Source organism: Cornus florida, unplaced genomic scaffold, assembly GCF_030987335.1.
Source record: "Cornus florida cultivar Cherokee Brave unplaced genomic scaffold, ASM3098733v1 CherokeeBrave_3.0.0_Hap2_Chr02, whole genome shotgun sequence".
NCBI lineage: Eukaryota > Viridiplantae > Streptophyta > Magnoliopsida > Cornales > Cornaceae > Cornus > Cornus florida.
This window is the reverse complement of record NW_026775572.1, coordinates 2647049-2707996: the sequence shown is the minus strand read 5'-3', so window position 1 is coordinate 2707996 and position 60948 is coordinate 2647049. Positions and strand designations below refer to the sequence as shown.

General features: G+C 33.6%; 4 protein-coding genes and 1 pseudogene across 4 annotated transcripts; 2 read left to right on the top strand and 3 right to left on the bottom strand.

Moving 5' to 3' along the window:
• Window positions 1-17125: 17125 nt before the first annotated feature.
• LOC132293045 (uncharacterized) lies at window positions 17126-19396 on the top strand. Its single transcript, XM_059790430.1, has 3 exons — window positions 17126-18158; window positions 18853-18932; window positions 19016-19396. Exons 1-3 carry the CDS (start codon window positions 17280-17282, stop codon window positions 19107-19109), a joined length of 1053 nt encoding a protein of 350 aa, XP_059646413.1. The 5' UTR covers window positions 17126-17279; the 3' UTR covers window positions 19110-19396.
• A 3368-nt stretch (window positions 19397-22764) lies between these two features.
• LOC132293061 (uncharacterized) lies at window positions 22765-24844 on the bottom strand. The gene is made up of 4 exons (XM_059790431.1): window positions 24441-24844; window positions 24085-24143; window positions 23828-23895; window positions 22765-23589 (listed from the first exon to the last, which is right to left on the bottom strand). Exons 1-4 carry the CDS (start codon window positions 24624-24626, stop codon window positions 23234-23236), a joined length of 669 nt encoding a protein of 222 aa, XP_059646414.1. The 5' UTR covers window positions 24627-24844; the 3' UTR covers window positions 22765-23233.
• A 15169-nt stretch (window positions 24845-40013) lies between these two features.
• On the top strand, window positions 40014-43763 carry LOC132293029 (protein trichome birefringence). Its single transcript, XM_059790429.1, has 5 exons — window positions 40014-41146; window positions 41968-42160; window positions 42302-42495; window positions 42595-42753; window positions 43023-43763. The coding sequence occupies exons 1-5, from the start codon at window positions 40218-40220 to the stop codon at window positions 43375-43377; spliced, it is 1830 nt and encodes a 609-aa protein (XP_059646412.1). The 5' UTR covers window positions 40014-40217; the 3' UTR covers window positions 43378-43763.
• A 3391-nt stretch (window positions 43764-47154) lies between these two features.
• LOC132284951 (homeobox-leucine zipper protein HOX11-like) lies at window positions 47155-49582 on the bottom strand. The gene is made up of 4 exons (XM_059787099.1): window positions 49255-49582; window positions 48555-48886; window positions 48276-48355; window positions 47155-47986 (listed from the first exon to the last, which is right to left on the bottom strand). The coding sequence occupies exons 1-4, from the start codon at window positions 49526-49528 to the stop codon at window positions 47647-47649; spliced, it is 1026 nt and encodes a 341-aa protein (XP_059643082.1). The 5' UTR covers window positions 49529-49582; the 3' UTR covers window positions 47155-47646.
• A 10114-nt stretch (window positions 49583-59696) lies between these two features.
• LOC132293013 (non-functional pseudokinase ZED1-like) overlaps window positions 59697-60948 on the bottom strand; it is a 3085-nt pseudogene continuing 1833 nt past the window's right edge.

Below are 60948 nucleotides of genomic sequence, written 5' to 3'. Positions count from 1 at the left end.
GCATTTAAAACAAGATTCAAATCATGTTATAATTCCTTAAATCGCCCATTTAAAAATTGAGCAACTACTTCTCTTCCAACCGTTAACAGTATATGAACTGTCTAAATTTCACACTAATCATTCCCTTCCTATAATAGGCTAACTTATGCAATTAGAGAGCTTAATATCTCTTGAAATTACTTTTAAAATTGTTAGTCCAGTCCCTGAAACAATTTAGAACTCCAAACATAGCCCAAACAATTCCCGGACAGCTCCAGATTGCAACCAAACGTAACCTAACCAAAGGAGCCTGCTCTACAAACAAAAGAGCAGGCTTTAGACACATTAGAGCCGGCTCCCTAGCCCTTGGAGCCGGCTCCCAACTTCCTGGAGCCGGCTCTCTCCTTCCTTGAGAGCCCAGTTCCCCTTTTAGCTCCGTTTCTGATTATCGGCTTCATCTCTAGTCTGTTCCTACCCTTCTATTCTTCCTTAAAATTGGTCTTACCCATCTAGTATACATCCAGTATCAACCCCCAGTCCTTAGTTTACCACAGTAAGAATTAACACAGTGATTTAAAACAACAGCAATTTGTATACTTTAAAGCAGACAACGAAGAACAGAGTTGCAAGAGTTATTTCAGACAATATACACATATACAGATGATCCAATTAACATATACTAAGCATGTAAGATTCAACTAATATTCAACAACAATCCTAGAGATCATCTAAGGATGCACAGAACACAGGGCAAAGATAGAGAGAGAATAGAACTTGCATGTGTGGTTTTGGAATCAAAACCTTGTTGCCGTCTTCCTAAGTTTTTCGACGACTACTGAACACCTTCAAGCCTTCTACTATTCTGATTCTAATCCACAATCAACCTTCGTGGTCCTCTCTGTTTTCCTCCATTAAGTCTCGCTTTGTTTTCTCTCAATTCCTGATTCTCTCTGTATTTTCACTGTGTCGTGAATAGGGTTCTAAAACCCTAGGTAGAACTTATACACGTATATATATAGGCAGCAATACAACCCTAAGTTCAACTATTAATCTAAGGCAGAAACCCTAATCCTTATTGAAATCCAAAACCGACAGACAGAAAAACCTAATTACATAAAATATAATGATTAATATATACATAATTTATAATGATATATATATATATATATATATATATATACACACACACACACACAACCTGCTAAATCCCTATTATTAACATAAATAATAATTATGTATAATAATACCACTCTATCCTTACATACGTATATACTCAACTAACTTAATTAAATAATTAAAACAAACTAAAAAACACAAACCATAAATTAAATCATTACCACAAATCAATTAAATAAAGGAATGCAATTCAATTAAATAACTACGAATTAAATCATATAAATAAATTAAATCAAGGAATGCAATTAAATTAAATAACTAAACAACAAACACAATTAAAAAAAAATAATAATAATTCATTTAAATAAATAATTAATTAAACCAATTTGACACCTAAGCTCATAGAATAAAATTTAAATTCCAATCTTATTGTAATACCCCTAATTTAAAAGGATATTTCTGGTATTTAAAATTTATTATTTAAGTGCATTTTATTTGGTCATGTGTCGTTTTATTTGATTATGTGTTTAGTTGTTTTATATTGTGGTGTGGTAATTGATTTTTATTTAATTGGAATTATTTGTTTTTGATGACTTGAACTGTTTGTATTGTTAAATTAATTATATTTATTTATTTGTGTTATTTGGATTAACTAAATTCATTGCTTTAATAATTAGTAACTGTAAATCGTTTTGTGAACTGTTCAATTATTTAGGGTTTTAGGTTTCACGGATGGGCCGACTGAAATTGTAGCTAGGTTTTATAGTTAACATGGATTAGGGTTTATTGTTTAAGCTTATAAATATAAGCAATACGGTGGGTTAGGGTTTTAACAAAATAACAAGACGTAAGCTTGTTCTGTAAAGCAAAGAGATAGAGAGATATAGAAATACAGAGGGTGTTACAGAGAGAAAGTCTAAGGTTTTGCTTTAGGCTACAGCTGAACCAAGGAAGGATTAAAGGGGTGGTAAGCGTGTGGAACCAAGGAGAAACAGAGGGATTTAACGGTGAAGGATTTACCGGAAAATCTAGAATGACAGCGTAGAGATTTTGATCCAACGTCTCAAAAGCAAGTCTCTGTTCTACTCTATCCCTTTAATCTTTGTTCTGTGCATGCTTAGATAGACTCCAGGATTAAACTAAGTCTTAATTACATCTTTTATACATGTTTAATCAGTATTTAGAAGCATTGAATTAGTCTGGTTCTCAGTTGTTTAAAAGTTCAGTGTTAAATCTTGCTACCGTTGCTTTAAAAAAAACTGATATTTAATTCAATTCTTAGTTGTATAATTCTATCTTGTGATTAATCTGGGATGAGGATGGAACCTTAAAACATGTAATAAAACTGAATTCAAAGACTAGAAATCACCGGAGTCGAAGAAGACAAAGGGAAAACGGACAACGGCTGCTAAGGGAGGGAAACAGACTCCCAAAACCCTTAGAGTGGGCTCCCAAAGAGTTGAAGCCTGCTCTAAGTGATTTAAAGCAGGCTCTAAGTGAGTTTGAGCAGGCTCTAAATTTTGAAAGAGCCTACTCTCTCCTAAAATGCTACAGAATTGATTTTTAGGGGCTGTTTATACTGGGTGTATGCACTTCGTTTAAATTGTTTTAAGTGATGTATGGGACTATATAAGATTGGTATTATGATGGAAAAATATAAATTCATAATTGGATTGAAGAATAGAGTAAGAAAAACCTAAGAGAAAACTGGTAGCTTGCACACTGTCTGGTTAGTTTTACTTACTGAAACTTGGCAAGGTTTTTATATATAATCTAATTATATATAATCATATTTTTTTTACAGTGTTATAAGTATGGTGAATTAATTATATCTTACTATACTTAGTTTGGATTTAATTGATACTTAAATTGTTATAATTGTATCGATTTATCGGCTGTTTTAGAGGATTGGGACGCTATGATTTATTTTAGCAGTTTTAATAATTGGAACATGATTTTTAGGTTCTGTAGTGAATACCTAATGTCATTATATATGTATTAAACTATACTGAGACATATTTCAGAGAACTGTTGATAAATTAATTAATGTTATTTTTATCAATTATGTGGATTGGAGGACTGTATGCACCGGTATAGGACGATGGCATACTAGGGATGGATTGGTTCAAACATTAAGTCCTACCTAAAATGGATTAAGGTATGGATTAACTATAAAGGTTAAGTCTAACTCCTATTAGTGTCAGGTCAGTAAATAACTGAATGACATAATTTGGTTTCTGGGATTGTGATACCCCCGGATTCCCGAATGTAGGTTGGCCAGGCCCACGCCCGAATACCCGAGGATATCAAAACAAATTGATAATAAACGAACACAGAGTACAAAAGAATAAAGAAGAATAAATAAAATGCTGACAAGAAACTAAAATGATAATCTAATAATAAACCTCAGAATATATTTTCATTGATTAATAAACTCTTCTGATACAACTGATCCTCTAAAATACAACTCGGGAATCCATACTGTGTGGACCCCTAGAAAATCCAAACTAAACAAATGACAGCAATAACTGTCTAAATCAGGAAACTGAATCATAAAGGAACTCCTATCTAGCATCGGAAGAATGAAGTAGACTGATCCCCGCTCAGCACGAACAACCTTTACTCCTGACGAACATCTGAAAAATAATGGTGGGTCAGGCTCACAAACAAGTTCTACTCTACTACAGTCTAAGCAGAGATCCGATACACGTACACATCCTAGCCAATCCAACAGTAACTAGTAGTCCGTATATATATATACACACACTAAAGGAACCTCACTAGACTATAGGGTTGTCTCAACCTGAATAGTAGGCAACATGCAAAACGCACATATAGTGGGCATGAGTACCTAGACCTACCAGGGTACACTATATCTAGTTACACATCCCTAGCGATATACGCACCCTAACCACTGATCCTGAGACTTAAGCTCATATCATGACACCATACTTATATATATATAAAATCTAGTAACCATCCTATTCAGTATAAATTAATCCTCCATAAGTCATTCAACTTGTTCAGTTGACCTGACTTGAATATAAGTAGGACTTAACATTTTAGTTAATCCATTCCCTTATATAATAAATTAATCCTCCATAAGTCATTCAACTTGTTCAGTTGACCTGACTTGAATATAAGTAGGACATAACATTTTAGTTAATCCATTCCCTTATATAAAATAGGTAGGACTTAACTGATAAGTTAATCCGTCCCTAGAATGCCACCGTCCCATACCGGTGCATTAAACCACACAATCCAACAATTAATATAACGATTAAGGAAATACATTAAATAATCCAGAAATAACTATGATAATATGATATCAAATTATCACAAAATAGGAATGACTTATTATTTATTTAAGCTTCCTATATCATATGTCCTACATTAACTGATTCTTATACATATGATGATTTTTTATTATACCGTCAAATAAGTATTCTCCATATCCAATTCATCCTACACATTTAATCTCAATTGCTAAAACATATTAAAAGATTAAATTCATTCGTTTGTTTAAAACATTTAAATAGTAAGCATCATTATGATTGAGTCTATTTAAATTTATTTAAACCCAAACTTAGTTCCTATTTAATATTCAGGAATCCTAGGTATGTTTCTACGTTCCATCATTGCACAGATATGAAAAACACATAATTTAAACATGTAAAAATTCACACCGGAAATCAAATCAAAATCATGCATTTATCAATTCATAACACAAGAACAGATTTGAACAAAATTCATAAAACCTATGTTCTAATCCAATTAAACATGCATAATAATTTAATTTTATGTGTTTAATAAATCCTGGAATTTCCTAGGCATGTACAGAAATACGAATCAAAGGGAAAGAGATAGAAGGAGAACTTGCCTTAAACTTTCAGATTGAAAGTTAAACTTCTTCTTCCTTGATCTTCTCTCTGAAGGGTTTTCTCCTCCTTCCTTCCTCTTCCTCCTTCTCTCTTTAACTCTCTCTCTCTAGAATATATTACGTGATATATTTTCACTCCTTTTTCAACCTATAGTTGTGTATTTATAGGCTAAATAATAACCCTATTCCTTATCCCAAACCAAGTCAACTTAATAAAGAAAAATAAAAAATGAAAATATCAAAAAGGTAACTTAAAATATGTTACGTATATAATCTATGTATATCCTTATTAATTAAATAAAATATATACATCAGATTATTTATTTATACTAAAGTTACCATAATATTAAAAAGGTAACTTAAAACATGTTACGTATAAAATATATGTATATCCTTATTATATAAATATATAAAATATATATATTAGATTATTTATTAATACTAAAGTTACTATAATATTAACAAATTACTTTCCTTTTTATATATATGTATATACATATATATCTATATATATATATATATATATATATATATATATATATATACAACTATCTATGGGTAATTATCCATATCCATCCAACCTCCTATCCAAGTAGTCCATAGGACCCAATTAGTTAGCCCATTACCACTAACCATAACCATAAAATAAAATATTTAAATATTTAATTTACAATTAATTACAATTAATCAAATACATCATCTAAGCACACAATCTAATTAAACAAATAATACAAATAATACCTAGACAACATACAAATAACACATAGATAAGTAGCCAATTAATTAAGTAACACTTAATTCAATTAAACACATAAACAATTAGTCAAATAATCAATTAAACAATTAAAAAAATACAATAAAAATAAATAAATAAATACTGAGACTATCCTTTTAAAATTAGGGGTATTACAGGGATGGATTGTTATACATATATCAAATCACTATACTAGATGGCTGATATTTTGTATTGGGAGGACACGAACTTTATATATATGATATGGTACTATGGTATGAGTTTGAATCCCAGGACTATGGTTAGGGTGCGTATATCGCCTAGGATGGATAGCTGGACAGTAGTTGCTGTTCCCTGGTAGGTCTAGGTACACATGACCACATTATGTGCGATTTGCATAGTATCTCTACTCAGGCTGAGACAGACCTATTGGACTAGTGAGCGTCTTATAGTGTGTACTTATACATATATGGACTACTCTAGATATTGTTGAGTCTATCTAGGATGTATCTGTGTATCGGATTCCTGTTTGGATCGTAATAGAATAGGACTTGTGTGTGGGCCTGACCCACTCTCTTATTTTTCAGGTGCGCGTCAGTTCCAGGGTTAGAGCTTGATCGTACAGAGCAGATACGGACTTCTATTCCTCCGACTATGTAGGACTACTATCTTATTTAGCTTTTGATTTGGATTACAGTTATTTCCTTTCCAGTTTGAGTTTTATTTTAGGGGTCCATTTGAGGGATTCCCGAGTTGTTAACTTAATGAAGTTATTTTGGAGCTTAGATTTTAATAATTATATTTTGAGGATTTTCAATTAGAATTCGTTTCCGCCATTTTTATATTTATTTCTTATTTCACTTTGTATTCCGTATTCGTTTTAAATATTAATTCTTTGATATTCCCCTCGGGTTTGGGCCTGGGCCTGATCAACCCGTGTCTCGGATTCAAGGAGTATCACACTTATCATTTTGAAAACTAAGGATATTACAGTAAGTAATTTACTGGCCGATGTCCGCAACGGCCACCGTCGTTGAAAAGAAGATGCTTCATCAGGTTGTCTCGAACCACTGGAAACTCGATGTCGCAACTCGAGGTTTCGTCAACCAAGTCTATCTCGGTGGTGACACAGCCGGGTGACTCGTCAGAGTTTGATGTGATCTCAAGAGTCGTTGACGGAAACCAACAATAGCGGCGATACTAATGGTGTGTTTAATTGAGATTTTTTGTGGATTTTTCAAGGGTTCAATTAATGGGTTTTGGTTGCGGTGGCAGAGGTTATAGTGATGAGTGGAGAGAGAGAAAGAAAGGGGTGGGCGGTGGTTGCGGTGGGTGGGCAGAATTGGTGGTTTGGTGGATTTAGTGCTGGCTTGGTTGGTGTTGGGAGCGGCGAGGAGAAGAGAAAACAGAGAGAAGGACAGAAATGGGAACCAGTCTGCAACTAGAGGATAGAAAGGTCATTTCAACATTCAAATTGGTCAATATAAAAAGTCAAAGGGTAAAATTATCAATTCATTACCATTGGGGTGTCTTTGGTAGCTGTATCAAACTTGAGAGGATGTCTTTGTCCCAAAATAGGATGACTTGCATATGTGTGTCCTTTTGTCAAACTTTAGGAGGTGTTAGTATACTTTACCCTAATATTTACTATTTGGATACTTCTAATCATTGACAGGCATCAAATCAGTATCTAAATATTCAATACCACAACACTTTCAAAGATGTGCCCGTCCTTCCTGACTCCAACCTCTCCTCCTAGCAATATGAATCCTAATATTTTTTTATTTTTTATTATTATTTTTGACAGCTTAGTAATCTCACTAAAAAAAAAAAAAAAAACAACAACAACAACAACTATAGTTCTCCATCCCACCCCTCATAGAAGTAAAAAATAGCCCAAGTACCATTTAAACCACTCTTACATCCATCCACTAAACTACTATTCAATCATAACAAGCAGTGCTTACCCAGCTCCTCTACAATTGTAGCACTTACTAAGCAACATGAAACCCATGACTCGCCGGACTACCATCCAAGATCACCCACAGTCACCGCTGCTACAATGGACAAAATCAAGAGGGCTTTACAAAATGATAAGATTCTTAACCCTTCATGTAAGGAAATCTCGGAGGTCTGCTATTTACCTGAGGGAATTGACGTCATAATCATGGATGCTTCTAAACTCGACTTGATCAATGAGGTCTCAAGACTGAAGAACCAGCTGAAGGCTGCAGAGGACAAGCTGAATATAGTGAAGGAGACTTCAGGACCTCAAGGGGACGCTGGGTCACATGAGGTACCGTTAAGTAAGCTTCACCGACTCATGGAAGCTGAAACTAATCACACAGAGCTGATAAGCATTTTCGGGGAAGTCATTGTTTGCTCAAGCGGGGCAGATGGCCAAAGATCCGATCAACAGCAGCAAATTCAAATTTCAAACTCCTCACCCCACAAGTCACATCAGTTGGGAGGACGTGTAGCCCCCTCTCTTGTCACTATTTGTCAGGATAAAGCACCCTCACTCTCTGCACCTATACCTGCTAAACCCAGTGTTCAAAGTGGGCCTTCTTTGACTAGTGAAGCGTAACTTTTATCTACTGGACAATCATCTTCCCACCAGCAAGAGACTAGCCCATTGCCCAATGAACAACAACCTATACCACATGCCAGTAGATCATGGGCAGATGTTGTGTAACAAGCACTTCCTTTGCCCTCTTTTCAACGAATGATCTTTGAGTTCTTTGAGCCCACTAAGACTGACAACGGATTTGTGGTTGAACCACCACCTGAGGTTAAGGCTGAGGGAAACTCAACATGGGTAGGCTTACTTGCTGGAAGATTTGCTCTTAAAAAGCCACCATTCAGTTTGGTGCAAAAGATAACAATGAAGCTTTAGAGGGCCAAAGGACTTTAGCATGTTTATGCTGATGGAAGGGGCATTTACTACTTCAAGTTTGATAATGAGGCTGTAACTTGCATGGTTCTGGCGTCGGGGCCGTATCACATGGCTGGGAAAACACTCCAGTTGTAGAAATGGCAACCTCTTATGGCACAAGACCTGGGTAAAAGTCAATTTGTACAAGTTTGAGTCAAATTTTATAATATTTTAGTGCAATTCTGGACTACAAAAAGGGCTAAGCCACATAGCTAGTGCTATGGGCAGACCTTTAAAGGCAGACATGGCAACTGATGGAAGAGAGAAATTCAAGTATGCAAGAATATCTGTTGAGATTGACTTGAATGTACCTCTAACTCACTCATTTCCCTTGAAAAAAAAGAGACGGTAGTTTGGTCAACATGCTTGTTGAATACCAGGGGATTCCCAAATTTTGTATCTCATATAAGAAGGTTAGGCACATTGCAGCCATTTGCCCCTCCCCCTTGACAACAGCTAATTCCTCCAAGCAATGGAATGTGGTTACTAAAAGGAAAGGAGTACACTCAAGACAGTGCTCCCTTACCAATGTCCCTAACCTTGGTGGTGAAGCGACTCCCATCATCACAGCAAGCACATCTCAAACCCCCTTACTTCCATCAACATCAACCCTAAATACCATACCCAGTGACCCACAATTACAATTACAAGCCCTTGCCCTCACCATACCAACAGCTCATGACCCACCACCTCCAACAAGGTGTTCACTATTACAAGCTAAGCAATTGGTTAGATCCCTCCTAACCAAAGTGAGCTGTGGCAACTTGTCAAGCACATGTTCTACATCTTATGCAATCTAAAATGAAGGTTTACCAGATGAAGCAAGCCACATAGAAGGTTCATTAAATAATTTAGTTGGCCTTGAGCAGTCAGTTCCACTTTCCACTTCTTCCCACAGTCAATCTAGTTCGGCTTCTTCAAAGGGCAAGGAACCACTACAAAGATCAAGAAGGGTGTACACTTGAATGTCTTCCCCTACAAGGGGTTAGGGTATCTGAGAGGTAAGCTAAAGGCCCCTCTCAATGACTAGTTTCGCAGCATAGAATGTGAAAGGCTTGAACAACCTCTTTAGGCAGCTTGCAGTGAAGGATCTCATTTCCTCTTGTAAGCGAGATATGATTTCTATTTTGGAAACAATGGTTTCACGGGGTAACATGGGGAGCATTCTAAGGTTTATTGCTCCTAGGTGGTTATGCATGTATAACTATGATTTCTCAGCCTTGGGTAGGATCTGGATTTTTGTGGAATCCAGACAAGTTAAAGGTGAATCTTGTTGGGGGCAGCTAGACAGGTCTTGCACTACTCTGTGACATTTTCTGACAACACTCATCTTTTTGTTTCTTTTGCCTATACTGCAAATTCGTACGCAGATAGGAGAATGCTATGGGAAAACATTATTGCTCAATTAATCTCATCCACAGGCTCACCTTGGATTGTGCTAGGAGACTTTAATGTCACCATTAATTCTAATGAGAAGTTTGGAGGTTCACAGAGGTGGACTATTGATATGACAGAATTTAAGGAATGTTTGATGTAGTCTCAACTGGATGATTTAAGGTTTTCCGGCATTCAGTTTACTTAGAACAACATGAGTTTGGGCCACGCTAACATTGCTAAGAAGTTGAATAGGGCTTTAATTAATGAAAGATGGACTCTCTCTTTCCTTATGTCTTACTGCACTTTTTTACCCCCTAGTGTATCGGATCACAGCCCCATCTTAATCAAGTTGGGGCCTTCCACTGCACCTAAGAAGCTTCCATTCAGGTATTTTAACTCCTGGGCTTCTAACCCCATATTTCTCCCCACTGTTGAGCAAGTATGGGCTACCCCCATAAGTGGGGCTCCAATGTTTATTGTGGTACAGAAGCTGAAATCTCTAAAAGGGATCCTAAAGGTGAAGTACAGGGTAGAAATTTTCAATGCTACTGAAAGGGTATCACAGGCTAAGCAAAACTTATTTGTTTGTCAGCAGTTATTGGATACCAATCCTAGGGACAGTAGTCTCAAGAATCCAAGAAAAGGTTCTCATGCAACAATTTTCTGATTTTACACTTGCTGAAGAGAGTTTCATCAAGCAGAAGGCGAGGGTCAAGTGGTTGAAGGAAGGGCATAGCAATACAGCTTTTTTCTTTAAAGTCTTCAATGCAAAGATTAGCAAGAAGAAAATCATTTGTCTAATTGCTGCTAATGGTGACTCCATTACATCAAAAGTGCTTGTCAGGGATGAAGTTGTTGCTCATTTTCACAACCTGTTAGGCTGCTCGCCTCCTCATTACCCAGGAAGAGATGCACCGTGATACCTCATAATTTCAGAACATAGGTTGATCAAGTCCGCGCACAAAATCAGGGAAATATCAAAACAATTAAATTATTTAAACAAGCACAGAATACAAAGATGGAAAAATAAAGAATAAGTAAACCGCTGAAGAAAACTAAGAACTAAATATTTCATTAATTAATAATTCTCCAACAATTACAACTCGGGAATCCCGTAACTCAAGGACCCCTTTAAAACATTATCCAATAATCAAATACTACTTAAAAGTATACAAGATGAATAGATGAATGATAGTCTCTCAGTTACGGATCCTCAACCTCGAAACTGGAACTTCTAATAGCCTGAAAAAAAAATCGTGGGTTAAACACTACAAGCAAGTTCTCTCTACCAGACCTCTGAAAATCAATAAATAGATCATTTCTGGTCAAAACCAAACCTAATAAAGTTTTAAGCTTAATATACCATGATATACATATATATATAAATAATTATATACAGTATAACAATATCATCTATAACTGTGTGCATTAATTCCAAAACCATTATCAATGATTAAATAATAATCATACCTAGTCCAATCCACAATTTCTTTTTAAAGATTCTCCTCTAACCTTAATTCTATTCTAGACGGCAATTTAATAATTTAAACAATAAAATATAATAAAAAGAACATTTTATTTACTTCCAAAACCAATAATGATTTTAAGTATTTAAATCACATAGTCAATATCTAGGCTTTGACAAATTATCCATGTCACCACCAGTATTATTTTATTAATATGTATAAAATAATACACTAATCTATACGTACTAGACTATTCTAATTTAAGAATATCTAATCATAATCTAATCTATACATACAATAACCATAAATGATATATTTTAATCATTTAACACATAACAATATAATTACACTTTGACAAATCAATCATGTCGTTATAAATACATTTATTTATATATTGGCAACTCAACCATGCCACCTTTAAGTATCTTTATTTACACATTTGGCAATTCAACCATGCCTCCACAAGTATATTTATTTATACATTTGGCAATTCAACCATACCTCCACAAGTATAATTATGTATACATTTAATTAGCAACTCATCCATGCTTCTCATGTATGTATTTTATACATACAAATATTTAGGCAATATATTTAATTCTTTGGCAATTCATCCATGCCTACACTTTAACCATGAGCCAACTTTAAACTTACAATATGCTAAAGCATACTTAGCCATCCCATGCATATTATACGCATATCATAAATTTAATAATCAACCTATCAAGATATACCAAATACGAATGATAATATTAACCACCTTAAATGATATATATATATATATATATATATATATATATATATATATATATATACACACACACACACACACACACTTGCTTCCATAACTAATACATTAATTAATTATAATTACACTAATTAAATTCAACTAATTATCGTAGCAGCATCCTACAATCCTCAAACACCTAAAATACATACTCTAATAATTAATTCCAACATTTATAAACTTGAAATCAATTCTGGAACATCACAGGGCTCCACAGCAACTTTTTGGAACCCCAAACACGTCCACACGCGCCCCCAAATGTTCCTACACATGCTGCACGCGCTTCCACGCGCAACCCCAAACAACTACGCGCCCTCACGCGCTGCACACGCGCCTGATACTCTTTTTGGCTGATGTGGCATGCTGCCATTCGCTGGATGCATGCTTGTCCTTGTACACGCGTCACACAGGATCGTCTCACTGCATCTCTATATGCCTCCATGCACTAGCGCCTCATCACATCAACTCTCCCTTCAATCAGCCACATCTAAGGTTCAATTTTGTGACACATTGAACCTCCATGCACACGCATCACACGGAATCAATCTAGTTAACTTTAAATAATCCAATGACCAAGATTAGCTTGTATACCAAATTCTTATGCACTCATCCACACTGGATTTCTCGCCCCTTGATGCGCCGATGCCCAGTCGTGCACATATATATAAACAGTATATATTTTCATATAATTTTTTTTAACAATTATAAGAAAATAAAATATAATAATTTCCTAAAAATATAGAACAATGCAAAAAAAATATCTAGAAAAGTCCAAAAATTACAAAAAAATTCCAGAAACTCTAAAAACCCTAATTAATCATATTGGGTCCAAGATCAACCTATAGATTTATTTTAAAATAGATACAACACATATATGTATAAATTAAAACCCAAAATTCCAAAAGAATTAAAAACATAAAATTTCATACTTTTAATTCTTCAGATCTAACTATGATTTAATTAATAAATTTATTTAAAGTCTTGATATTCAAGGTAAAATATTTATGAGTTCTAAGAGGAAATATATAGAAAAACTCGCCTGAAGGTTTCGAAATAAAACCGACGCTTCAAGCTTGACTGTCTATTCCAATCCCAACATTCTCTTTTTCAGATCCGACCTCTTCCTTGTCCGCCCTTCTTCTTCTCTCTCTAACTCTCTTATTTTTCTAACGTGTAAATTTTTTAACAATCAAACCTTATGTGTATATTTATATACATTAATTACCCTAATCTTATTCCTACTAGGATTACTAACTAAAAATAATAATAATTATCTTTTAAATAATAAAACATATATAAACATATATTATATTACCTACGTGTGTGTGTGTGTGTATATATATATATATATATATATATATCTCTTCCATAATTAACTATTGGTTAATTAAATCATATATCCTATATATATCCATAAATATATATCTATATATATATCCTTTTATAACACTAACTAATTAATTATATATAAATATAATTAAATATATAGTTATTACTATACAAAAATTATTATTTTAAATCACAAAACCATGGGCTTTATTAATTAACCCAATAAAGCTTCATTCAAGCCCAAGACCATATCATTTGGTCCAATTTCCCTTAAGCCCAATCCAATTAATTTAAATAAATAAAATAATTAAATAAACACTTAAATTAAAATAACTAACTACATGAAACATATACACAAACAAGAATGTACAACTAAGTCACATCATATCAACACGCCAATAATTCCATCAATAATTAAGTATACAAACAATCAATCATCATACCAATAATTCACGAAATATAAATAAATAAAACAATTAAACTAAGCATTCAATAAAACAAATCAAATAAAAAAATAAAATAAAATAAACACAATTAATTCAAATTAAATCAAATAAATTATTTAAAATAAAATAAAAGTAATTAATTTCAATTAATAATTCATTTAAAATATCGGGTATTACATGCACTACAACCTTTTATATCCACCACAGTTCCTAGTGATTTTCTACCTCTACTGTGCTCTATACCCGCTGATAATGAAATTCAAGCTTGCTTCATGTCCCTCAGTAAGGAGAAATCCCTTGGCCCTGATGGATTCAATGTTCATTTTTCCCAAATGGCTTGGCCTGTGGTAGGAAGGGATGTGATTTCTGCCATTAGAACTTTTTTTTTTTTTTTACGAGAAGGCTGCTTAAGGAAGTAAACAACACCTAAATTGCTCTGGTCCCTAAAAACTCCAACCCTACCACAAAACATGATTTTAAACCTATTTCATGTTATAATACCCTTTACAAATGTATTACCAAGCTCCTCGCAAATAAATTGAAACAAGTCCTGCCTGCTATCATTGGTCCTTCTCAAAATGCATTTGTCAAAGGCAGACATATTGGGGACAGTGTTCTTTTGGCTCATGAACTGCTACAGGGTTATCAGAGACATCTCTCTCCATCAAGATGTGCTATGAAGGTTGATCTTATGAAAGCCTTTGATTCAGTTGGCTCGGAGTTTCTTTTGGACACTCTATTTTTGTTTGGGTTTCCTCAGCAATTCATCCAGTGGATAAGGGCCTGTATCACATGCCCTTCCTTCACTATTTCTCTAAATGGTGAATTCAAAGGGCACTTTCAGGGGGTCAAGGGGCTCAGGCAGGGAGACCCCATTTCATCACTCCTCTTTGTGATTGCTATGGAAGTCTTCTCTTTTATCACCAAAAACTTTATTGCCAATAGCCCCTCATTCAAATATCACTCAAGATGTAGGAGTTTAGGCATCTCCCACCTCATTTTTGCTGACGACCTCCTACTATTTTCCTATGGGGACCTTGCATCTGTTTCTACTCTAAAAAGGGCCATTGATCATTTCAAAACTCTCTCGGGACTTTGCATTAATAGCTCAAAGAGTAAATTCTTCTTCTTTAGAGTGGACAGCTCACTCACAGCTGGGTTTGAAAGCTTGCTTGGCTTTAAATGTGGATCACTACTTATCATGTATTTGGGGGTGCCACTTGTAACCACTAGGCTCAAAGCTGCAGACTACAGAGGGCTCGTTGAAAGAATCACTCACAGAATCAATCACTGGTCTTCCTCCTTCCTATCCTATGCAGGTAGAGTACAATTGATCCAATCAGTGCTATATAGCATGGTCAATTACTGGTCGAGTATTTTTTTACTTCTTAAATCAATTATTGTTGAGATTAATCAACTGATGAAGAATTTCCTATGGACGGGGACTGGGGATAAACACTCTAGGGCTAAAGTGGCTTGGTATAGGGTTTGTCAGCCTAAAGAATGCAGAGGCCTTGGGTTTAGAAATCTGGAAAATGCGAATGTGGCAGCCTCCCTAAGACAAATTTGGACCATACTCTCAAATAGAAAAGACAATCTTTGGGCATCATGGGTTAACACTCAGCTGGTTAGAGGGAGATGCTTTTGGACTATTGGTATCACACAGACTTGCTCCAGTAATTGGAAGAAAATACTACAGCTTAGAGGTCTTGGAAGAACCATGCTTCGATGAAGGGTTGGTAATGGGGAGAAGACTTTCTTTTGGGAGGACAATTGGCTGGACGGAGGGCCTCTATCCTTGAGGGTTGCTAATGGGTTCATTGATGACTCGCCAATCTCTTCACATCAGAGGCTTGCAACACTCACCGTGAATGGTGCCTGGGCTTTCCCTGAGGTTCTGGTTGACATGTTTCCGGACCTTGCCCGTATTGATCCGCCATCCACTTCCAATGATTCAGCTGTTTGGACGCCATCACCTACAGGTTCTTTCTCACTTGGCCACACAATTGGCTGGATCGACACGCTCTATTCCCCAAAGCAATGGCACCACCTGATATGGAATCCTCTTTCTATCCCGAGATGCAAAATCACACTGTGGATGGCTGTGCAAGGAAGGCTCTCCACTTTGGACCGAAGTAGACTGAGGAATGTTAACGGATTGAGAGTTTGCCTCCTCTGTAACGTGGTCAACGAATCCTGTGATCATATCTTCTTTGCTTGCACATACACAAGACCAATCTGGATCCATCTCCAAAGCATAGCCAGATTCCATGCTCCACCCTCATCATGGTCCGATTTCATCCTTTGGGCCTCCCATCGCTGGGCAAGAAGGGATCTGAGAAATTCGGTGAGGAAGCTCATGCTCTCCACCACCGTCAATAAAATCTGGATGGAGCGAAACAATAGAGTATTCACCAATCAAAGAAACTCACAGATGGTGGTCTTAAAACAAATCACAAACATAGTTAGACAAAAATTACTTTCAACCACCATCAAGGACTCACATTTTGCAAGAAAAATGGTGCTGTATTGGGAACTACCAGCGTCGATCCTGAGACCACCGGCGGAACCACCAGACGGAGCAGCTTAGGCCTATGGCTTCTGATAGCCCTTGATCATACACCGGATTGATTGCAAGCTTTGACAGCGATAGTCTCCGATTTGCCCTAGACTAAACGCTGTCATCGCATCTGTGTTGGGCTAACCCTAGTGATAGGCTTTTGTTTGTTATTTTGTTGATAATTTTGTTGGGCCTGTCCATTAATCATTGGGCCGGTCTTTTTTCTGGTATCTTTTTGTAAAGTTTTACCATTTATACAATACTTACTTACCTTCCCAAAAAAAAAAAAAAATAAATAAAATAAAATATGAATCCGAAAAATTTTTACTTAGATATTGAATGCTTGGGATTTTGAAAAATTCTTTATTTTTGGAATGGGATTTATGAGTTGACTCGGGTGAATCGGCACTCAACTCTAACCACTCAGGCAAGTGAAAGCACCTGCTAAATCAGTCCTAATCGTTCTAGACCCTTCTAAATATTTTATTTTCCCAATTTGTGTTAGGGCTTCAAAATTCTAGACCCTTCCTACTTGGAACCCTCCAGAGTTCGGATCACCTCTTGCCCTAAATTTCTCACATAATTACCAACTCTCCCTCTCTACAGGGTTGCTCATCACCACATACTCTCTCTCTCTCTCTCTCTCTCTGTCTCTGCTTTTTGTCTTTACAATGGCGAAATACGGAGAAGGCGATAAGCGGTGGATCGTGGAGGACAGGCCAGACGGAGCGAACGTCCACAATTGGCACTGGGCCGAGACTGATTGCATCGACTGGTCTCGGAACCTTCTCACGAAGCTTCTCTCCGACCACACAATACTCGACGGCGAGGGCAATCTCTACATCAAGACCAAGAAGGTAGATAAGGTCGATGGGGAGGCTTATGTCAACGTCCGCAAGGGCAAGATCATACCCGGGTACGAGATCAGCGTCACCATCTCTTGGGAAGGCGAAGTCAAAGATTCAGATGGCAAAACCTTGCTACTCGCCGACGGAATCGTAGAAATTCCGTATATTGCCGACGAGAACGCCGACGAGGACCCCGATATCAGGGTCGTTGTGAAGGACGAGGGCCCAATTGGGAAAAGATTGAAAGATGCCTTCCTTGCGAAGGGAAAGCCCTTTGTTTTGGAGCAAGTTAGGGTTTATGTCAGTGCGATGGCGAAGGGTGGGCCGGCGAAGGAGGAGTTGGAGGTGAAAAAGCCGGTGGCAGCGGCCGAGAAGAAGGCTGCGCCGGTGGTGGCGACCACGGCCGCACAGGGGGTAAAGAAAGAGGAGGTGAAGAAGAAGAAGAAGAATAAAGAGGGGTTTAAGACAATAACGTTGACGGAAAAGTTTAGTTGTAGAGCGGTAAATTTATATGAGATATTGATGGATGAGAATAGATGGAAGGGTTTTACGCAGAGTAATGCAAAGATAAGTAAGGAGGTTGGTGGGGAGATTAGTATATTCGATGGGTCGGTGACGGGGACGAATGTGGAATTGCAGGAGGGGAAGTTGATTGTGCAGAAGTGGAGGTTTGGGAGTTGGCCTGATGGCATTCAATCATTGGTGAGCTACTTGCTTTTACCTTCATGTTTGTATGTGTGTCTGTGCCAGGTTTGGTGAATTTATGTGTGTTTATATGAAAAAGCACAATTTTATTCTTTTTATTGCTTGATAAGATATTGTTGAGAACTAGATGATCTTGAATTTTATTATTGCATAACCTACTTGGTATATATATTCATGTAGAAGTTGTGTATATAAGGTATACATGTGTGCACATATGTTTAGATACCATTGCAATTTTCTGTTGTGATATGATTAAATAGTAACCAAACTGAGACACTCACTACTGTATTCTATCACACTTGCGTGTATATGTATATATAAATTTTCATGCCTGTATTGATTTTGTGTATATATTGCCAAAAACATGTAAATGTATATGGAATTGATCACAAGTAGGGGTTGGTTTGAGATTTGATGGGGATTAGTTGACCATGAATTTCAGTCTTTCATTCATTAGTGCAAATATTTATATATTTACACACAAAAGCATTCATGCTATGTTTGGGAGCACCGAATCGGCAGCTTGGATTTGGGATTGGAGAAAATTTATTCCAAAGCACCCATTTGGTGCTCCCAACGCAACATCAGTACTTTTGAGTACTTTTCTACTAGGTACTATTGTTCTACTAGTTATAAAAGTTTATTGACGATTGACTAGTTCACTAGTGAAGTTTGAATATTGATGTCTTAGGTGCGGCTTACATTTGAGGAGCCTGAACCTGGGGTTACAATTGTGAAACTGACACAGACTGATGTTCCAGAGGAAGACAGGTTGGTATCAGTTGATGGATTATTATAAATTTTGAATTTGATTGCTGTTATTGAGGTCTTAAGGTTGATATCTGATAATGCAGATATGGGAATTCAACTGTGGTGGAGAATACTGAGAGGGGATGGCGAGATCTTATTTTCAACAAGATACGTGCAGTTTTTGGTTTTGGAATATGAGCTTTTCCGGTTAAAGTCTTGCCAAAGTGTAGAATATTCATAATTTCATGTTTCATCCAGATTTTAGTTTTGGATTGAACGTGGCAATTTACTGAATGGAATGTTGTGGTTGTCATCGTCCTACTAGTCCATGTGGTTGAAGTCTGTAGTAGAGTGATTCTCCTTTTCTTATATCTCTTAATGACCACTTTTATTGTTGAACTAATAACTGCTTGATGGTAATGACCTAGATGTGTGTCTTACAAATCAATACACACATGGATTTGATCTGTGTGCGATTGTTATTATGTTCTTGTCTGGATTTGATCTGCGTGCCATTCTTATTATGTCCTTGTCTGGATTTGATCTGCGTGCCATTCTTATTATGTTGTTACCATAGATGGGCATTATACGTATTTGTTGTTGATTTGACTTTATGGCTCATTGCGTCCTTGTCTGGATTTGATCTGCGTGCCATTGTTATTATGTTGTTGCCATAGATGGGCATTACACGTATTTGTTGTTGATTTGACTCTATGGCTCATTGCTGCAAACATGTTCATGCTCGTATATTTTTATCATTGGTATCATAAGTGATCTCTATTCTTTTGTAGTATTAGTTATTAATGCAATAATTTTAGTTTAGCCAGTTATTTTCAGTACCATTCTTAACAAACTATATTTTTTTTCCCATTTGCTTAACAATCTATATTTATAGAAGATACATCAATAGTATGATGGAGAATTCAGTAGTAACAGGTCATGACCATGTAATATTAAATTTAAAAACCTTCAATTTGACAAATTACATATTCTAATTGTAGGCACTACCCTTTTTAGATGCTGTTTTCTTGTCCATTTCATATTGGTCACATTTCTTGGGTGAACCACTGTTTCATGGTTGTGGTTTTGAGAATAGGGTTTTGTTGCGTATCTGGAATTTGAGGAATAATCGAAGCATGAAGGTTTAAACTTTAAAGGAGGTTGATCCAGAAGCTGTATAATGAAATTGAAATGTGACTTCTGGTAGAAGGGGTCTGTATAAGCATCTATTGGTGGATGGACGTATAGAGTAAATTACAATTTGGTTGTAGATTGATCCATTAAAATTTCTGAGAAGTTACTCTTCTCTCCTTGGGTATCTTTTGGGAAAACTCTGGTTGGGAAGGCTCTTCCTGTTGGAGTATGTTGTCAATTTATACTAGTATGTGGCTTGGATGGTCAGTGTTAGGATTTGAATAGGCAGTCATGAGATTCCTACCAATTAATTTCACATTTTTTGCGTAAGGAATCTTGCTTGCTTTTGCTTGCACGTTGATGGTGTTCAGTTTGTATAGAACCATAGGTTGTTATAGTGGCGTTCTGTATCAAGTTTTCCCTATTTGAATTAAACATTAACTGGAAGTCAAATTTAACTGAAATTTTGGCACTTAGTTCTTTTTCGAACAAGGAAAATTCATATACTTTATTTACTGCAATTGGTATTTTCTCCTTTTGAACTTTATTTCTATTTCCACCAATGAAAATTGATTTACTTTAATTGGTATTTAACTTGTTGAAGATATAAATCAGATAGCTAAAGGAGTTCGAGTTTGTATACTGGAAAAGCTCATAGATGAGCCAGAGAAAAAAAATTCAGTCTATTCTGCAAGTTTCCCTAGACGAAAGTAAAAAAAGATTGAAAGGTTGTGTCATTTTATAGATACTATTGACTTAATTTGTTTTGTCAGAGTAGTTGGGTAGGATGGTAGATTGCGATAAGATTTCATGGACGAGTTCCAATAATGCAACAAGGTCTGCTCAGCGTTGGAAATTGTTTAATGTTTACTCTCATAAAATCATTTAATTTCCTTAATCATTTAGATAAAGTTCGCAAGTCTGGGTATATGAAATATTCTTACCAGTGCTATTTAACTGATTAGAAATGCAGTCTGGTGGTATTGGCTTTTGGAATTTGGAAATTCTTTGGTTGCGTAAAACTCCATAACAGTGAGGCTTAAGGCCTCCCACTTTTGTTTTGAGAGGTCTGTTAAGAGGCATTGGTGAGATCAGGCTCTTGGAGATATTAGGATACTTTCCCGTCTTTTAAGCAAAATATAGAAAACAGATATTTCTTTGCGACCCTATTCTCTTGGTTTTCACATGTACAGTCTGTAGTTTACACGGGTCTTAGTTTTATGCCCATATGTCAGCTGCATGTTTCGCAATTTCTCTCTGGTCCAATCTAGGGCTGTGTTTTGATCCAGATGTAATGGTGAAGAGTATTATCTGATCATACGCGGGCAGACTCTGATCGGAAATGCTTCTACATGGACAATAACACAACTGTAGACTGTAGATTGTTTGGCTTTATATTTCAAATGGTAATTTAGCAGTTGTTTCATTGCTTGCCTTGGGAGAACTGTTTACATGAATTTTGTTTTCATTCTTGTCATTCTAGGGCAGTTTATTTCTTCTATGTTTTGTGCATGTATGATTATGTTTTGTCATGTGAAATTGAAGCTTGTAGTTTTATTCATTCGCATCAGAGTCCTTTTTCTATATTTACCCTTTGTTTTGTTGGTATTTCCGCGCTTAGTGTCTCTGATAATATCTTTTGAGCTCTGCAATTACACAGGGCCCACCAAAATTTGCCATATTGTTTTTGGTAGGTATTCTGTGGGATTGGGATTGGCTAGAAATCTGTGTCTAGCCTTTTTGTTACAATTCATGTCATGGAAATTGGCCTTGTTTGAAGTCTACTCAAAGTCTCAAACAATTAGTTACCTGGCTTGAACGATAGATATTGCAGGGTTACAATTGTCCTCATCCCTCGCATGATCTTTGGACGTATATGCAAAGTGAAGCTCCACAATAGTTATCTTAACCATTCACTTTAGATTTTTGTCAAAGGCTTCTGTCGAAAAGATTTATTAGACATTGGATCCCTGTTTATGCCATTAGATTGTTCAGTAGGGTTCGAATACTTTGGATCAACTGGAGATGTGATCTGCTGCATTGATCTTTATGTAATATACATGAATGGTTTTAGGCTGTTGGTTGGATGCATGTGTAATGAGCTATTTAAATGTCGAATTAATTCAAAGATGATGAGTTCCTTGGTAGTTGCATTTCTAGGGTAGGGAATTTTCTTTCTTTTAATCCTCTATTTCATTCATTCATTTGCTTTTATACTTGGTATGGGGCAGAGATAAAGCAGGTTTGATGATAGATTTTAGGATGGAAGCTTTTGTGGATCATATGCTTTAAAAAAGACGAGATAAAGCAGGTTCGATGATAGATTTTAGGCCAGAATGTGGATCTCACATATGGGAGTGGCCCAGTTTTAACATTTCTGATCCGGCGAAATTGGAATAGCTCTTTTAGTCCACTATAACAACCCGGCCAGAATAAAAAATTGGGACTGGCACAAAGGTAGACATTTCTCACCCTGCCTACTTGGTGGAGTAGTTCTTTTGTTTTTTTGTTACTCTTAAGCCATCGGTGGTAGTATTAACATTTATTTCTCATTTAGTATTGAAAAAGATAACAAAATGGCAGATTTTGTGATAATGTTGTACTTTCGGCAAATTGCAATACATGGACCACGCAACAAACCACAGATATATAGCAAGTATGGCCGTTTTCATGAACAAAATTAACATTAATGGGTTGTCATCTAGTCTAGAAATGGCGACAGGGACGAGGGAATTTCTTTTTCATACATTTTCTCTAAAAATAAATAAATATTGAACTAGTCTAAAAATAAATTAAAAAAAAAAAACAACAACATTATATAAGACAAGAAAATCCTGAATGAATGAATGAGTTTTGTTTATGATACATGGTTAGGGATGGAGTATTTTTTTATCCAAGTAAATAATCTGTAGAGTTGTCTAATGTATTATTGGATTTTGGCATGGTAGAGTAGTCATTCATTTAACAATACATATGCATAAAGAGAGAGAGAGACATATAGGTGATATTTAATTCATATAGCATCTTGATAAATTTAGCACGTCTTAAGTGTGCTAATGTAAGCACAATTTAGTTTGAGTAAAAGGAGAAAGTAGTGAAACCAGACTAAGAAAGCCGTATGGTATTTAAAAAAAAGTGATGGAGCTTCCATTATATATACCAATTATCTTGCTCTTCTTTATCAACCATTAATCCTTCGACTCCCAAGTAGAAGAAACCTTCTTTCGTCTGAAGCGTCCATGGGTGTTTAAAGTTCTGTGATGCTCGCACAAAGAGTAACCCACAACACTGGGTTGGCAACACCTCCATCCTCTTCCATTCGTTCGTATGCACCTTGAACTCGAACCGCCTTCTTCTACTACTAGTATCTTCTCATCACCTCCTTCACTGCTCTTCTTTGCTGCACTATCCACCGCATCATCACCCCATTTCTTCACAATCTTTCTAATTTCCTCCCTCTCCATTACCATTTCCTCACTTTTTAAGCTTCCTCTTCTCTTCTTTATTGGGATAACTTTGTTTTCTTCACACCACTCTTCTATTACTATATATATACATATATATCACCAAATGTTAATTACCGAAATCAACCATTCATATATGTAATAAGAACTAAAAAAGCAATTAACCCCACTCATCATTTGCTGGACAGCAAACATATAAGTCTATATGCACAAATATACAAATAAATGTGTATATACACTCCTTTTTTTGATTGGTTGTATGTATACAGTCCTCCCGGTAAATTAAGTGTAGTGCTGCTGAGTGTAGCACGTGCGTACCTTGGTTAGAAAAAGACGAAGAAATGGAGCTACCAGCTGAAGTTTCCACGTTCTGGTGCTGATCCGTTCTGCATCAACAACAACACGTAAAATGCGCCATTGCAGCTATATATATATATACACACACACGCACATAAACACGCGAGAAAAGCGTCTTAATGCTATCATACGCCCCCTTGCAGGCTAATGTGCGCCTGGTGATGGACTAGGAGTGACGCTAGGACGATTAGATAGATGATGGTGGTGCTTAACACTACCTCTGATCACTTGTGATAAGTTTCTTCTCGTTGTCTTCCCAGCAGCCTATTGATGGGTTCTGCAACACAGTTACGCATTTAAAAGGTACGATTAATAATCGTAGCAACAAGTAACCAGGAGGAGTAAAACTGGGGAACACACTGCTAATGTGCGCCTGAATTGGTGTGCAGGTTTTACATTTTGGGCTCTAGAGCTCATAAAATCCAGCTTCTAATACTACTATATTTATATACAAAGGCAAAAATTTATATAAAGAATATTAAGGAGAGATGTAGTGGTGTGTGTTTGGTGGTTATGTGAAGCTGGTTAGAGAGAAATAATATAGGGAATCAAACAACACACACATTAGATATACCTGATTGAGATGCATTGAATAAGAAGTGGCCCTGCTGGTGTTGTGGTTTTGTTTGAAAGAGGTGGGGAGGAGAGATTGAATTGGTGGAGCAGTGAGGGTTATGTTGTAGTGATCAGAAACTGATGAAGATTGAAGATCTGGTGGTGGTGGTGGTGGTGGTGGAGGCCATCGTTTTCGGATCCTCATATTGATGGATTGATTATCAGCGTCCCTTGCCCTAATTGCTTGTGGAAAGACTTGAAAGAAACCAAGTAATCAGTATGCCTAAATTGCTTCTATATGGCCGATCTCTCTCTCTCTCTCAAATTAGCCGAAGAAGGAAGTACGGAAGATAACAGCACAGGCCAGGGTACTGGGAAAAAGTAGGAAAAGGACTGATAGCTGTTTGTGGGCAGAGAGTGGTGGTAACATTACTTACTGCGATGCCGTTACTCTTTTGGGTGGCGACGGGAGTGGGGTCCACTCAGCACAACGACATGCACGTTGTGCACCCTGAATTCCCCCATGTATCACATCAAATCCAAATAAGAGTTGAATAATATATACGTTTGGACTTCCTATGTGATAGTTATGGAATTATAGGAGCATCGGATGGACAATCTCTACCATTTCAATCCCAAGTCCATATTATTGGGTTTGGTTGTGGTCCTGTTTTTCCAGCAATGAAGCGATGGACCAAATTCGAGATTTCACAACTGGGCCATTCTTCTATCCATTCCCGGAGCTGTTTACTGGCTCCCTCTCTGGGCCTTAGTCCTGTATCTCTCATGATGTATTCTTTTGGGCTCTTATCTTGTCCAGTGTTCGGGAGGCATCTCCCTTGGGCGTCCTTCAAATTGTCTGAATTGTAGTGCAACTATAGTGTTTTTTGTAGGGAAATTATTTTATGGTTATTATTGGTATCAGCTTTAGAGTAAATCCTGCAGTTATGTTATCTTTTTCACTCTGTTTTTTATGTGTACATGTCTGTAAAATAATGCGTGACAAATGTCACTTCACTTTCTTGATTCTACTGCTATATATAAATATTAGGGTTAAGTGCATTAAACTCCCCTCAACTTTCTTCTCTTTCCCAATAAATCCCCCTGAACTAAGTGAAGTACACTTAACTCCCTAAACTATTTCAATTGTTGCAAAACATTAGTGGGCCGTTTAAAAACTAACGTCCAAAGAAGACACATGACTCACGTGACTAGGTTAAAATCAATAAAGACAAAAATAACCTTGAATGTGTAAAGTTCGCTTATACACCAATGTATCGTCAACAAAGACTAAAAGGAATAACATATACAGATACACAAATATATATATATATATATATATATATATATATATATATATATATATATATCCCTCCTTTCTCTTCAAACAACCTACAGCATCTGTCCATGGCCATCACCTCCACCGTCCGCCCATGGCCACCATCGACGTCGCCACGGTTCTCTCCCCTACTGAATATTTTTCCCTCACAACCACTTCACCATCCACAGCCGCCAACACAACCGCTCTCTTCCCAATCCACCTCCCTCTCTTTGGCCTCCAACTCCGGCAACAACAAGAACTTCAATACCGGTGAGAAGTGGGTTTGTTCTGCAACGGTAGTGACGGAGGTGCTCGGCGATGGCGAGCTTACCGGAGAACACAATGACTATTCGCGATGGTGGCGCTGAACTACATGGGCAGACGGTAGTGAGTTGAACTGAAATGGCGGCGGCGAGCGAGGATGAACCCACGGGACGGCGACGATTGTTCTTAACGATGGTCGCGGATCAGAACGGTGGCGGTAACGACTGTAGGAGTCGCGAAGCTTCAATGAATTACGGCAATGGTGGCGATGAATTTGTAAGATGCCGGTGAGCTTACCGATGAGCAATGGAACTGAACTGGATATGGAGATTTGAGATCGAGTCACCTGAATATGGATATTTGAGAGCAAATGAGAAGGATTTGCTGAAAATCAATGGCGAATGAGAGGATGCTGAGACTGAAAATTAGGGCTTCAAATTTGGGGGTTCTTGGGATATGATGAATATATATATATCCAAACTCAAGACCAAGTCCTCGTTTGCAATTTCTTGGGTTCGTTCTCAGCATATGATGCTCTCAATTGTGAAAATGATTTCTTTCTTCAGGCCAATTATGGATGTATGAGATTTTGATAGCAAAGACTACGAGAATGGTCTGGTTTTGAATGGTGCTTGGACTATAAATAATAATTTATCTTCCCTGCTTTAAGAGTTTTATATCTGGGAAATGATTGTTCTTAGCATATTTCCAAGGTGCTATATAATAAACAATTTGCAGTGATTACTAATGCTCTTTGAACCGTGAATTCAGATTAATTCCGTCGAAAAAAGGTCAACCGTCTATGTTTGGCGATCTTCGACCATAACAAATAACATATTTAAATGGAGAGAGACATGCATCAAATCCGATCAATCCCAATATACAACCTATTTAAATTGGAACCCATTTTGATATTTTTATGTTATTACTTCACAATTTCCTCTCATCTCCTTCAATTTCTTGTTGGCCCCAAGAAATATTATTGACAAGATGGACACAGAGATGAGGGTGGTGGTGGCTGCCGATAGAGAAGAATTACAATTTATATATATATATAATTCTCCACTAATTGAGTTGTCATTCTCTTATTGGTGGAGAATTGTTTTTGTCCACTTCAATAAAATAATTTTGAGTTGGCCAATTTTCATTGGACATAGAGATTATAATTGTTACATCAGCCTATCCAAAAATAATAATACTAATAATTTTTTTAAAAAAAAAATAATTCAACACGAAGGGCTAAATGGTAATTTTTATTTTCTATTAACGGCTCCTTGACGGAGTGCAACAAAATGATAGTTTAGGGAGTTTTACTTATTTCAAGGGGGTTTCTTACAATTGAGTTATAGTTGAGGAGGGTTTAATGCACTTAACCCTAAATATTATTTACCCAAGAAGCAGAAGAAAAAACAAAAGACACAAGAAAAAGAGAAAACAACTATATTGGAATAGGATCATTGCAACCAAACATTCCAATAGTATGTGATTGAAAAATTTGTCTTTTGTTTACAGCTAAACAACTTTTATATGAGGCAATTAATGGGACACAAGGACTTCTTCTGTTCCCTTCAATTTTATTTGTTAATATTTTTTATTTATGCTTAAATTTTTATCATTTTAGGTCATTAGTTTTGTTGGTTACCAAGTGAATGTAGATCAAGAGAGGGTGATTTACCGTTTCTTTATTAGAGTCCACTGTTGATAATTTGGTAATGCCATATGAGTAATTAAAAGTGTGTAAGAGACTTTGGAGTTTAATTTTGGTAGATTTAGAAGTTGATGGAGTAGGTTTCATTTGTACTCTGAAAAGCAAAAGAAGAACTATAGGTGTTAGGCCCCCAATGTGTTCAATGATTGATGTTATGCACATTTCTGCAATCAATCAAGTAATAATTGTGGTCGGTTTTGGATGTGTGTGTTTGATTGACATGTGACTCATTTTTTCTTTAATGTATCTAAAGTTTGCTGCTCTATATTTAAACCAATCTGACCTTGTTTTTCTTCTTCTTTACCAACACATGGATCCTAATAGCACATAACCAAAATGTTTGGAACAATTTACTTATTTCTTGCTTGCTTACACTTGGGATGTCAAGCACCTCCAGTGGTGAAGTCCAGCTGCATGCACTGTCCATGCACTACATTGTTGCTTAATTATGTAAACTGCAACCAAGTGTTGCAGTCAAAGTAATACTTTCTCTTTCAAGCCTCTTTAAAAGGGTTTAAAAGGGCACGTGAGTTTGTGAATTTCTCGTCAGGATTTGAATAATAAAAAAAAAAGGTACCAATACAAGATAAACTGCATGTGAACTAGTTTCAACTCTTAATTCATTGTCATTTTTCTTATCCTAATTTAAGCCTATATTATATATGAATTACTAAAGGCCTAGTTTGATGGGCATTCCCCCACTTTCATTGTCGTCGTCTTCCACCACCACCATGGCATTCCACCACTTCCATCGTTATCGCCTTCCGCCACCATTGTTTAGAATTAATAATGATTATCATTTCATTCTTACGTCATTTCAAACATGCGACCAAATAATAGAATGAGAATGACCATATATTTTCATTTCTGTTCCATTTCATATATATATGCGTATCAAATTAGGTCTTAATTCATATACAAGTCCAATTAATTCATCGGAGTTGAGTAAAAATTTTGTTGGGGATACCGGATATGTAACATGCAGTTAAATAAAATGTTAGAATTGAGAACATAAAATGTTGAGAAGTTGAACAGCTTGGTGGCTCACACGACACCGAGAGTGAGTCCAAGTTCTGGCATTTCATCAATGCTGGCTTTGAAGCATTCTTCTTTTCTAAGTAACCAATAATGAAAAGATTGAAGAAATGGCAGGTTCTCCAATTATTGTTGGTAGTAAAGTAGTAATGCCATAAAATGTCAAATGCCCACCATTTTTACTCCAATAGCTATGGATTTGAGTGGTCCACTTTGAGTAAATTCATTTAAAGGGTAGTGTTCACATTCTGTACAGACTCGTACATACAGTAATAAATATACAAGTAGGTGTCTAACGTTTTTCATGCCACTTCCGTTACAGATGTATAAAAAATATTGTCAAAACCATCTAACACACAAATGCAACACCTTTCATGTGATATTTTGCTTCCCAGAGTTTCTTTCTTTTCTTTTTGTACAAATTCTGTATATGGACTCACACATCCAAAAGGGATTTATTTAATATAAACTTTATTAATATAGAAATTTAAGAAATAACCAAAACGCTTCTTTTTTAGATTTAGTAAAAATGTTAGTATTTTGTTTGTATATATGCTCCGTACTAGATTTTATCTTCATCAAGTCGAAATAAAAAAGGAAAATCATAAATAATCGTCACTTTTTACTTTGCCCATGCCTGATGATATTGGATGGCATGGCACGGAAAATCTCATCGAAGCTGATTTAGGGATATGAAATCACGAGGCAGCAGTAGATACAACTTAGTGGCCCTGTTTCCAATCCGTAGTGGATTGATGTAATGAGTCATCCAAATTGTTTCGAAAATTCCAAAAGTGGAAGATCTGTGACAATTCAAAAGAGTAGATTACAAATAAATGTTGCAAATATATATATATATATATATATATATATATATATATAATTACAAATAAATGTCATGTGATACATTTAATGCTTAGTGAATAGCAACAACAGAATGAAACTCGTCAAGTGAATGAATTAGTTATTCTGTTATAAATAAAAAGGTTAAGGGTAAAAAATATTTCTTCTATTATTGATATAGTTTAAAATAGTTTCTGTATAATGTAAAATATCTCTATAAATAGTTAAGGGTAAAATAGTTATTGGTATAAATAGTTTTCTTATAAATTAAAATTAATAAGTATAAATAGAAGTCATGTAAAATAATCATTTTGTTCCATTTGTGTAAGATTTTTTTTGTTTGGGACGAGAAAAAATAAGAAAAATTACATTTAAGTAGATTTAGGAGTTTTAAATAACAAATCAGTTTATTTTTAAAGTTAATTTTTCAATTTGGTTGAGTTAGGTAAAATAATTACATATGCATTAAAAATTATTATTTAGGTCAAAAATATCCTCTAAATTCTTTCAAAATACAAAAATATCATTCCTAAATCAAATAATTCTTTCATTCATAAAATATGGAAAAATTATATTTTTGAGTTGACTTTCAACTTGACATTTTTACATATGGTATATATATTACCAAAATAAATAAAATAAAAAACAACATATATATATATATATATATATATATATATATATGTGGTTTAGCTTATCCAAAAATAGGATAAGCTAAACCAAATAACCCCAAAAATTGAATATGATATAATTGGATCTGGGCTATAACCTAAGTTAACTCATGAATGAATAGTTTCATCCCGAAAGTTGTCATCAACAACAACAACAACGGAGAATTTGTGATAGTCGGCCGAAGGAGGAGCGTCGTCGTCGGAATACACATTGTTGTGGTTCATTATTCGGTGGTTGTGGGGGTGGGGTTAAGATTTGTGGTGGCGGGGTTGCTTGTGATTGTGGGTGGGAATGGTGGTGTTGTGGAGGCTGCAGGTTGTGGTTTGGGTCTGGATACAGGGTCTCATATTTTAAATTGAAAGTATACTAACCTCGCAGTGTAATTGCACACCTAACTTGAATTGCAAGATAAATGGTATTACTTTAAAATAATTATAGAGTACTATTCATTCATCTTTCTAAGTTCAGAGGCAGAAGCAGAATGAATAATCGAGTACCAAAGCAATTTTAAAACAGATTAATAACCTAAAAGAAAATGTTATTAAAAATTTGATTGTGGAACATTTGATGGGTCCTCATCGCACGTGAATGGGGCCCACTTTCAATAAAACATATTTTAGTATAGATCCCATCAAGAGAAAAGTGCATGGTGGCTCACACCGCATGAGATTGAGTCCAAGATTTATGCACTCAGAAAAATAAATAAATAAACAATAAATAAACTTTGAGAAATTAAAATGCGTGACAGTTGTGAAGTTTCAAATGCTCGCATTTTGTCTTTTTGAATGTCCAAATATTTGATATTTTGTTGTTGTTGGGGGTGATATGTCAGTCGGTGCAGGAAAGTGGTTGGCAAATGTTAGATGTGACTTTAATGAAACTGGGGACCTCTTTCCTCCGCCATTTCCTTTTCCTCCTTTATTTTCGTTGAAGAAAGTGTAACTGTTCTTCAGATTTTTCAAACTATTGTTAAAATTTCAACATAAAGACTTACATTTATTTTTTAAAAAAAAACAGATTAGTTCTCGGTAGTTATACAATCATTTTGAGATATCTTAGCAACAAAAGTAATTAGTTTTTACATTTAATCACTGAATTGACATTTTTTTTTTTTAAGATCTAAGAAAGTCAAATGAATAATTTAATTTATTTTTTAATTTAATGATTAAATGTAAAAAATGTTGTCATCACTCATGACTCATGAGACTCTTTTTAATTCATGACGAAGAGCCTTAAAATGTCATCTCTAGATTTGTCTGTAAATAGCGCATCAATAGGCATTCCGTAGTGGAATAAATTCTCTCTCCATTTCTCTCAAAAACACATATAATTCATTTATTTATTAATTTCTTACATGACAGCGTAACGTACAAAATGGAACTATATATCAATAATGATGGAAGGTTGTTTCCCTTTCTTTTAAACGAGAAATGAATTAGAAATTAAATTTAAAATAAAAAAAAAATCCTTCAACGTTAATCTATAATATTTTTCTCCTGTCATAGTTGATTAATTAAGGAGGATCATTGAATTAGGGGTGAAAGGACAAAATGGAGTCAAAATCAAGTTTTATAAATTAATGAAATTTTATGAAAATCTGAAATGGACATGAAAAATTAATGTACGTTACTCCGTATTTTTTTATTCCCAAAATACACTTCTATTGTCGTACTCACTCTGTCTCATTATAGATGTCCACGTTAAAAATTCACACATTTTAAGACACTAACTTTTATTACATTTGGTTTTCAAATTTATCCATTTAAAATATTATTCTTTGATGGGGTCCACCATTTTGATACTTCAATGTGTTTTATCTTTTAGAGTTAAATTGAGAATGTTAATAAAAATAGTGCATTGATTTTTGAAATGAGACAATTATTATGGGATAACCAAAAATAGAAAAATGGATTACTAATATGGGACGGAGGGAGTAATGAAATTATGCTAATAACCCTCTCATACCTAGACAGAGAAACCCATCTCTGACAATCCTTCCTCCCAAATAAACAACTAACAATCCCATCTGCCATCTCTCTTTCACCCACCTAACCAGCAAACCCATTTTTAAAATAATAATAATAATAAATAAATAAATAAACCAGTAAATCTTTGTTCTCCGTCTCACGTTCTCCAAAACAACTTTTCCTCCAAACTTGATTTAAATCAAAAATTCATATTAGACAAAAAGCAAAATCAAGATCCGAGATAAAAGTCAAAAACCCAACATGAAACATTCTGAAAAAACCAACACAACCTCTGTAATGGTCAATCTACGGCTCGATAATACAAAAGGTTGATGTAAATACTCGTGGATCTACAAGAAATCTTCAAGTGGGTCTGTCAAATCCAAATCACACCATAAAAATTGGAATATTCACAAATGAGAACTGGGTCTTTCTTCATTTTTCTTGAAGGTTTATAATATCAAAGTAGCAAATATCTACCCTTTTTTTTTTTTTTTTTTTTTTTAAAGTAGCAAGTATCCCTTAATTTCTGTGGTTTAGTTGAACTTGGCGACGTTGGCGAGGGCTTGGGTATAGCTTTTGGCAGTGCGGCCATCTTGGCATTACTGCACCATTTTCGGGTGATTATGTCGGAGAATGAGAGTTTGAGATGATTTTCATAAATGTGTTTCTCTTCTCTCTCTAGATATGAGAGGGATAGTAACATAATTTCATAACAATAATAAAATGATTTTTTTTTAAAAAAAATATGATATACAGTAATTTTTCATATCCATATCACACTTTCATAAAATTTTATTAATTTAAAAAATTAAATTTTAACTTCATTCTTTTATCTTTTGGCCTCTCAAAATTTTATTTTTATAAAATTGTCCCTTTATAATACATTTACCAACGAACTTGCGCGTGGAATATCTTTCATGTTTTTCCGAACGTCAACAAAAGTAACAAAATATCTGTTTTTATTTTTTTATTTATAGAGTACGAAGAGGAACTAGTTTTGTACGAACAATCACATATCTCGAGCACGTTAGACTTGACTACAGGCAATGGTAAGTTGCATGGGTCAACCGTGTGTCAATTTGGTTCTCTTTAAAATAAAATTTGACAACCAATCTCTCTCGTCTAGTCAACTGGATATATATGCCTATCAGATGGATTAGTCATGGGAAGCAATCCACGTTGGAGCCCAAACGCGTCAAAATTAGGAATGATAATTTGACCCGCTCTGCAGTTACTCGTCCCATTTCGTTTCATTTTTGACATTTTTAGAGGACCGTTTATTTGAGCAGAAATGATTTGATATAATAAAAATTCAGGTATATTTAGTGTTGGTGTGGGGGGAGGTCACCCTGTACCGCCCCGCCCGTTTAGATAGCAAATTACTTAAATATTCTTATTTCATTAATATATATATATATATTTCACTATATATTAAGTACCCTGTATAACAATATTAAAATAACAAATGAATTTTATTAATAGAAAAATTGCAATGGCAAAGAATTGAAGATGAGGGGAAAAAAAAACGAGCAAATATATTTCAACAATAAATAAATTATGATCTTAAACGGGGCGGGGCGAGTACCCGCGGGGGTAAAAATATTAAACGGTTATGGGAATAGGGTGGAAAGTTCTCTCGTTTTTACAGTTTTGGGTGGGGACGGGGCGAAATTTTTAAATGGTTGCGGGGGCGGGGGAGGGTACACCCGTCCAAACCTGCCCCTGTTGCCATCCCTAGTCAAAATAATTGGATTATTATCTCTCTTAGCGTGTTTGGATTCTCGGAGTTGGAAGGAAACCAATAAATACATAAATAAAAAGAAGAAAGAAAAAATTGAGAAAAAAGAAAAAGTATATCAACAATGAAATAATTAATAATCTAGTTATTATCCCAAAAATAAGATGATTTGAAATAAAAATATAAGGAAGTTAATGATTTTTCAAATTGAATTAAGGAATTATTATTATTATTTACTTACTTTTTTATACTCCCTCAATTCTATATTAATTGTTCTACAACAATTATCCTGTTTTAAATATCAATTCACTATAATATTTCTCAACCTTTCTAATTTACTCGCATACATAGAAATGATAAAAGTAAGATTAGTGTGGACCCACCAATTCAAATAAGAGGATAATTTTATAAATTCATTAATGCAAATGTAATACGATAATATAAAAAATCAATTTGTTAAAAGGTTTGAATTTTCCAACTAGACAATCTGAAATGGGATCCAGAAGGTTAACCAAACTCACTCTCAACTCTCAACTCTCAACTCTCAACTCTCAAGGTCTCATACAATAACAAATTACTACTTTTCTTAAAAACGAAAAAAAAAAAAAAAAAAAAAAAAAAAAATCACATATCAATTTATATTATTATAAAAAGAATATATATTTTTTCATCATGTCCCCTCTTTTGATGTTTACTACACTTTTTTGACAATACTCTGCTTTGAATTTTATTCCAGGTACGGCAAACCCAAGACAGAAAGAGCATCACTCGGCAATTGTCATTGAATTGTAAAACAATATGATGACGGTGTGTCCAAAGCCCATTTTCTGATTTATTATTGAATTGTCCGCTTAAAAATATTGCAGGCACACTCTTCTCCCATTTTTCTTGCAATAAATACACCATCGGAATAAACCTATATTGTTATTTTGATTATCAAAATAACATAAACTAGCTCAAAATTTTAAAAAATATTTGAATTTGAATTGGAATAAAAAAATATAGTCAGTGGTCAGAGGAAGCTCCAGTTGACTGGTGTTGTGGAACATCCCAAGCAATCAATTAGACTGAAAGTAGTGTGTGATCTACACTCTAATTATAATACTAATATTTGATTGATTAATTAATTGATTAATTAACTTAGCACGTACGTACGTAGTTGTAGGTGTAGGTGTGGGTACGGTTATAATACTAATATTTGATTGATTAATTAACTTAGCACGTACGTACGTACGTACGTAGTTGTAGTTGTAGGTGTAGGTGTAGGTGTAGTTGTGGGTACAAATTGGAAACATGTACGTGCCGACGCGGAAATCTACCAAATCGCTCCAATTTTGATGAGAACCGTTGTTTAACAAAACCCACTAATGAGTCATGGAAAACCACGTCAACACATGGAATCCATTCCATTGACGTATTTCTTTGAGAAGTAGTATCCAATTTACCAAGTTTGCCACTACATTACTTGCTTTTTATTTGAAGGATTTGAGACTTCCTTCTGCACTCAAATATTGAATATATTTGCATTTTTTAGAGGGAAAAAAATTAAAATCAAAGTTCAATATAATTGTAAATATATCAAACAGAGTAAATGGTTTTAAAAACAACTTCATCTCGTTATTCTTGTCGAAAGAAGATGTGTATTTATAAATATTAGAGACTTTCATCCAACTTATAATTTAAAGGGAGTGAATATATTTAACTCATATTTTTGTCTTAATTTATTGAAGAGTGAAGAGTATTTTTATATATGATAGAGAGTTTGCCTCTCTCATGTTTGATAATAATTTAAATTACTAAAACAATACTTTCTTTCTTGAGTTAGGATAAGTGCTTGGACTTTTACAAAAGAGGACTACTAATTCGCAACTGTCCTTGGATCGTTGCGGGTTGTGATTGGTTAAAATTACAGTTAATAATTTATTGTTGATGGACTCTATATATATTAAATCTTATTTATTTATGTTTTATATGTGGATTTTCATGAGTGTAAATTTTAACTGAAGTAAATAATACAATTAAATTTTTATTAAAGTAAAAAATGTATAATTGAGTTTTAGTTTAGTTATAAAAGATAGAAGTGAATAGTTTAATAAAGATAGAGGGAGATGGTAAAGATAAAGATAATGGGATAATTACACTTATTGAATTTTAGTTGAACTAAAATTATATGTATAATTGAGTTTTTGTTATTTGTAAATGATAGAAGTGAATGATTTGGCAAAGAGAAAGAGAGAAGTATGGTGGTGATAGGATAATCACATTTTAGAGATAAGATAGTTTGATGAGTGATGGATAATTATAAATGATAAGAAAGGATAAATGATTCGTTTCCAAAAAGAAAAAGAAAAAGAAAAAAAAAACAAGAAGTAAAGCGTGATTTTATAATTTACTTAAATTAAAATTTATAGTTATGAAAATTCACATCTTTAGTATAAATAAATAATATTTAATATATACAGAATCCATCAACAATATAAAGGACAATTGAAAAGAAAAAAGAAGAAGAAGGAACTAATGAATCCATTTAAAGACAACTAAAAAAGAAAGAAAAAAATAATGCAGTGACACAAAATTAGCTATATATATATATATATATAGGGTCGAGATGGAAGCAAGAGAGAAAGAATAATTGTTAATAAAAACAAGGGTAATATTGTTCAATCCAACCGATGTGAGTTGGACGGATGGATCGGCCATACTTTGCAAAACCTTTGATTTTTTTAATAAAAGTTCAATTTTATTTTATCAACTTAAAATTTATGTGTAAATGGTTTCTACTCAACATATTTAGGTCATGTTTGGGGAGCTTTCAGTTTTTAAAATTACTTCAATTGAAAAATTGTTTGGTGGGTAAATTTTTTGAAAATCTTTTAACTATCAACATGATTTAACATGACAATTATATTCTTAATAAATCATGAATAATAGCAAAAAGTTGAGTTGGAATGTACAAAGAAGGGAAGGAAAAAAAAAACATAATTAAAATGATGGAGTGAAATTGCCAATAATGCAACAACGATTAATTGGCATAATAAAACGAAAGAGAGCGATGTCAACAAAAATATCCCATTTTTTATCTTATTTATAACTATAAATCACTTTAATAGCGAAACGTGTAGCCTTCAACAAAGAAAAAAAAATTTATATATATATATATATATATTAGAGAAAGAAAAGTTATTTAAAATTTTATATATGGTTGAATTTTGGATGAGAGATCATAAATCATAAAAATTTTCAAATTTTTAAGTCAAATTGGAGTCAATAGTAATTTTTCTTGTAACTCCTTAATCTCTTTGTTCTTCCTTTGTTGAATCATTTTTCAACAATATTTTTTTCAATAAAGTTCTGTGGAATTTTCCTTAGTATTATTTTTTGGTTAGAAAAAGAAAGAAGAAGATGATATAGAAAAAGAAAGATAAAAGTTTGCAATGAAATTCAGAAATAGAAATATGTTAAATAATGGACAATATAGGAATTTTATATTTATTACTTAAAAAAGTATGTAACTTAGGGGAAGTAAATCAGGCTTTGGTTAATCGGGATTCTAAACTAATGTGACTTTTTAAAGATCCATTTTAAAAAAATTTACCAAACGCTTTCTATTATTGGTAAAGGACTTTATGGGCTTAGAAGCCTGTTTTGAGGCTACAGGAAGTCCAGTCAAACATGCCCTTATTCTAAAGCTAAATTCTTGTAGTCTAGCTGGTAAGATGCCTCTTGTTGGCATTTAGAACGCATGGATTCGAAACTCGGCACCAACTAATTCCCTAACATTTATCCTACAAAAAAAATAAAATAAAAAATTTATTCTAAATAATGTTCTTATCGAACCAAAATTTAATTGCAAATCAGATATATGGTGAAATGAAAATTATAATAGGATTAGAATCGTTTTGACACCAAAATTAGCTAATATAAAAATAAAAATGTCACACTAAAAAAAATTCTATGCCAAATTATTTAAGGATTTGTTCCTTTTCAAGTTTGATTTTGAGTTTGTACCCGCGATGTTTTGTATAGTCTGCTTCTCTTTTTCCGAATTTTGATAGGGATCCAATATCTTCTCACTCACTTGGCTTATTAGGCTCTCCATTTTTTTTTAATTTATTGGAGATTGGCTTTGTTACAACATTTTCTGTGTGTAAATGTTGTTGGATTCATAAACTCTAACTCATAATTTTTAAATTATTTTAAAATAAACTTAAAAATACATTTACACGTATAAATACCATCAATCCCTTCTTAAGGCTAGGGAGGTCAAGTTCACAATCACTAATCGGCCATTATTGTCATCAAGTCGCACCACCATCTAGTTGCTGAAGAGTGATTGTCACTTTAATCGGGACCATAACCCATAGATATCTGAAAAACAGAAACAATGGAGCCTTCTGTTTCAAATAAAAATAAACAACATGTTAGTTAACATAACAGTGTCCATACCTTAAATGAAATAAAAGCACAATTAAACACATGAATGATGCCACCCAATACATTTATGTTACTGACATGGTTGATTTTTGCTTTGAAAACCTATCTGCTCTTCTAAAATCATTACTTGAGCGATATTGCCTATTTGTAGGCGATTGTTAGAAGGAAAAAAAAAAAAATGAAAATAAAATCTCAACATTAAATTTCACAAAATGACTACTCCCAAACTAAGAAAACACCACACTCCTGCAACAGATTTTTTTATTTTTATTTACTTCCTAATTTAAAAGAATTGAAAGGGTAGAAATACAGTCATTTAATATTCTTACCTATAAATCCAAACAGCTATTTGCCGGTTGCTAAAAATATTAACTTCCTTTTAATCAATTCCTTAGAATTAAATCCCTTTTTCATCATATATATATATATATATATATATATATATAAGAGAAAACATCTGTAATGCATTATCGCACAAAGTAAGACAATCAAACACATTCATGTGTATCAGCATACACATACACGCGTATCACTACATAACAATCATACTTTTTAAACTACTTCAAGAATGTCAAAACCCCATACACTCATTCATCATCTTTTCACATTTTTCTTATCAAGACTCCCTCCGGTCTCCATGGACAAGAATTACATATAATATCCCCTCTCCTTCCAACAGTCATCCATTTCAACCTATTACATCTTTTCTCTCACTTTGTGTATCTAAATTCATTTTTTATTTATATAGTCTTTAAATTCAATTCCTCATTGGATAACAATTCCATCCTCAACTTTCCTACCGAAGTACCAAATTAAAAATAAATCAACTTCTATTTATATAGTCTTCCAAACCAACCACAACTTACCTGGTAACAAGTTATCATATCAAACTCAACTATAAAATAACATTCTAATAAAGCCCCCCAAATTTTCTATCTTATACAAATTTTTAGACTTTCAAAGCAGAGAAGGAAACAATGTCTTGTATGTCGGATTTAGTATAACTGGTCGGATTGTTTCAAAATCTCTTTCTCTCAAAGAATCCATACAATTAGAATGGTAAAAATAGGATTCGCCTAAGGTCTCTAATTTCAAAGAATATCAAATGATTGGCTCTAAAAATTTATATCCTTAAATGACTTTTTATTTTTATTTTTTATCCATATGTTCCTCAGTCCTCTTTATACAAATCTGTCCCAAAAATTTATATTTTTAAATAATTTTTTTTTAATAAAAAACTGATAAAACTTTTTATATTATTTTTCAAACTTTCATCTTTTATTAATTTTTTTCGTCTCATTCCTGGCATATTTTATCTCATCACAAGTTCATACTTCTATTCCTTCTTCACTCAATTTACATTTTACTCTCAATTTAGATACGTAAAGAATTCAACAGCTAGGTAGGGGAGTGCAGCCACACATTTGAGAGGTCATACACGTGGTGGCGTTCCCATGGTTAGCTCAGAAAGGTCACGTGATGGTTGTGGCACTTACGCAATTTATCGAAAAACAAGTGGCATCTACACAAAAGGTCCTTAAACCACTTTCCTCGTTACCAAAGGGACAGAAGTCCTCTTCGTCCACTCAAAATTAAAGTGCACCACTCCCTCTCTCTCTCTCTCTCTCTCTCTCAAAAAAAAATAATAAAAATAAAAACACACACACAGTTCACACTGCTTAGACCATTTTTTTTTTTCATCTTAAAAAGGAGTCCTAACGACACCGACAGCTTTCTTCTTTTTCTATTTGCTCTATCATTCTCATCATCACTTTCTTATTTCTGGGACTCTGCACAGAGAGAACCCAAACATGGCGGACGCAACAAAGCATGTACCCATCAATGGAGGAACTCTGATCTCAGACCTCAAGAGCCTCTTCTCCATCTTCAGAACAAAAACAACCAGAGCTTTTGCTTATGGCTTCATGTTTGCTTTTGTTGTTTTCACTGTTTTCTTAGCCTTTAATCCTTCTTCAAATTCTTCCTCTCCATGGTTCACTAACATCTTTACTAGTAGTACTAGTTTAGCATCATCATCAACAAATACAAGTTCATCATCGTATGGATCTCAGTTTTCTTCAAATTTTACTAACTTTTTCCCAAATTCAACCAAACAAGGCCACAACGTTACTTCTCTCCCACCCCCAACTAATACTTCCAGATCTCAAGACACTACGTTACAATCACCCAATTTGCTTACAGAACCATCCATTCCCAAAAACCAGACTCGAGATAAAGTTGAAGTCTTGAAGCAAAACCAGAGCACAATTGTGGCACCAAAAGCTCCGGTGACGGCAAATCACACTGTGGATTCACTACCAAAGTCAGACCAGAACCCAATTGCTGCACCGAAAGCACCGGTGACGGCAAATCAAACTGGGAATTCACCACCGAAGTCAGACCAGAACCCAATTGCTGCACCGAAAGCACCGGTTACGGCAAATCAAACTGGGAATTCACCACCGAATATTGCTCAAAATGTGGATTCCAATCATACATCTTCTTTGACGAAGAAACCTAATTCTGGTGCGACTGTGAAACAGAGGAGTGATAATTTGGTTGATTCTCTAATGAATTGTGATATATTTGATGGGGATTGGGTGAAAGACAATTCGTATCCGCTCTACAAACCAGGCTCTTGTTCGCTGATTGATGAGCAATTCAATTGTTTTCTTAATGGTAGGCCTGACAATGGCTATCATAAACTCAAGTGGAAGCCCAGGGATTGCAGTCTTCCAAGGTACTCGCTATGGTTTCACTATTATTTTTTTATTACTATTTACGGGTTTTGTTTTGGTTTGTCTGTTCAATTTTCTGGATTTGGTTCACCTCATATTAGTAAATAGAGACTTTCCAACCATTTTCTGTTCATTTAAGTAATCTGTTTTTTTGAATTTCTATGATTTGAACTTGATAGATCCATTAACAATATGTTTCTAGTTTTTGTTACAATAAGATCTATATTCCTATCTCTAATTTTTTTATTTAAAAAACTTACTTTAATGGGTTTTCTGTCATCTTATCTTTTGGGATCATTCAATTGAAATTTGAATTGATCCATCAGTTTAATTTTTTGGGTTTTGTTTTGGCAAGTGTGGTATTTAGTGAAATTTTACTGGTTTTTTTTTTTCTTTTCCTTTTCCTTTTAAAATTTTTATTCTTTTTTTAGTGATTTTTTATTTCAAGTATTTAGGTTATGTTCTGTTTAGAATGATATTGTATGAATTTACTCTTTTATGTTCATTTTCATGTGTGTTTTTCTTTACCTTTTAAAACTTTTATTATTTTTTTTTTAGTGATTTTTAATTTCAAGTATTTAGGTTCTGTTCTGTTCTGTTCTGTTCTGTTCTGTTTAGAATGATAATGATATTGTATGAATTTATGATCTTTTTGCTCATAATAAGTGTTTGGTTTATTGGTCTTTTTGGTAAATGTTTAAGTTTCTGGATTTTTTTTTTTTTTTTTTTTGCTCTAATAAGAAGGAGGGGGTTGGGTTTTTATAGTAATTAAATTTATAGAAATATTTTAATTGACGCTGCTGGTGAAACTTGGCATATACAGGTTGGATGGAGGTCATATGTTGGAATTGCTGAGAGGTAAGAGATTGGTTTTTGTTGGGGATTCTCTGAATAGGAATATGTGGGAATCTCTGGTTTGCATCTTAAGAAACTCCGTCAAAAATCGAAAGAACGTTTACGAAGTATCTGGCAGACACCATTTTCGAACAGAAGCATCTTATTCTTTTGTATTTAAAGTAAGTCAATCATATTACTATTTGTTTTCTTTTCTCAATGAAATAGTTTAATCATCATTGAATGTTTGTTGTTAATTGGGATGATAAGTAGTTAATGCAATGAAGAAAACTTATGTTTCTGATGGTGCATTGGATTGGCAGGACTATAATTGCACAGTGGAGTTCTTTGTGTCTCCATTCTTAGTTCAAGAATGGGAAATGCCAGACAAGAAGGGATTGAAGAAGGAAACTCTTCGCCTTGATTTAATTGGGATGTCTGCTGACAATTACAAAAATGCGGACATCATTATCTTCAATACCGGACACTGGTGGACTCATGAGAAGACTTCCTTAGGGTAAAATCCATAATTAGTTTGAAATTATAGAGATCAGTGTCATGATTTCAGAATAAATTGTAATTTTCAGAGAGACTTGACGAGGATGAAAAATTGCAGGAAAGACTACTATCAAGAAGGTAGCAATGTGTACCATGAATTGAATGTTCTGGAGGCATTCCGGAAAGCATTAACAACATGGGGAAGATGGGTTGATGCGAATATAAATCCGAAGAAGACCCTAGTATTCTTCAGAGGTTATTCAGCCTCTCATTTCAGGTCAGAGAACAATAATAATAAATATGTTGATTTTCTCAATTTCCCCATTCATTTCCATTGTTTTTAGTTCGGCATCAGTAAAGAGTTCAAAGAAAATGACAACTGTAGTAGTATTTTCTTGTTGACCATTAATTTAGTTCTTCACCTATAAAACAAACACTTTGAAGATAAGAACAACATAAAATGCATATATAATGAAGACAACTGTTTTTTTTTATTATATTGGTTTCATCACCATGACAGTTGGTGCCTTTGTCTTTCTTCTGCAGTGGTGGGCAGTGGAATTCTGGTGGGCAATGTGACAATGAAATTGAACCTATTAAGAATAAGACATATCTAATGCAATATCCGCCGAAGATGTCAGTACTAGAGTCTGTGTTGAAGGGGATGAAAATTCACGTCTCTTATTTGAACATCACAAGATTGACAGATTATCGGAAGGATGGTCACCCATCAATTTACCGGAAGCAAAATCCATCCAAGGAAGAAAAGATAAAACCATTGCAGTTCCAGGACTGCAGCCATTGGTGCCTTCCCGGAGTGCCTGATGCGTGGAATGAGCTTCTCTACGCGGAGCTTTTGATAAACCAGAACCAGAAACAACAAGAGAAGAAAAGACCATAGGTGGTGACGAAGCACATCTCAAGAGGCTATGTTTATTGAAATATTGAGTTGAGGCACAGATAGACATATGCATGCATTATACTTGGTTTTTATTTCTGTTTGGGGAGGAGTATAGAAACAAACATGTACTTGGAGAAGATGAAGATGGATCCAAGAAAGTGTTTTTCAGTATAAATTATGAGAAGAGAGAAGCAACGTATAGAAGTGAAGTGGTACCCCCCTTGAGAGAGAGATCTCTAATTGTTTATATGTATGGGAAATAGGGATTTTGTTTGGATAAAAAATTAACACTCTAAAGTTATTTTTTTAAGTCTCAAGAGCTTAGAGATTGTAATTACAATTGTTCAGTTTGTTCATCCCAATAAAATAAAGTGGATTTGTTGTAATTTATTCTCGCTCATTCCCTCATCTTTGTCTGATTTCATTGGGTTTCTTAATAATTTAGGTGGTCAAGCTTGTAAGTATATGTGTTTTCAAAGTCATAGTCACTGTTTTTTGACTGAAAGCAGGACGCATCTCAACTTGATAATGACACGAACTGTGTTTGCTCCCTTTGATAAGTAGAAAAAATTATACATTGTTTGTTTTTTGGGTCCCTACTTCACATGGGATGTTTGATTATATATTCCGGTAATAAGAATCAAATTTATAATATTCTATATTGAGACTAAATTGTCGGTGTTTAGCGCGTTGTGACAAGAGTGAGTCATTACTTATTTATGGTGGAGCTCAATTATCACATGATAATGATATAATCAAATCAGGGATATATACCTATCCTTTGATCTTAAGCAACACTTTTCCTGGGTCATTTTCGCCACAAGCCACACACCAATTGGTTGCAAATGCATTTACTTTGTTAAACTTATCCCAGATATAAACTTGGCTAACCTAATGTGCTCCGATTTTTGTTAAATTATGTGTGTTTTATATTATTGTTCACACCATACAAAATAATTCTACAATACACAGTCTCAATGTTTCAAACTTTGATTTTCTCTCTTTTTGGTTAATAATTTTTTTACTATCTTCAAGTCTCAGAGTATCATTTTATTTTTTTTTTCCGTTTAAGCCCTTCATTAGTTAGGCTTTTGACATCAAATTTATGTTATCCCACTTAATGAGATTGAACATTTAATTAAGATGACATTTCATGAAAGTAAAATTTACCCAAAACTCAATTAGGCAGGCACATGGAATTGGAAGTATCTCCGTGTGTCCCGGAACGGGAATTATTCTTACCAAAGGACAAGGATATCCTCGCTTTTAAAAAATACTATATAAAATATAATAGGTTTAATGGTAATTCTTGGAACTATTATATTACTGACAACATAAACATGAACTGAGAATATGTGCACAGAAAATTCACATGCTGTGGATGATATTTATTTTATTTATCGACCTATGTTCATTCATTAGACTATTTTTTATTTCTTATTTTTTTTGGGTTTGGGTAACTCACGCACATCTCACAAATTATTTGCTAAGTAACTCACACATATTTCACAAATTACACCACTAAAAAGCCCTTCGCTTTAATTCCATTGGGTTAACCGGATCAAAAATAATAATAATACTATTGTGATAGGGTCCATTGGTGAACTAGACGAATTTGACTGGCCTTTTGCTATAAATATATAATAGTATATATGATGTCATATGTCTTGGTCTGGCCCAACTCAGCCCGTATGCCGAAAGATGTTTTGAGGTTGAAAATTAGTAGTATGTGTTTAGATGGACCCTTTTCTTCTGTTCTACAAATCTGGGCCTGATGATTTGACCGGACCGGGCCAGTAAGTGATGCCCAGTTTCTGGTAGGCTCATAATGGGTCCTCGTACCTAATCAGCGGTTCTATTTATGTAATGGGTTTTAACCCAATACATTTTTTTTATAAATAAATTCAGAAGCATAAATTGTGAGTATGGACGACAGGACGAGTGTGTTATTTGCCAAAAAAAAAAAAAAAAAAAAAAAAAACACATACACATAAAAGAAAAGAAAAGAAAAAGAATCCAATGATAATATTTTTGCCACCAAATTTATGACATTCGAGTATGAGAATGATCAATGATCCTACCATGTGTAATCGAGTGATCAAAAGGAAAAGAAAATTGGTATTATTCAATGATGACTGATATTATCATACCAATCCCGCCAATTGGTCAACTTGGTTATTTGTATTAACAAAGTCATGATCATAATAACATGCATGGAGGTGTGTTGCTCACAATCCACATGAATTCTTTGCTATTATAGTGTCACACTAATTATAACTCTTTCCAATTTGTTAACTTTGAGAATAAATTTACCCAAAAAAAACTTTGAGAATAAAAGAGAGAGAGAGTTTATCATCTTTATTTCACAATTCAAAATTGGAGAAGCAAAAAAACAATCTTCTAAAAGATTGTGTTTGGCTGTATGAAATTAGAGTTTAGGAATTAAAATTGGGAAAAATTTTAGTTCAATTTTCAGAAATTGGTTTTCTCCATTCTAATTCCAATTCCATGCAATCGAACACAACCTAAAGGAAATTCCTATTCGGATGAGATCATTTGCTATTATTGATAATATTTATGAACCATTTGAAACATCAAAATTTATAAGGAAACTTATCAATCATGTTATTATGAACTAATGTGACAATCTTGATAGAAACACTTTAATAAAAGATAGTATAGATATCTATTCTATTACTGATAAAAAGTTCTTGTTAGACTCTACGAAGAGTCGGTTCAAAAAAATCCATCAGCCATTGTATCATTCCTCAAGTTTTTAATAATTGTAGTTCCTACTTTCTATACATTTAAAAAATAAATAAATAAAGAAAAGAAGAAAGAATGGGTAGTACTCGAGACTTTGGGTGCACATATTATTGGATAACATATAAAATGGTGGTTGAGCTTTCGTTTTTGGTGATAGGGTCAATAGCTTAACAGAGGGTTCATTCTCTACTGAGTGACAATAATAGGCATATTGCAAATTTGTCAAATTAATTACAGATGGTTTTTACATATTTATTTTGTGGATCTTTATTTACATGTGAGAGAGAGAGAGAGAAGAATTATTGCAGTATTATACAAGTGGTCAGAAGTCAGAAAAGAGTAACTATTCTCAATTATTACTAGAATTCTGGCATGCATTAGCTGATGCACGCCTACTCTCATTCCTAAGAGGTCACATTGTTTAGAGCAACCCCGCGCATATGCATTGTGTACAATATCTGATGAAGTGTTGAATGAATATCTTTACTATGCACATTACACACTTGTGGTGCACCTCCTTCATATTTCACACCCAATTTTTTAAATGTGTAGAATCAAGTAGACATTGTACCCTTGAAATGGTGGGCCTTGTGTGTATTTTTTATATTATAAAATAAATTGATTGTGTATTAGTAGTATGCGGGTAAATTTTAAAATAATAAAATATAGAATATAAAAGATGTGTGCATAATATGAGAAATAAATTTTTACAAAATATGTAGAGTCGTATCACCACAATTGCCGACATGACATTACACTTTCTAAAAGTGTAAAATGAGAATGGAGATGCTGCACTGGGATGCTCTTAGACACCCATAATTTTCTCTTGTAAAATGGTGTGTGTGTGTGTGTATATATATATATATATGTGTGTGTGTGTGATCATTTAACTTGATTTTACAATTTAAAATTATATATACAGTGGCTTAATTCACACCAAACATATCAAATGGAGTAGGACTCATAATTGATGGTTTCCACAGACAACAAAAGTTGTGTATGATTGCTCTATGCCTCTAGTAATAGAGTAGACTCATAATTGTTAGTAGTTGTCAAACGTACAGGTGTGAACTCAAGGAAATAAAATTAATCATGTGAACTACACTTGCTCGGGCTCTCTCCGCCCTGTGTACGTCGTAGTCTTACTTTTTGATTTGAAAAAAAAATAATAATAAATAAATAAACACTTGCTATTAGTACAAAACAGATCGATCAAACACATGAGGTTGCAAACACTAAATTAATATTTCAGTCAATAGAAAAAGAATCAAATAACACAACATTTTTTCTAATGAAAATTGCTTGTAAAATCACAGGCAAAATATCACTCTTCCAATCTCTGCAAAGTTCCAATGACAAGAAACTATGGAAATCTTAATATCACTGAAAAAAGGTTAATAAAAGAAGAAAAGAATATAACCCAATATGATCAAATTAGAAACCAAAACATATACCTATACAAAAAAGTAATTAATTAACTATATTTTGATATTGGTGTATTTCTCATGAAGCAGCGTGGTGAGCATGGTTTTGGGCTTGTGAAAAGGGAAGTAATCTTGTTTTAGCAGGGGAAGATGTGGTATTGCCGGCGGCGGCGGTGGCAGCGGCAGCGGCGGCGGCATTGTTGTTGGTGGCAGCAGCGGAAGCGGAGGTGGAGGCCACGCGCTCACAAGAAGGGCACATGGTGAGAGTGGTGGCAGGAAGCTGCATGTAGAAAGGTTGGGAAGTCTTCAATGCTCTTAATTCATGAAGCTCCTTTTGTAACCTCCTATTCTCTTCTGTCAGTGTCTCACAGCACCTCTTTAAATACTCACAATCTACCTCTGTCTGCTTCAACTTTGTCCTGTAATTTTCATTATTTTACCAAATTATTATACCATTAGCAACAGGACAAAAAACAAAATATCTACTAATATATATGAGTGATATTTAAATTTAATGTAGCAAAATAAATTCATACAAAAAAAAAAAAAAAATTAAATAGAATTTTGTCCAAAACAAACCCAAATGAAATATTGATAATTAACTTATAGAACAAGTTTTTGTCGATCACTGTTTCATAGAAAATTCTCTTCTCATAATAACAAGTCAACAAAATTAAAATAATATATTAATAATGGTAGTAGTAGTACCTTGCTCTTCTGTTCTGAAACCAGACTTCTACTTGGCGAGGACGAAGATTCAACTGCTTTGCTAGGGCAAGTTTTTGTTTCTGCATGTTTAATTTATAGAAATTGCTTAAATGAATATATAAATAAATGAGGAGTCATATTTGAAAAACTAATTAACCCCAATACCAATAATAATAATAACAAAAGAACACACTATATTAGAACTCTTGCCCTCTCTCTCTCTCTCTCTCTCTCTCTCTCTCTCTCTATATATATATAATATGTTGAGGTTAGACTTACAGGATTGAGTGTATTGTGTTCTTTGAAGCTCTCTTCAAGAAAAGCTGACTGGTCTTTGGAAAGCCTGAGTTTTTTCCGAGTGAGGCCATTCTCTTCCTCATCACTAGCTCTTGATGAACCAACTCTCTCAGTCTCAACTTCATCTTCCAAATCTCTCTTGCCTGATCTTCCACTTCTATAGATTGAAAAATCCATCCGAAATGATGAAACCGCGCTGTTCGGAGACGACGACCTGGCCGCCCCGTCCTCCGCATCATCTAACACCGCCAGTGGCAGCCGGTTTACATCTAGCCTCCTTCCCGGTCCATCCGATGAACCCGGTTCAGATATTACTGTAACATGTAAAATGGCCCCATAATCAATTCAAATGACCAAATCTAGCAAAACCCATTCATATTACTATAATCAACAAAATAATTAAGTAACAGTATCTAAAAAATAAAGTCACCAAACAAGAACAACTATCCATTAAAACCTAGCTAGATCTTAAAATCCCTTGAATTAATTAGAATATATATATATATATATATATATATAGGTGATCATCTGAAAATAACAATTTCAAATGAGAGAAAAATGAGAAATTAAAACCCATAACCTAATTAAAAATATGAATTAGACGATGGAGTTGAGAAAGTAACACATATGATGAATAAGGAGATGGAGATAAAAAAATTAAAAAAAAGGTGTATTTACTTACACTTGTCAGTGAGCCATGGAAAGCAAAGCTGTGAAGAAGGTTGCTTGCGAGCTTGAACAGTAGTAGAGAAAGGAAGAAGACCAAGCTGAACCGGTGGATCTGTTGAGACTCTCCTCATCAGCTCTTCTTTCCTACTACTACTACCTTCGTTAATGTTCAGAGAAGCTGATCCTAAGCCCATGCAAAACCCTAATTCCTTGTTACCAATCTTCTGTGTGTTGTCAAGAAAAGTGAACGGCTTTGGTGTATCTCCCAAGCTCAAAGCTAACTCCATGGTTTGATTGAGGAGAGAGAGAGACAGAGAGAGCTTAGAGAATTGAGATAGAGAAGAGCACCGAAATGTTTAATATAAACACACACGAACATAGACAAGTCCTTTTAATTTCTTTTTTGCCTCCTTGTTTGAGTAAAGATTGACCGACAAATCCTAGTTGACAAATGCACGTGAATCCTATATTAATATACAACGGTTCATACCTGAGGGAGAGATATGTCTAAGACTCATTGATTTTGTCCAACCAATCAAGCTTTTTTAGTACGACTACTACTATTATATATACTCTAGTAGTATTTTATTTCCAATTAATTACTATAACACCATATATCCCAAGCAAATAAAAGTGTCCTCTTCACCTACCCAAATGATAATAAAAATTGTAATAATAACAATAATAATTGCCTTTTTCCATTTTAGGATGTGCAACAGTAATTTTCCTTTCAAAAGGCTATCATCGTATTTAAAATTTTCTAAATTAAGTATTAAAAAGTTTGTCAATTTAACAACCTAAGTGTGCAAATTTTAACCTTTTTTTAAGAGGGACACATTTATATTTTATTTTTAAAATTGAAATTCTCAAAGGATCATTGTAGTTAGTTATATGGATCATGTTAAAGTGGATCATGTTATGACAAGAGCCATTTATAAATTTGTGATTCGAGTTTAGGGAGATTTAAGTTTGGCCAATAAAATATGTATTAAGTACTTTATTTAATTTTTGCAGATTTAAAAAAATAGTCTCTGACCTCTCTATACTCAATCACTGGGATTAAAAATTAAATTGCGTCACAAGTTATGCAATAAATTAAAGAAAATAAATTTGTAAAAAGAGTTTAGATCGAAAGACTTAAGTTTGGCCGACAACTCCGCGAAAAAGAGGCTTCAACCTTTCATCATCAAGCATCATTTAATTTAACTGATATTGGTAGGATCGTCTTGTAGATTATTACCTCAAACAAACAAGTCCTCACTTAAAATGGACAGTTTTGGTGATGGATCAATTGAAACTTTCCAAGTAACCCAAGAGCCCTACCCTAAATTGAAATCAAATGACACTGACGTGTGAGGCTGCTCGACTCACCAGAATCAGTCCAACACGTGTCACAAACCCAATTGGCTAGGTCTAGAACCAAAACACAAAATAATCTTTTTGGGGCGGATTTGAAGTGTGAAATGTAATATAAATATTTTAAAAAAAACATGGGAAGGTTAGCACGAGATTTGACCATAATTGGCCCCCTAGCCCCTGTGTTCTCTACTTGGGCAGACAAGGAGACCACATTTTACTATTCCAAGAAAAGTAATACCAACTTTTAATAAGTAAGATTTAATTGTTAATTATCTAATTGGTATAAAATTATGAGTATCCAATGAGTCTATTAATACTAGCTGATATGTGTGTGTGTGTATATATATATATATATATATATGATGAATAGGTGTTTGATAAATGAAGAAGATCGAAATAGCGGTCTAATGCGCGTGGGGTGGGCTTTTTAATTAAGAAGGGTTAAGTAATTAACATTGATATCCAGAGGAAGTGACCAGGTCAGATATGTCACACTTTTTAGATCATTGCAATAATTGAAGTCATGCAGGCTTTAATGATAAGCTTGATAAATTAGATAGAGAAAGGTTTTAGAGAGAGAAATAGGTTAGAGAGAAGTAGAAGAGCAACGTAGGAAACCCACGCCCACCCAACCACTCCCTCCTACAATATTCTACAATCACCACTTTGACAATGACGACAACAAGGGTTTTTTTCTTTTTCTTCCTAGTAATTTGGTCAAGCCATCTTACTTGTGTTTGAATTTTTAACTATGTGGCTTCCATTGTCTAATTAAATAATGATCATAATATCATATTCTACATGTATATATTATGATTGTGTTTATTATTATTGTAATATCAATTGTAAGGCGCATTTTCTTTTCATACTCAAGTGTACCTTGATGATCAATATATAATAATACTGCAAAAAACCTAATCTTTTTATGCTGAAAAATATAGGAAGCTTTTCTTTTCATTTATTTATTTTTGTAAAATAGTTAGAGTAAAATTGAATATATGAATATATATTTTTGGAGGTAAAAGAATAAATATAATATTTTAAAAATAAAAGAGATATCAGTGGATTATAGTTTTTTCTTTAATATATAGCACTTAAAAAAATGGAATAGAGAGACATTGATACATCAACTTTTATTATTAATTATTAAATATTATAAAAATAATAATTCATTCCCCATGATTCAAGTGCACAAGAAGAAAAAAATTGTAGAATGCCCCCACATAGCTAGATATTAGACATAGGTTAAAAGCCATGAGTAGCTGCCTGGAAGAAGTCACATATATATATATATATATTTAATATATACTATTATATACTGCCAATGGAATTTTTTTGGCCAATGATTTGAATTTAGACCAAGTAAAATTAGGTGACTGCATGGTCCCACTTATGAAGAAATTTAAAAGTCAAGTTTTCAGCCTTGAATTGTGCAAACTGTCAACTCACGTGACACCCGTCTCTTACTTTTTGGAGTTCCTGAAAGGAGGGCTTAAACCGGGACCTGGATTTTCTCTTTTTGCTCTCACAAATTATTATATCTATATGTTATCTATTATTATTTTCTTTCTTGTTTTCTTTTCTTTTTTTTTTGGCCATATGTTGTTATCAATGACATTCATAGCAATTGATCATTAGTCTCCCTATATAAAAAAAGGGAAGTGCAAAGGAAATCAAAGGCCATTGATTAATTGGGAATTTGGGAGTTCATTACTTTTAAATTATATATTTTTCATCTATTGACTATAATCAGTGCCTTTTGATTTATGCTAATTACTTTTAAATGATATTGTTTTTCATCTATGCTAATTACTTTTAAATGACTTATGCTAATTACTTTTAAATGATAATGGCTTTTGATTTTTGGTTAATTTTGTGTTTTGTCAGTGAGTCCTTTAAGGAATAAAAAAAGTTTTACAAAGCATGTTGGTAATATTATTTCCTGATTGAGGAATGTTTGGGAAAAAAAATTAAAGGCAAATGAATTGGAACTTCACAAAAGTTATACTCATCTCCCCCCTATCATGCTTGTCGGTTCGTAAATTTATATTGTATTTTATTATAATAAACATTATTTTCAAGTATTAAAATTATAAAAAATAACTTAATTTAATATTTTTCGTCGTTCACAATTAATGAAAGGAGTATGTATTAAATTTCAAGAGATGCACAAAATAATTTAGTAAATAAGAAAGAGGGGACAAGGAGGAATTTGTATTTTTCTTTCCACCCAAAATTGAGAGAAAGAGAAGAGAGAGAATGTTAGAAATAAAAAATACGTAAGTTATATTTTTAACTTTTTCAAAAGTTTGCTTGTTAAGCCCTACTACATTTAATGAGGATATATTGGTAAAAATAATATAAAAACTCTCTTTCATTTTTTTTCAATCAAACAAAAAAAGTGTCACCCCAATCTATCATTTCAACTATCCATTACATCCAAGTTCCAACTAAATAAAAAGTGAGGTAGACACCTTCCTTGAGATGCCTCATTAATCTCTTCCCTTCTCCCTTTCATCTATTTTTTTATCCCTTCAACTAAACGGGAGCATAAATCGCAAAATTCTTGGGTGTTTTTTTGGGGAATTTATTTTTTTATGTAGTGAATTTTTAATTATTTTTTATTGTATTGATAAGAGTAAATTTTTAAATTTGTCATTGTTAATAAAATATAAAAGTGCTTTTCAATTAGTGCATTTATTTAATTAAATCAATATTAAAAAAGATAATCTGGAAAGGCTGGAGTATAAAATAGTACATTTATTTTGTGAATGAGATGTATTTTGGGAATCACAAAAGAGGAAGATGATTAAGAATTTTGGAATGGAGGAAATATATGAGTCCTCCTATTTATCTCAACAAACAAAAACTTATTATTTAATCGAGTCTATGTGACTACTCATGTGTCAAATATAATGGGAGTTATTTTAAAATATAAAGTAATTAATTATTTAGAAAGTTGTCTATCTTTCTATTTTTTAACAAATAAAAGTCAAAAATCTTATCAATGCCCTAGGGTTTCATCTTAATATTCTTTGTTGGAAATTAAAGTTTTAATCACCATGAAACTTTACTATATGTATCTCTCTCTCTCTATATAAAATTGTTATGCAAAAAATTTATCTAATTCCCATAAACAAAAACAATGAGAGGAATTTTAAAAAGAAAAATTGGAAAGCATTGCATCATTTGACAATAGAAATTGTAATTTTGTATAAATAAAAATTTTATATTTTCGTACCATGAAAATAAAGAAGAAGATGAGGAAAGATGAAGCAGAACTTATAAAAAATTGAAATGATAAAGAAAGAAAAATAGACCTAATTTATGAAAGATTTTCAATTCAGTTATATCATTTTTCGGAAGTGTATATATATATATATATATATATATATATATATATATTTAGAGAGAGAGAGAGAGAGAGAGAGAGATGAACCCATCTTAGAATTGTCCGACTAACAGGATTGATATCTGAGGTGACAGAAGGAGGAATTGGAATGAGTGACTGAGGTGACAGAAGGAGGAATTGGAATGAGTGATTGAAAAAGCAATAATACACATTCATTTACTTGGAAAATCCAAAATTCAAATATATTTCATGCAGCACACAATCATGATAATCATGATTAACAGATTAAACTAGAATCATTAAATTCATAATTAGCGGACAACTTTTGTGGGAATCGAAATGTCAAACCTTTGATTTCAAATACTAGACTCTTTTACCTTTGTGTAAAAGAAGACAAAATTGCTCAACTGTTCCATTTCTATAATGTAATGTAGCTCACTGTTTTTTTTCCCTCTCCAAACATTATTGAACCAATAAGATGACCATATCTTTTCATTATGTTTTCCCATCACACTACATCACCATAATCAAATTAATGAATAAAAGGTTATACTTCAAAATTAGTTGCATTAACCCACCATTGTTTTATAAGTGAAAAGAAAAGTGTTAAAGGCAGTTGCGCAATTGCATCTCTGATTGGTTAAATTACTAATCATAAAAGTCGTCATTAATAATTCTTTCATCTTTCTCCTCTAATGCGTGTACATATTTATATATAAACAAACATAAATATAATGTTCTTCGTTCTTTTCTTTGTAATTGATTTTTTTTTACTTTTCCCCCCTCCTCTTTGAATTCATATTCGTGAATGACTTAAAAAAAAAACCTTATATGAAAAGATTCTTCCCTTTTCTTGTATGAAATAAACCCTTTTTCTTCTTTTATTTATTTATTTTTTTATTGGCTTATATATCATTTTTGTTCAGTTGTCTTTTATATACATATATTATATATATATGGGATTGGATTTTTATCATTTTTAATTTTAATTGAAGAAATATTATGAGATTGAGTTTTTGTTAAAGTAAAATTGTAAAATTTGAGTTTTAGTTAATGTGTGAAACATTGAAAGACAGATGAGGATGGTTAGAATCCCTTCACAATATGGTTTTATATACGTACACGTAAAGAAAGGAAAGGAAAGAATTGGGGAGGAAAAAAAAAAAGGAAAGGAAAGAATCTTTTCATGTAAAGGGTTTTATTTTTTTTTTTCTTCTTTCTAAATAATTCACAAATACTCGTATGAATTTAGAGAGGAGAGGGAAGAAAAGAAAAAAAAGAAAAAAAAAAAGAAAAAAGGATAGAATAAAGATTATATTCATGTTTGTATAATATATACATGCACCAGAATATAGAAAAGAGGAAAGAATTTTTAAAGGTACTTTGGTCCTAAAAACTTATGTTTTAAACTTTTATAAAAGTAAAAGAGACACATTAATAATTACTTTTATGATTCATATTTCAACCAAGCCATATGCGGCTGCACTTAGCATTCTTCAAGTAAAAATGAATCAAAATTTAAAAATTATTTCATTCATTAAACAAATCAATTATTTTTTTTTACCTATAAACACAATATATATATATATATATATATATATATATATATATTTCACACACAACTATACATGAGATGAACTTTGCAATTATGTTTGACAAATTAAATTGTTGAAGGAAAAACATTTATAAAAAAATTAATAATAATCGAACCCGTTTTCTTTTCTTTATTTATTTATTGTTATTATTTTTCCTAAACGATAATTGAAAGTGAGGGGAATGCCTCTGTAGACGTGACCGTAGGAATTAGGACAGGGATGTCACGTGACTAACGCGCGTGAGTGAGTAATGATGAGATTAGTCAGAATGGTGACGTGGTGTGGGTGTAACAGAGAGGGTGAGGGAGGGGAGCAGAGACACAAATCATAGCCGTGATCAGTGGGACCCACTTGGCAGGGACAGCTGCACCGCCCACAGGGAACATATTCCAATCATTTGTACGCCTAATCTTGCTACTCACTCCTAGTATTTCATAATGAATTGTTTATATTTTTTATGTGTTCATTATTGCCTCCACAATAATTCCTTTAATCCTTTATTAGTACTATTTTATTTAACCAAAACAAAATTTATTACTGCTACGTGTCAATATGATGCGCTATTCAAATACTCCCTCCATCTTGAAAAAAAAAAAAAAAAAAATATTCGTTTTGGAAGTAAAAAAATTTAATGGGATACATGAGTAATGTATTATTCTCTGAAAAGTTATTAATTTATCCTTTAAACTTTTGAATATTCAAATTTAAAATTTTAAACTCTAAGAACATATATGAAACGATGTAAAATATATTATTTGAAAAAGAAGAGTTGACATTTATTTTGGAGTAATCCAAAAAAAAAAAATTGAATATATATATATATATATATATATTTGGATAGAGGGAGTTATAAGTAATCTTCTTTTTTCGATTATTCAAATATGAGTAATTTAAATTAATGTGATTCATAATTCAATTTGTAGACAGAGAATTTTATAGTACCAAACTTACCTTGTCCATCTTAAATAAAATTATTTGAGTGTAAGTTAACGAGTTTGAAATCAAAAATAGTCTCTATGTGGTTATATAGAGGTTATATTGTGTACATTTGACTCACATATTTTTACTATTACTAAAATTTTACTCTCTGTCTCCATAAAAATAGTTATTTTTTGGAGAGTGGAATTTTTAAAAGGACATGCATCATTTTAAAATTACTATATTATCCTTTTAAATTTGAATGAGTATGCCATAAGGTTGGGAATTTTTGAAAACTTAAATAGTGGTAATGAAAAAATGAATTTGTCTTTTTTTGAATTTTTAAATGGAATAATCATTTTGGGAAGACAAAATAAAAAAATAATACAATTAAATTGAGACCCTATGCTTATTTACTTAATGAGCTCTTACTCTTAATAGTTGTAAAATCCCTAAAACATTGATGCATTCTCACTCCCCTACTATGATAAATTCAATTTTTAAATTATATATCATGACAAGTTATTTCGTTTCTAAAATATATGTTTATTTTAGAAATTGTGACTCACAAAGATGAAGAGAGCATTAAATTATTGTGTTATACTAACAAAATTACTCGTGTATATGTGTGCAAGTGTAAAATGTTGACAGATGGCAAAGTTGCTGATGCACAAATGATCTGAATAAGAGCTTTTGTGCTTGGAACAAAAAGATGGAGAGAGTAAAGCTATCATCATGACGCTATGGTTTGTATGGTTTTATTCCATTAAGATAGATTAATGGCAATTTAAGGCCCTAAATGTACCTAGGCTAAAAAGCAAATGATTAAAGTAATATGATTTGATTACTAGTAAGATGAGATATATATATATATATATATCTACATATAAAAGACAGCTTCTCATGCAACCCTAAACAATGGAAGGATCGTTTATTTTCTGAGACGGACATTATGATTAGGTGTATGCCATGCTTTTCTTTCCTTATCTATATATAATCATTATCATTACCATATCATAACCATCATCGCATCTGACTTTTAACTTTTTTCAACCTGGGATGCTGTTTAATGCTGGCAAAGGATGGGACATAGAACCCTAAAATATTGCGATATGTCATGATGTTCATAATAATACACACTTCAGTAATTATTACAGTTTCATAATTATTGCAAAAATTTCTTCATGTCAAGAAAATCTGTGGTTATGAATGTTATAATTAACTATATTTTGATAATTTTTTTTTTTTTTTGTTAAAAGGTAAGCTTGTGTATAAATAATGGAGAATTGTACAAGAAGCCCCAATTATAGTAGGGACTAAAACAAGAAACAACACAGCTAATAATTACAACCAGCAACACATAGGAACACAAGATCAATAGCAACAACAAACAAAGTGGACAATACACCACCAAGATAGACAAGTGACAGCAACAACATTTTAAACTTCACATTAGCAACCAGCTTTGAGAATGGGAGGTAGAACAGTCTTGCAGGAAAAGATTATAGAGGTCTTGCTCTGTGGAAATGAGAGACAGATCAGAGGTCATAATTTTGTTCAACAAAAGAATGCACATTTTAAAAAAAGGAAACATCTTTAAAACGAAGTATTTTGTATTCAGATGCTTGTTTGCCATGTATTAGTGGCATTATGAGGCTGAGATTGGAGCTAGTGAGCTTGTGGATTAACTCTGTGTGTGTGTGTGTGTGTGTGTGTATAAAAGAGAATTACATTATTAAAAATATGAGTCATTATGAGATGAGGGATCTAAGTGAAGTATCAAGCTTTGATATTATTATTAATGAAGTCACTACTTTGAAATTGGTTTTGCAACCTCACACTTGGTAACCAATGGATACTAATTAAGATGGTATAAGTTTTTTTTTTCCCTAATAACATGGTGTGTGTTTATTTTAACTTTCGAACAAAAAGAAAAAAAAAATGAAAAAGAAAAAAAAAAGCCTCAGACTTGGTATGCTTGATCAATTTTATTTTTAATTTAATTTAATTATTATTATTTTCACAAGAGGGGTGTTCTTACCCTTTGTATGACAAATTAAACAAGTGTTGCACTAATTCTTAAATTTCTAGTTGGAGACAATTGAACTATTTACCAAAGAAATGATTGTTTTTAATGGATTCTGGACTTTAATTTAAGAATCGTGATATATTTATCGACACACAACAATTGAAAAAGACATATGGGTGTGGACCTATTACAATACTTTACAGTCACATCTTTTGATCAATTGTCGCATGTCGACTTTTCTAAATTTAATTGATATTGAATGTTAAAAAAATAGTTGATTTTCTCTACTCCAAACTTCATAATAATTTCTTTTGATGTTCTTTCCCACACCCGTCTCATTCAACTTTCAAATTCCAAATCATTTGATATCAAAAATTTACTCTATTCTATTAAATCCATCTTTCATACAAAATGAAACCATTAGCTTCAAAATTCTCTGCAGTGCTAAAGGCCGGAATTCACCATGGGAGGGACAAAAGAGAGAAAGAAAGAGACTAAGAAGGGTTTAAGGAAAAAAAAAAAAACGATGAGGGATTGATTCCCAGTGAGGAGCTCCAATAATTTTGAGAAGGCAAATAAAAATAAAATAAAAAATTTTGAGAAGAAGGGGAAAAAAATCCATGCAAGCAACTTTCCTAGGTAAAGGTAAGGGGGTCAACCCAAAAAATCAAACATCCATTCTATGGCGGGTTTGTTTCATTATTGTAAAATGTATATACAAATTTTAAATTTTAAAAAAAGGATAAATTGAATTAACACCCGTAAGGTTTCGGTCAATACACTTGGATGCGAGTCAACTGACTTTTTTAATAATGTCACCCTCTGTAGTTTCAAATGTCATATTTTTCCCTAATTATTTAATTCAATTAATTTATAAAATATCAGCATTCATAAAACTACTCTCATCATTAAACCTCTTTCTTTACCCCCGGCCCCCGCGCGCGAGGCCGCATTGTGGTGGGGCAAAATATATTTCTGGGTCCGCCATTAACTACAGCTAGTAATTTTCATTTTTATTTACTTAATGAGGTAGTTGTAAAACCCACGAGCGGTAGTATCTAGCACCAAGTGATCACACAGTTTAAGGAAACACCCTCGACCTTAGTAAGAAAGAAAAAAAAGATCAATGTTTTGATTTTTCTTTTCAAACACCCAATAGCAACGGTTAAAAAAAGAATTGATGAAAACAACACTATTACATCTTTAATCTACATATTAACACCCAAATATAGCAACTGGTCTTGATAACTTTACATCAAAATAAGCCAACTAAGAAAGTTCAGAACAAGAGAACGGAAATATTGGCAATAAAATATAGTTGTGTGATTTTTGAGTTGTGCCTAAATTTTAACATCTAGTTGGAAGTTCTGATGTGTTGGAATTCAGGCAAAACTAATGGAGAAATTGTCTTTCATAGGCTGAGAAGGAACAAGAAGATGAAGAGAGACGATCTGTTTTCCGGGACTCGTGGCCTATGGACTAATATGCTGAAATCTTATCATCCTTGTAAGCTCTTGCGCTACTTCTTTCATCGTTGGCCTCTCTTGTGCACTCTCTTTAAAGCATCCAAATGCAAGTTCGGCTAATGCCTTCAATTGCTTCAAGTGACTTTCCAACATGCATGTTTTCTGGTCCCATATACTTTTCAGCAGCCTCCACGATAGCTTGAAAAATAAATTCCTCCTCCTCCTCCTCCACTTCTGAGCAAATATGGTGTTCATCAGTGTATGGTGAATGAGCACCTATGTCATCAGAAGATGTTGAATTAGCATCTCTGTCAGTAACATTTACGACATTTGATATTTCTTGTTCAGAACCGTTCACCTCCTGCAACTTGTTGGCAGATATCAAGTCAATTGCTCTATGATTTGATGCAACCCCATCACAATCCCTTCCCTCAACCCCATTTACCAAATTACAACCACCACTTGACACCAAATTCGATTTACTTCGATTGATATTTCTGAGATCGTCAAACATAAGCAACAAAGCACAGTAACTTTCTCCACACAAAATTTCAATCAATAGTAGTCCGAATGAGTAAACATCGCACTTTCTCACTTAGTTTACCCATTGTGAAATGTTCAGGAGCAATATGTTCCATTGTCCCTATCACCCCACTTGCTTCTACGTATTCCTCCCCCGAAGGCATTGATATACACAAGCAGAACTCTGATAGTTGGGCAACATAATTCTCATCTAAAAGGATGTTGCTGGATTTTATGTTCCTATGGAGGATGGGTGTGGACAACCCTGTGTGGAGATAGGCCAAGGAATCAGCAATCTCCTTCGCAACCTTTAATCTACAATTCCATGGTAAAAAGCCAGTGCGAATATGATGTGATAGAGTTCCATTTTCTGCCTACTCATACACTAGCACTGGAATTTCAGTTTCAAGGCAGCAACCTAAGAGCATGAGTATATTCTTGTGGCTGTTCACTTGTGAGGCAAACA

Bases quoted from the DNA above. Each gene is read 5' to 3' on its own strand.
- LOC132293045 (XM_059790430.1), top strand. From the start codon at position 17,280: ATGGCGAAATACGGAGAAGGCGATAAGCGGTGGATCGTGGAGGACAGG. The intron at 18,159-18,852 runs GTGAGCTACTTG...TTGATGTCTTAG, and splicing joins CTGATGGCATTCAATCATTG to GTGCGGCTTACATTTGAGGA. The intron at 18,933-19,015 runs GTTGGTATCAGT...CTGATAATGCAG, and splicing joins GATGTTCCAGAGGAAGACAG to ATATGGGAATTCAACTGTGG.
- LOC132293061 (XM_059790431.1), bottom strand. From the start codon at position 24,626: ATGAGGATCCGAAAACGATGGCCTCCACCACCACCACCACCACCACCA. The intron at 24,144-24,440 runs GTATATCTAATG...ACTGTGTTGCAG, and splicing joins ATTCAATGCATCTCAATCAG to AACCCATCAATAGGCTGCTG. The intron at 23,590-23,827 runs GTACGCACGTGC...GTATATATATAG, and splicing joins TTCGTCTTTTTCTAACCAAG to TAATAGAAGAGTGGTGTGAA.
- LOC132293029 (XM_059790429.1), top strand. From the start codon at position 40,218: ATGGCGGACGCAACAAAGCATGTACCCATCAATGGAGGAACTCTGATC. The intron at 42,161-42,301 runs GTAAGTCAATCA...TTGGATTGGCAG, and splicing joins CTTATTCTTTTGTATTTAAA to GACTATAATTGCACAGTGGA. The intron at 42,754-43,022 runs GTCAGAGAACAA...TTTCTTCTGCAG, and splicing joins TATTCAGCCTCTCATTTCAG to TGGTGGGCAGTGGAATTCTG.
- LOC132284951 (XM_059787099.1), bottom strand. From the start codon at position 49,528: ATGGAGTTAGCTTTGAGCTTGGGAGATACACCAAAGCCGTTCACTTTT. The intron at 48,887-49,254 runs GTAAGTAAATAC...TACATGTTACAG, and splicing joins TCCATGGCTCACTGACAAGT to TAATATCTGAACCGGGTTCA. The intron at 47,987-48,275 runs GTACTACTACTA...TGAAAATTACAG, and splicing joins TTTCAGAACAGAAGAGCAAG to GACAAAGTTGAAGCAGACAG.